The sequence below is a fragment of the Spinacia oleracea genome, chromosome 6, assembly GCF_020520425.1.
Source record: "Spinacia oleracea cultivar Varoflay chromosome 6, BTI_SOV_V1, whole genome shotgun sequence".
Lineage (NCBI taxonomy): Eukaryota > Viridiplantae > Streptophyta > Magnoliopsida > Caryophyllales > Amaranthaceae > Spinacia > Spinacia oleracea.
The window spans coordinates 78364575-78436663 of record NC_079492.1 but is presented as its reverse complement, the minus strand read 5'-3'; positions in this window follow the sequence as shown (position 1 = coordinate 78436663).

Sequence of the window (72089 nt, the reverse complement as noted above, 5' to 3'; positions counted from 1 at the left end):
TTTGAGGCCATCAGAAACATAAGTATGGTTCGAGGCCATACAAAATGGTTTGAGGCCATTTCATCCAAAGTACCATCATCTTAAAGAATCAAATCTATTATTTGGTTGATTTCCAGAAAGGGTTCACTCCCATTAGTTAATTGCAAACATGTTTTCTAAACATAGAACGTTGATTTGCATAAAGGTTCACTCCCATTGGTTGCAAACATGTTTTCTAAACATACAACGTTGATTTGCATAAGGGGTTCACTCCCATTGGTTGCAAAAATGTTTTCAAAACATAAAAGATGATATTGTTAACACATACAAAAGAGAAGCTAGATTGGTGGTTAAAGATTGTAAACAACTTCACGGCGTTGATAATGTTGAAATCTTTTTCACCAAGTCGAAATGCTTGATCTATTTTGGATAAATCTAGCAATCATTGCATATGGCAATATGGCAATCAGAAAATGAAACACCTTACTCAATTGGACTTGTAGAAACGAATTGTGTACATCACACAATGTAAAAGTTTTGGATGCTAGATAAAAGAGCAAGCTTAAGGAATCTATTCGTAGATTAAAGAATGCAAGTGGGAATTGGACCATATTTGTCTAAAAGGCTATTGAGCAATCATAGCTTTATGAAAATATGGATCGTCTTATAGATGAGGAGTTTAGTGGGAGCTAAGTCAAGTTTATTGGTTCTATATATGAGATACATATCTCTCTATTGAAAATGACATTCAAATTCTAAATGGTTAGATTTGAAAGTATTTGTCAATATTAGAACCATGGCGAAACTTAGAACATACTGGGTTAAAGATCTATTGGATAGGATCTAAAGTGTTGTTTGGATGCTGTAAAAGTAATTACTAAATCAAACACAATGGAGAGACTCAAAAGAGACTCTAAACCCATATGAGTAAGTCTAATTTATGAATGCTTTAACTAAGTATAAAGCTAGGCTGTTATCACTAGAGTTAAGCATGAAGGACCTTGAAGAGGTGCCTTCACCTTATATCACATGGCAATGTCAAAATTTTAGCAAGATTCAGTGTCTCTTGAAACAGAATGAAGCTAAAAGTTAAATTGATGGATTTTAAAATGCGAATGGTTTTTGCATTACAATCAATCATGTATAATGTAATATATAGATCGCCAAGATAACTCGTGAACATTGGATCGTGACGAGTTTATACCAATCTCTATTGATCTGGATCAATGATCATTGGAACAGTATCAAGAACATCCAATACATTTGGATATGTAGGATGAGCACTTGATAAGAGGAAGTGAAGATAACTAAAGTTTTGATGCTACATGCATTTTCCTAAGCAAAAGTTGAATCTTGTTGGTAGGCAAACCACAAACAAACACGGGCAATTAGGCGTCGTGATTAAAAGGTGGTTACATCGGTTCTAAACCATATGTGATGCATGGGAAACTGAATCAATGATTAGTTTCCAAGTTCTCAGTTGAAAGATGTATCTCCCACATCTATGTGAACTGGTTAGATTATTCCAAAAGGGAAGCATCATTTGAAATTATACAAAATTGGAATGAATTCATTATTGCCTAAGAAGCAATAAAAGGGAATTGTTTTTAGTGGAAGTTCTTCAGTGAACTCAGGTTGATCACAAGTCTGCTACCTGGATGATTTTCTATTTTAGATATGATTATCATTCTAAACAGCAACGAAAGACTAGATAATTCTAGAAACATATTCAAAGATCTTTTCATCTTACATCGAAAGGCTTTCGATAGAAAAGATTCTAAGGATAGCAAAGTATGATAAACTAAACCTATGCTTTGAATGATACACAACATTCTTATGCAGATATGGAATCAAGTTTGAGTTCCATGAATGTTTTAAGTATAAGGTGAAAGGCCTATATCTGTAAAACGTTAAATGCTTGATTTTGGGTTAGAGGCACACAAATTGGTAAGCATTTGGTTTAAACATTTATCATTTATGAAATTATATTTCATAGTTCATTTAATCTTGGTTTAGTATTAAATGATAAGTCCATGTGATTCAAATCATTCAAATGGGATGTCAAGATGGATTCTTCGACAAAGAAACACCCATAAGTGAACTTGAATATTGAAGTCACAAAGGATCCCTAATCCAGGTCATTGAATGGTGGGCAACCAATGACTAATGAAGATTAGATTGCAAGTAGATTACTTAGTTCTGTTTCGTGAACTAGAGTGACTGGATGTCAGAATCTTTTGCATAGATACTTATTGGATCTTGTATCGGATTGACCATGTGAACACTTTAAGAGATTAAAGTCATGTCATAGGTAGTTCTCATTAATGGTGATTAGAAACCGTTCCTTAGAACATGAGCGATTATGTCTGCTCGTTTGAGAATTAGTTCGCTTTGATACTAGCTAAACGTCGCACCGTAAAAGGAGGCTATAAAAGCAGTTATTGGGTGTACTATGAATCAAAGTGAGTGTTCATAGATTGAGAGAATGGATTGTCCTCCTATCTTTGATAGGATATGGTGTTGTTGTGTAACAAGGCCTCTTGGAGAGTTAGATACTGTAAAATGCATGGCCGTGCTCAGAATGGTTAGAATCAACCTTCTGCAAAAGTTTGACAGTTGAACTCTGTAATCCGAGAAACACTTCTGAACCTAATAAGGATGGCTTGGATCTTACCTTATGTTCAGTAAGTAACACCAAGTGACAAAGGAATGTGGATGCACACTTGTCTGAATGACAAGTGGGAGATTGAAGGAAATATGTCCTTCACCGAAGGTGCATTAAGTCTAATACCAAGGTTCAGATTAATTGCGAACAATTAATTTAGTGAGATCAAGTTATCGGAACAGCTAGCTGGAGCAATGCTTTCGATCAGTGAGTTCTAGTGGATATTGAACTCACAACTTACTCTTGACTGAACCTAGAAGGTCACACCAATGACACGTAACAGATACTTGATTAAATGAATCGGAAATTCATTTAATAGCCTTTCGGGATTTAAGTTGGAAACGTATTATACGATACGACCTTGCATCGGAATCGTATATCATATCGCGAATATTCGTAAGCTAGGCGAGATGAATAAATCGTATCGTACGACGGTGATTCGTCGTATACAAAACGATAAATAATATATCGAAAATATATTTAATCGCGAATACGAGGAGCGGCCCACGAGCCGAGTGCACGAAGCACTCAAGGCCCATCGGCGCGCGCACGACTGGGCGAGCAAGAAAATCAAACACAGCAGCAGCGAGGCCCTTGTGGCGCGGAGCTGTGTGCGTGCGTGCGGGCCGAGACCACGACACAGCAGCATCGCGGCCCACGACCCACTGGCTATGCGTGTTTGTGTGTTTGGCGTGCGGGCTTGCTAGCCGGCCTTGCCTCATGGCTTGGTCGGTTAGTAAGGTTATGTACATAACCTTATAACCTATTTTCCAACTTAGCACAGACACAACACAATACACACAACCCTAGGAGAAAAACAGAGAACCCTAATTCTCTCTGTGCGTCCAAAGTGTGTTCATCCCAAAAAGCAAAGTATCTTGATCGATTGTCTAAGCTACGATAATCAAGACGGATCTGAACGTGTCGGTGAACCAAGTAGAGGAAGGACAAGTGGAGTTCTTTGTTCGTGTTCGTTGACATATTATTGTGGAAAACACGCTTCGAATGTAAGTTTGCTTAATCTGTGCTTTATACATGTTTCCTGGCTTTGGGGATTGTTTCATCACATGTTATTATGTTCAACTGTATTCCCCTACACAATTTGAGTGATCATTTGAACCATGGCGTCTTCGGAAATGATTGGTGTTATTTCCTGGCCAAATAGAAGACCAAAAGCTGATGAGTCAGGGCACTCAGGGGAAGCCTTGTCTTGTATTGGAGGAGCATCCTCTAGAAAGTGACAGTCTTGAAAGATCTCGAATCCAGGGTAAATGATCCCTTTTGAAGAATCATAGAAAGGTTCTGGGAAGTCGAAGTATAGGTCATCCTCTCATTCTTTCACGAATTGCCCATTGAGTGTGAGTTGATGAGGAGGTATTTTGAATTGATCATTGCCAGCTCGACCAGGGGCAGACCCAGGAATTTATAAATGGGGGTTCAAAAAAAATTATGATTTGCTTTCTAATTTCTCATATTTGCTCCTTTTAGGAGTTAAAGTTGAGAGGTAAGTAGTCGAAATATTAAAAACACCAAAATAAAATATATGTGTTTCGGAATATTTTTTGGGTTTTCATAACAATAAAACTCAACATCTAGTCCAAATTTCAACAATAACTTGCCGCGATATCAATTTAAAACAGAAAAAAGAGTTTTTCATCTTTGAAGGAGATTTACTATATCGCAATAATTACCACTGAACAAATAGCACACAAAGGCATTAACGATTATAGGGCATTATGCTATTATATACGTACGAGGGAATTAATTAAGCCTCTAAGTTTAAGAAACATGCAACTATAAGTCTATAAAAATGGAGTATAAAAATACATTATAGAAAATATTTTTGAAGAAAAAATAACCTTACTTTTTTTTTGTGTTTTTGTAAAATGAATATCATGAACCATAGGAAGAAAAGAAAAAGAGATGAAGGAAAAAAGACTTGCAAAGGGAAAAAATAAAAATGAAGAATTTAGATGATGAACGAAAGACAAGTAAAAGACAAAAAAAGGGGGAAAAAATCATATTTAAGATCCTCTTAATAGGATTCGAACCTAGGCAATTTGTGTAAAATAGTATTCAAGCAACCATTATGCTACAAGCATATTTCATGATAATTAATGGAAGTTAACTATACATAACTTAACTATTTCAAGTGCAATTAATTACCCCAATACCAATTTTACATTTTTGTCCAAAAATAATGGGGGTCCCTCTGGACCCCTCCGGGTCTACATGGGTCCGCCCATGAGCTCGACGGGCCTTTAGCTTAGCCTTCTGCTGCTTGTCATCGAACTTAGTTGGCTTGTATCCCAGTCAGAAACAGTTAGTCTGTCCTTGGGCCTTGAAAGGAGACTCGGTGGGCGGTGGCAGAGTAGTGCCGAAGAAGTGCCCACGCTTGATCATCATGCGCTTTGCCATGGGATTCATTCTGGATTCGATGGCTCCAACTTCAGCACTGAATCCCCAAAGGTCTTCGTCGTTGTCATCATGTTCGATTAGTATCAGAGCCTTGTCGGCTATTTTGGTCCTTGGATGGGACGCATGCAGGGTAATGACGTTTCCTTGGACCTCCATTAGAACTTTCTGGTGGAGTGAGGATGGCACTGCTTTGAGGTCATGGATCCAAGGTCTTCCCAATAGGAGATTGAAACTGGCTTTGATGTTGAGCACTTGAAAGCTCACTTTCCGCTCGATTGGCCCTGTGCGGAGTAGTAGAGTGAGAGTTCCCATTGCTTCCCGGCGAGTGTTGTCATAGGAACGAACACCCTGGGAGGAACTAGAAAAGTCACTAGGGGTGAAACCCAGATTTTTAGCAGTGCGGAGAGGACACACATTGATGGCTGATCCATTGTCCACTAGAGTCATGGGGATGATCTTGTCTATGTATTCGACAGTCAGATAGAGAGCCTTGTGATGGCCTGCCCCCTCAGGTGGGAGATCTTCATTAGTAAAGGAGATTCCTTCTTCCAGATTTGTAAGCAACCCGATCAATTCGTCAGGAGTGACTTCCGGGGTGACATTCAGTTTGACCAGAGCATTGATATATAAGAGCAGTGTGGTGCTCTATAAAGGAAGCCAGGAGTTGCCAAATATTAACCTCTGCCTTAGTGCGCTTCAATTGCTTGATTAGAGGGTTCTCCTCGGTGGGTAGAGGAACATTAGTTGTCGGTGTCGTTCTGTTGGCTGGCTCTTGTATTCAACAAGACCTAGTCATGACTTGAACACTGTTTCCTGCCTTGGGGTCCAAGTACCAGTCGGCGCTCATAATTTCTCGCCATTCATCATCAGATATGTTTTCGATAGGAGGGTCCTGATATGTGTCTTCATCATCGCTGGCCCAGATCCCGCAAATGTCTCCTTGAGGTAACCCAGATTCCGAGTTGTCACTTGGCTGCACAAGGTGTGGCACAGGCCTTTGGTTGTGAAATATTTCCTCTACCTCGAATGGGCCCACAGCATGGAAAAGAGTTTCTTGATTGTCTTCGAGAGCCCTTATGACGCCGTTGGATTGAATTTTGAATTTGGCACTTGAAATTTGGACTTGAAAATCCGGCATTATGACGCGTTGGATTGAATTTTGAATTTGGAATTTGGAATTTGGACTTGAAAATCCGGCATTATGACGCCGTTGGATTGAATTTTGAATTTGGCATTTGTGCGTGAGGCGTGTTATTTAGATGCATGAGGTTTGAATGATGCTCCTAGGGGTTTGGTTTCCTAGTTGGAGGCTAATTGGTTTTGGCAAGCTAGAACTCGAGGTTAGCCATTCACGCATGCAAAGACGCCCACACAATGCACAAGTAGCACGTTGTCACACTAATCATGAATATGAATGCGATATGCAAAGTTCTCAACCTAAGGTCGGTCTAAGTTTTGTATGATGCAAGTGGTCGGCTTTGGGTGTCAAAAGGTACTCGGCTAAGAGACAGATCCGGTGACAAGCTTTCACATCCGCCAAAGGGAAGTGTGTGTCGGAAGACGGCCTCCATACTTGACATCGGGAATGTCAAGTAAATGCCAAGCTTCGGTAAGCGCGGAAATGGTCACACACTTTGGTCGGGAATCGTATGGAGAGTCAACATTTCGTTGCCCCCGGGGTTAGCCCGAATGTAGAACACATCCGTTTGGGCAAAGGTAGAAATTCATTTTGCACAATATGGTTTTCGAAAAATGCATGAAATGCCTAGAAATTGAAATTGAAATCGTACTTGAATTTGTATTTGTAAAGCTCGTTTTTCTGCACTTGTTCACGAGGTTTGGGAGCGTCCTTCCAGATTCAAAAATAGACTAACTCCCAACACGAAAAGTTGAGCAAAAGTGGGCGACTAGCCACTGTGAGCCACTGTCCTGGATGCAAGCAGTGGCGTTGGGCGCAGGGGCTGCGCCTAGCGCCAGTGCTGGCATCCAGTACTTAAGCAGATCAGTGGCTTGTTGCTCGAAATCTGCCCGTATTTTCGAATTGAAATTAGTAAATTCCCCAGCAGAGTCGCCAGAATTGTAGGGGATTTTTTTGTGTCAAAACTTGTTTCCCGTTCTACAAAAGGGGCGGTTCTTTAGAAAACCGTAGAATTTTTGTACCTCGAAGGAGTCGCCACCAAATATTGTTTAAAGTCTCGTTTGGAAAGACCGCAAGTGACTCTATTTTGGATAAGGCCTTGAATCCTTGAAACGGATGGGTGAGATCCGGGCACGGGAACAAAAATGCTTATTCGGCGAGCTTTAGAAATATTCAAGTACGTTGGCACAACATTTTTTCGAAAATATACCCTAGATTAGACTATGTGGGTTTGAATGAAGAGCAAATTGAATCTCTAATTGTATGTTGGTCACTTTTGCTTTAAAGATTCATTTAAGGAACCTAAGGCCGGTTTGTCCAAAAATATCTTTGTTAAGCGTGATGTAACCTTGGTATTTTGTTGTATTTAGCATGTTGGTGATGAAAGCAATAAAGCAAATAAAGCAACATCACAATGCTAAATAAAGTGCGGAATTAGTAAATACAAGACCCCTTAGAAAAGGACTAGGGAGTAGGTCCACATTGCTTAGAAATGTACTAGGCAAGTAAAGATGCGGTATTGAAAGTGCGGAATTGAAATTGCGGTATTGGAATTGCGGTATTGAAATATGCGATATTGACATTGCGGTATTGAAAGGTGCGATATTGAAAGTGCGATATTGAAATTGCAATATTGAAAGGTGCATAATTGAAATTTGTACTTGGGCACATGAGATTCAAACGCCAAGCGGCTCCTTAAAAATAAGTGCGCCCGACACGAATTCAAAACCAAAAATCTCAACTTGGGAGAGGTTGCTCAACCCAAATATCCTAGATTTTGCATGTTAAACTTGAACTTGAAAGCTTGAATATTGAAGTTTTGAACTTGAAATAATTGAAATTTGAACTTGAAATGATCCTAGTTTAGGGAAATAACTATGAACAACCCTAAACATGGCAAGATCTTGAAAATGGAGTTTTGAATCTCAAAAGACTAAACCTTTAAATGTTAAAAGGTGTCATCTTTGATTACCCCATGTTTGAAGGTGATTCTAGTCCAAGAGGTGATTGTAAACAACTTGGACATCCTTGAATCTTGAAAATTTGTATTTTGTATTATGAAAAAGTTTGTGTTTTTAGAAAACATGTATGATTGTTGCAAGTGGTGTTTTTTTTATATGATTAAAAACACCAACTTGCTAATCATTTAGAAATCGAAGCAACATAGTTGATTAGAATGGGATTCGGATTTACCTAGTTAGGTTTAGGCAAGAGGTCCCAATTGCTTTTTTGAATTTAGGAATTTTGTATGTGTTTTTGAGGAGTTTTTGAGTTGTATTTTGAGGCGTAATGTCGAAATTACGACGTTGTATTTTTGTTCCCCTCCCCATTATGCTGAAAATGAGGGGTATTTATAGAAGGAATGGGTGCAAGGCACCAGCACACGTCAGCGCAGGGCGCTGGTGACGTGGCTTGAATGCCGCCAAAGCAAGGACGGGGAATCGTCCTTGTTTTGTCTTGTAGTGTTGTACTTGGAATTTGAAATTGGATTTGGAAAGTTGTATTTTGTACCGAGAACCGAAAGGGGAACGGTCTCGGGGGTTGGGTTTTGGACCTTGAACTTTGGAAGCATTCTTAGCAATTGGGATTTTCGCCTGGAGTTATTCCAATCACCAAACAAGGATAATGGTATCGCCATCACCCCAAAGGGGAGACACAAATTAGGTGTCTACACCCTTTCGGTTATAGCTTTCCATGTTCTCCGATGATGCCACCAACATGATTCTCTCCATAAGCCAGACGTTGGGGAGTATACAAGAAAAGCAATTCAAAATTCAACATTCAAAATACAAGTACAATTTCAATATACAAGAAAGCTCCAGATCCTTACTTGGAGTAATATCGGAATTCCCGACGGCAAAGAAGAGTGGTCCAACTTCAACATATCAAGGCTTATCAATGTTTCTCCAATCACAAGCGGTATTGGGTCCCGCCCACTAGCAAATTGCTCTACAATCTCTATTAGGGAGGCATCGCCATTGCCAAACCCCTTCTTCGAAAAAAGGAAGCGAGCAAAGATACAAAAACTCAAGGCCCTCAAGCGGAAAACCTTGGGGACATCAAGCCCGGCAAAGTAAGTAACAAGGAGGGACAAATCCACCCCTCTGCCATATACAACAGCGCTCAAAAGTGGGGGCTTCAAGCCCAAATATCTTTCAAAGCCCAAGAAAAAGTGTTCTTCAACACTAGGCATGCATGGCTCCATCATAACGGGCCACCCTAATATAGCACTAAACTCTTTAGGGAAGGGACATACCTCATTATTCCCAAAGCGAAGACATGATGATTTGGATCCCAAGCCTCCAGAGCAGCAAGAATGAAGTGCACATCTAGTTTTACAATCCAGAAGGAGGCGAGCACCCCAAGATGCATGCCTTCAAGTTCCCTTTTCTCCATCTTTCCTAGCGAACCAAGCCAAGAGTTCAAGGCGTTTTCAAAAGACATGGCCATTTTCCTTCTTTTTTCGTGAGAAAGCAATATGCAAATAAAAACCGGGAAGGATTGTGCAAAGTATGATACGGAAAGCTCTCTATTTATACAAAAACCAGCCCTCATGGTAGTACGCCGGCGCCGGACGCCGAAGCCTGCGCCTGGCGCAGGGGTCTTCAACAAGGACGAGGCCACCGTCCCCTTTATTATTTCGAGTACACACTCTTTATAGCTTTGGACAGATAAATGCAGCCTCAATTATTCAAGATTCCAAAGCCGCAAGCCGCACAACTTCAAGCAGTCCGAGTCAGCGCTTCGGGCCGTTTTTCGGGTGAATCTGTTCAAAATTCAAGCATTCTAGTCCTAGATCGGCGTCCTAAGTCGAGTCTGCATATGCATAAGCAAAAGTTGAATATACTTTGACTTGTGCTTTTTCTAACCGAAAAACCTCAGTCAAAGTGGGGGCTTATAGTGGGTATATACACCCGAAAAAATGGGCAAATTTTTGAAATTTTTTTCATGCATACATATAGCTACAATTTTCATAAGCAAACACAACGCATACAAAATTCAAATTTTCAACCATACAAAATCCAAAATTTCCAAAATTCAAATTCACACCATACCAAATTGAAATTTTCAACTATACAAAATCCAAGTTACAAAATACAATCCATACAAATACAATCCATACAAAAAATCCAACCAAGGCAAGCTAGAAGTCGCTATTATGCAAGATAAGTCCGAGTCATCATCAGCCGTAATGTCAACCACAATCTCCTTGTTCCTGTTTCGGCTCCTATAGCGCTCCATATCCTGACCCAGCTCTGTCCCAGGGGTAGCAGGCTCCTGCTCCAAAATACGAAGAGTACCGGGATGACGATAGATTCCCTGCGGAGGGGAAGGATACTGTAGACACCTACTTTTGTCCCCATTCCCGAAAGGAAAGGTTCGATGATGAAAACATAAATCTCCACTTGACAACGCATCTCCTATAAAATAACGAATCTTAATTCCCCTTTTCATTTCACCCGAAACCTGCTATTTATAGAAACCTGCTAAAATTAGTAACAGCCGTAAAGGGTAGCTTCTAAAAGTGGCAAGTCATAAAAGATAGAAACCTGTCAGAATTAGGCGTTGCACTCCAACATAAATCCTAAATGAGATTAAAAACTGCGAGAATCCTATTCCTAATATGATTCGGAAAAAAGAGTTACGTATTAATTAAAATCCTAACGAGCCTAGAGTTCGTAACGGGCCCAGACGCATTCCGTCATGAAATTGATACGCACTAAAAGACTCGATTAAGTCTCAAACAATACGGATTTCAGGAATCCGAATCTAACTAAGAAAACAGCCCAGACCCTATTTTCAACGCCTGGCTCTGGGCGCCGAAATCTTCCTGGATTAGAACTCTGCAATTCTATCTTTCCACGAACTCTTCCCTATAAATACAGCCCCAAATTCGACGTGAAAAAGACATAACACACAATTATATTCTGAGTATTGACTCCAACCCTTAGCCTAAGCCTCACGCTGCGAAATTGTTCACGCGTTCTGTCGCAATCGATCCATAAATCGAACAAAACGTATCCTGTCCCATAATTGAGATTCGTTAAATAAAAAGGAGAAATAGCAAAGTCAAAGTGGTTAGTTTTCTGAGAACCGTGACGCACCTCTCAAGGGTGCGTCGTAATGTGTCCCTTTTCGATGATTTAACTGCTTTCCTCGCCCTTTTTATGAACTGTTAAACTAACTAAATCTGATTGTTCTACCACGCCTAACAAATATAATATTTTTGGGAAATTGGATTATCATGCTAGGTCCCTTAATGCTATTTAAATCAGATAATCGCGATCGATCTAGTATTATATGTTGCATATTGCTAAAATCAACTCAGATTAGTTTAATAGTTAACGCATGTCCCTTCAATTATTTATGCTGAGCTAGTAAGGATATCCTGCCTCTGGAGTTATCGACGAGCGAAGTACTCCTCTCGGTAGTTACAGTCCCCCGAACCCTCAATCTCTACCTTGCGGGTGTATGTTGAGAGATCCCCACACCAGGGATCACAAGGGAACCTACGGCCGTCGTGGTCAAACATAATTGCACTCCCTTTATGTCACGATAACTGGGTTTTGTCAGTTTTTCTCATTGTCGTTAAAAACTGAATGGCGACTCCTATATTACTAGTCAATTGGGTGTATACTCACAGGAAATCCAATTACACTTGATTGAATAAAAAGAATCGTCACACCCACGAGGGACGATGTCACGCATTAGCCTCGTGCTTTTTCGACCCCCTCACAGTGGCGACTCCACTGGGGATAGTGAAGGAAATACTCGTTCTTGTAGGTAATCAAAATAGCCGAAGGGTGAAACAATCCTACCCCGCGTTTATTTCCCCATCAAGTTGGGACGACCTGAAAATCAGCATATTAATGTGAATGGGCAGAACAACATAACAAATCTCGACTCCCTCGGGAGTTGAGACTAAGGATACCTTTTTCCGCCAATAGGGGGGTGCATACGCCGCGCATGTTGCCCACTCGGTACTTGTGCAGGTAGTACACCTATCCCGAACCCAATCGCTCGCTCATTAGGTCCCTCTAGCCTGCATGCCCCCTTGGCTTGCACTAGCGGGTTGGCCTCTTGAGCGAAATTCGTCTGTTGAAGACACTACCTCGACCGGGGCATGTGTTGGATCTACGATAGAAGCGGTACCAAGCTAGGCGCAAATACTACCCATAGAATCCTATCATAAACTACGTGACATATTTAATTTTCAAATCCATGTTTGTAATGTAGTTATGTGTAGCGAACTATGTGACTATGTTATGATTGTACGTACGAATAATGCTAGACAAGTAATGCTAGAAAACCAACGACCTTAAAAATTGCCCAAACATTCATGAACCAATTGGCCAAAGAGTTATACCAACATACGTGTTCCGCAAACCCGAACGATCGCCACAAAAATAAGCGACGCTCGGGATGGCCTGTAACGAATCCCACAAAGGCTGCACAACGCGTAAAGGACGTTATAAGGCAAGCACGCAAAACTAAAGTCGCAAAAACAAAAGTATACGCAAACAGAAAACGAGGACCAGCCAGGGACGCAATTTCAACGCCCCTGGCTGGGCGCCAAAATTTCTCACGCCCACTGTTGGGCGCTGAAGTTGCTGCCTGGCCTTTTGGTCAGGCACAGCAGCCTCGGTGCCCACGCATGAAGAAAATACGTAGCAAAAAAAAAACTTTTCGTGAATTTTTTTTTTGCTACAAGGGCGTATGAAAAGCACTCAATTCTAAAAGCGACTTGCAAAAAAATAAAATAACTCTTTGTGTCGTTGTTAGGCCTCCTATGACGACAATGCTCGGCACCAAAAAACGAGCATGCTAATTGAACGACCTTGAATGTCACATGGGCAAAGTATTCAAAAAAAATAATGTTCAAATGAAGTTTTCAAGAAAAATAATGTTCGAATAAAAAAAATCCGAGTCTAGACTAGGCTATGCCAAAGTACGATCTAAATCCTAAGTCTTAGTTGTCTTATCCATAGAATCGGTCCTAATGCTTGGTGTTGTTCTGCAAGTCAAAAGGTTAAACCATATTGAGTCTCCCTTCCTAACATTTAAATCAATAAGCACCCATATGTAATTGTCATCCCTTGCTAAGAGTCTACGGCCTCAATACTCTCTCTCACCAATAAAAAGAATATATTATAGTATTTGCAAAATGGAAACGGTCACATTCAGGAAATCATTCCCCCATAGTCGCACAAAGTGACCCTAAGGTGTCAATACCGTTAGCAAAAAATTAATGGCCTCAAGGCTTATGATCACATTGGGTCACGACTATCATAGTCCTCTTGAGCCACTCGCTCCTTTAAATACTCCTAAGTACGGACTAAAAGATTTTCCATGAATGCAACATGACAAACCATGAAAATACCCAAATCGGCATGCCATAAGGCTACCATTGGAGTAAAGCAATACACACTAAGAGGGAAGCCGCACTAATGATTCTAGTCTTGCAAAAATAAAAATTCGATCTCCCCAATTAACTACCTAGCCAACATTAAGCGAAATGGCGCATGACAAATGAACACCCAAGGGTTAAAATCTAAAGTGTCAACCAACGAAAATTATGGTCCAATTAGCCTAAGTCTGAGAGTCGCTTGGTCAAGTATTATAGGCTTACGCCATGTCATTATTTTGAGTCTATGCCACCTCCTTGTATTCATACACGGGTTATAATCAGAAAGATTAATGAAAGTTTGAGTCTAAATCACAACTTCCAATTAAATCCCAGAAACTGGAATCTGAAAAGAAACAAAAAATTATATTCGATGTAATTCTTTCGTTAAATTTCAATAAGGTAAAAACAACATTTTGAATCTACGCTATTTGCACCTTTTAAGAAACGACTAAATACGCTTGCAAAGTAAGACAATTTAAAAGGTCCACCCTAGGCCTACTAAAGCTAAAGGTCCACCCTCGGCCTACTAAAATTAAAGGTCCACTATAGGCCTACCAAACGAGGCTCATTCAGTCCCGCCTCGTGACTCAAAGACCACAACCATCTACCTTTTAACCCAAATAAAAAAATTTATGTTGAGGGGGGGAAATCCCGAGCAAAAAGAAAAAAAATAGAAAGAGAAAAGGGAGGGCGAAAGAGCGAGCCATGAAATACTTAGCCCGTACCCCCCAAAGTGCGAAATTTACCCAAGTAAACGAAGGAAAAGAATTGAGTCAACCAATCCAAATCATGCCATAAAAACTACATAAAGTTATACGATGTCTACCCTTTCCAATCCTTATGTTCTTAGACACCTTCGCTCTGGGGCCCCTGTTCAGCTCATCTAACCCATCCATGTTCTCATTGCCATAACCCAAGAAACCATTACCTCGACTCTTGTTTTTGAAATTGTTGTCAAACCGCAAACCACGCACGGCCATTGACACGTGCGTCATACCCATTATTTCCAAATCTTGCTCTTACATTACCATTAGCATAATGACCATATAACTCGTTGGGATACATCATGTTGAGATATCCTTGAGCCGTCCCCTTGCTACTCATTGGCCTCGGTTGATGTAAACTCATGACCCTAGCTTGAGGCTGCAAATTGTGAGTCCTAGCAGATATAATCCTCATGCTTGACCAATACCAATACAAATTATCCTATCTCATTCAACCCATCTTTCAAACCGTCTTGAGTCACGAATATAAAAAAAAAAAAGACAAATGAAAAGTACAAAAAATGTAAATAATACAAAAGCAAACTTTGCAAAGCGCCTCTAAAAGTTAGTCTAAAAAGGAAAAGAAACATTTAGCGCACAAAAAAGATTCACAAATATTTGGCACAAAACCAAAAAATCTGCCCAGATATCATTTTCAGCGCCCAGAGCTGGGCGCCGAAATCTTTAAGCGCCCCAGCTTGGGCGCTGATTCTCTCTACTCGCCAAATATTGTCCAGAAGTGCTCGTCATTTTATCCGCACATGCACGGAAAAATAACGAACACTTGGAGGGGTACAGCACGTATTCAGATATACGTACCACCAAAAAATACATGTACCCAAAAAAAAATATAAAACAAATTTTTGGCTTACGGCAAGGCAGCAGATTAAAACAATAATAAACTTCACTTATTCTACCGTTTCAAATAATATGTTTCCATCTCAAAACATACTTATCGAATTCGGCATTCTAAGAAACCATTTTCTAGGCTAAGAACTACGCAAGACCTCATTCCAAATTAAATCTTTTTAAGGAGAATACGTAGGCAATCCATGATTCGGTCCAACCAATTTGCAAAAATGTTAGAGCCTATAGAATAACAAGAATAAGAAATAGAGTTCCTTATTGAAATTTAATTACTTGCAATCCAAGTCGAAAGAAAAATTTAAGTAAAAGAAAGAATCCAAGTCGTCAAGATGCCAAAATGAGCACACATCGAAAAATAATAAAGGGCACGTACCCTTGCCAGAAGGAGCACTCACACTCCTAGGCACTTAGCCAAGACTCAAAAGATCGCTTTGCCTCAATTGAATGGGGGCTAGCGCAAGCGTCCATGACCTCTAAAGTACTCGAATTGACCCTCCCTAAAGCGAACTAACTCACTTAAAGACCTTCTTTCACCACTAGACATAGTCGTTCGCTTAAAGACCTTCTTTCACCACTAGACACAGTCATAATCGCCAAAAAGTAGTAAAGGCAGTAAGCTTGCAATAAAGAGGATTGTCCTACGGCATCGCCCCATCGTTCCTTCGAACTCAGGGCACCCGTTCATGGTAATTCAAATGCTTGTGAATCCCCTTTGAAACAAAACAGACATTGTCAATAGGACTTGGCACTTAACCGAGGCTCACCCTACTCAGACATATGACACGGGCATCTAAAATGGAAATCTGAAAGCATTATTAATGGGAAGACATAACAGCAACTGGGGGCTAAAAATTGAAATGAAAGAGCTAGGAAAAGAACTAAGTATACCTTGACCTTTTTGTACAGACATACACCAAGTAAATCTAAGTCAATTTGAAAATGGTTTATATTCCCGCAATTCTGGAAAAGACGGCCCTAAAAGCCTAAAGCATATGCCGAACGGGCACAAGTATATCTTGGCGCCTGCACCCTGGCTTCCAGCAAATCCTTAGACAGCATTCCAAAAATCGTAACAGTATTTTGATTCCCTTATGTAATCCTGTACGAACCCTTCTATAAGTCGACCTACTTAGGACACCTCGGATTGTACACAGTAAGACTCGGATTTTAAATAATTTCCAAATAATTTTCAAAGACTTTTTCGAACATAATAAAGTGTCATTGGTTTAAGCTTAGTAAGCGTCTATCTCAATATTGCAAGTGAGTCAAAAAGATTTCTAAATATGATTATGGGTAAAGAAAGGCACCTAGCTTTTGATCAAGGCACACTTCAACATGTGACTACCTTGACCATGGCAACGTCGCACAATACGACATTCACAAGAAAAGTAGCAAATTACTACCCGAACGTACCTCGCACTAAACGAGTCAGGTTCAAACTATTCATGATCCATGTCACCATGAATGCATAAAAACGTATGCAAGGCATTATAGCACCAAGCCAATCCCGTAGCTACGATTGGGGGCTTGAGAAAAACACTCTAAAAATGCTCGAAATGACGATTTTATCGCAAATTCTTGGCGCTAATGCTATACATACATCATAGGGGCACAATCCTAAGCTTTAATCGTGTAAAACGAACCTTAGAATGGGTACAACCCCTCCCAAATTCTAAAGCACTACTTAGAATATATAAAGTCACCCCACTAACAAGGGTAACTGAAAATTGCGAGTCACCAAAACTCCGATCAAACTACTGCACATAACGCTCGCCCTACAATCGCCTGTTACACAGTCCACCTCGTCCCAAAGCAAAAGCGAAAGAAAAAATTAAGGATAAGAACTGTCAAAATATACCCAAAAATCATTTTTAACGCCCAGAGCTGGGCGCCAATATCTTTAACGCCCCAGCCTGGGCGCTGATTCTTCCTGCTAGCCAAGTTTTGCCCAGATATAAAAATAAGAAAGAAACACCTATGAATCCTCGCATCGAACGAAGTAATAAGCCGTGCATACCCACGCGAAAGGTGCTACACTTGCTCGAATACCTAAACGAGGCGTGGTGAAGTACTCCAATGCAAAAAATAATGACGATATCCCAACACCTGGAGGAATGTTCTAAGACACGTCGTTAGGCCACACAAGCCTACGTCGTACCATAAGTTCAACCGGCCCACGGTACAAGTCTAAAAAAGGAGAATAAGGCATATTGCGCTAATACGGGCACGACCAAGAGCACCTGTAAAAGAGGCAAAGACTACTTATCGCCCAAATTCAAAATGCAAGCCACACGACTTCTACATTAAGGATTAAAGGTAGCAAAATATTACCTACCACGGAAGGGATAGCTCGCACCTACACGAGCGGAACCCCAAGGCATCTTTCTCGAAAGAACCTACAAAAATCGTACGCCAAAAGGAAAGCATCCCAACATGCATACTTCGGGGCTCCAAGCTACGAAACAACCATAGAAAAAAAAAAATTCTCGAAGCGAATGTTTGAACAATCGAAAGGGTACGATGTTTGAGCCCACTTCATGAATGGGCCTGATCCCTATCAAGCTTCTAAGCAAACTATTCAAAATCAGTCATTGCTCAAAAAAAAGGATTCAAGCAAACTGATTAATGGACCGCACACAACGGCCATTCTATGAACGCTCGTTCGCACATACATATCATCATTCTAAGTATCGAACATTCACGAACGCGTTCAAAAAGAAAAATATACAACAACAAGAGCGGTCAAAGTCTTGCGCCTCAAGGTATGTTCCTCGGGCCATATAGACTCGCCCAACTGTTGCAATAACTGTACGCCTTAAAGAGCAACAGTTCCTTAAAATAATCACCCCAAGGCGACAAGCACCGTAGTCCACCAATCGGCTACGGCTTCTCGAGAAAATCATCATGTTCTTAAAAAAAAAAGAAAAGAGAATACATAGAACTTCCAAGTGAAATAAACGAAAAAAACAAGAGGCCAACTGTGTCATCAAAAGACCTGCCCAAACAACACTTTCAACGCCCCACCTGGGCGTGAATTATTTCAACGCCCAGGCCTGGGCGCAGAAAATGAACCCAGGCTCAAAAAAGGCCCTAACTTCTATTGGGCCCTGCCGCATCCATTTGACTCGAAAATTGCCAATTTCCTTACTGAAAGTTGCACCTCACGACTTTGTCAAGAGTAGCACACCACTACGAAGATCGCTCGCACTTACGAGCACGATCCCAAACGCAATCAAGGACATTACAAAATGCGTAAAGAACCTCTTTGACAAGAACTGACCGCCAAGCACGAGTACTTGGTGGCTCGAAAGAAAAAATATATCTCAAAAAAAAAGGGTATGCAAAGTTAAAACAATATTCCCAGACTACGCTGTACAAAGTCCTGTGTTTGGATAATCTCAAAAGAAAAAGAACCGGTTTACGACCTCAAGACAAAGGTCGCCGTTGATACTTATACATAGTCCCCTAATCAAGGACCCAGGTAGTGGCAAAATTGAGCCAAAAAGACTAGCTCAAAACCATGAAAAGGTGATGACCACGAGACTATGGTCCATCTAAACACATTGTCAACCCACATTCAGGTTGCAACTAAATGCGAGCATCCCTCGGAAGAATTCGCTCTTGCAAGAATGGATAAAAAGAAATTCTCAAAATAAATCACAAAAAACCAGAGAAATAGGAACTTGCCCATCTTTAGTTGGCAAGACCGCGGCACGCGAATCCCAAATCAAAAAGACGAATTCAGGTTCGCTCACCTCCAGCGAGCGGGGCGTCCACCCTTAGCGGACAGGGCTCGCCCACCTTTAGCGGGCGGGGTTTGCGTCACTAGCCGCGCAGGTCCTCAGTTTTCGAAAAATAAAGTCTCCAAATTTAAAATAGGCTCGCCATCTTCAGCCGGCGGGGTCTACGTCACAAACCACGTAGGTCCTTATTTTCAAAAAAACACAAACAAATTTCAAAATAGATTCGTCCACTTCTATCGGACGGGGTGTCCACCCTTAGCGGACAAGTTCGCCATCTTTAGCCGGCGGGGTCTACGTCACAAACCGCGTAGGTCCTTATTTTCAAATTTCAAAAACAGATTCGTCCACTTCTATCGGACGGGGTGTCCACCCTTAGCGGACAGGCTCGCCATCTTTAGCCGGCGGGGTCTACGTCACTAACCACGCAGGTCCTTAGTCGCTGTAGCGATAACTCTTTTCGGTTTTCCCTTTTTTCCAAAAATTAAAAGGATTGGTTTTCCGTTTTTTCCAAAAAAGAACGATGTGCTGGATTTTCCTTCGTTTTACGTCCCATAAAAACAAGGGGGTTTTCTCGTTAAGCTAGCCCTGAAAATAAGAATCTTTAAAAATATTTTTACCTCGTGGTTGGGCTTGGCCAGGCCCAATTACACTTTATAGCTTTGATTACGAAAACATCTGAAGCTACTCCGAATGACAAAGTGAGGGAGTTTCTACGCCTCTTTAGATACTTCCAATGACAAAGTGAGGGAGTATTCTATACTATCCGTTGACAAATCCCAATGACACGTGAGGGATATGTCGACATTTCAAGTAATGACCTTTAAGTCAAATGTTATCACTCGGGGGCTCGTGAGACCCTCGCAAAACAGGTCACATACACCATGGCTTGTGTGACGCACTCCGTCTAATACTTTGACCATCGTCTTATTCCAAGACTCAGTCAAAGTGGGGGCTAACTGTAGACACCTACTTTTGTCCCCATTCCTGAAAGGAAAGGTTCGATGATGAAAACATAAATCTCCACTTGACAACGCATCTCCTATAAAATAACGAATCTCAACTCCCCTTTTCATTTCACCCGAAACATGCTATTTATAGAAACCTGCTAAAATTAGTAATTGCCGTAAAGGGTAGCTTCTAAAAGTGGCAACTCATAAAAGATAGAAACCTGTCAGAATTAGGAGTTGCACTCCAACATAAATCCTAAATGAGATAGAAAACTGCGAGAATCCTATTCCTAACATGATTCGGAAATAAGAGTTACATATTAATTAAAATCCTAACGAGCCTAGAGTTCGTAACGGGCCCAGACGCATTCCGTCATGAAATTGATACGCACTAAAAGACTCGATTAAGTCTCAAACACTACGGATTTCAGGAATCTGAATCTAACTAAGAAAACAGCCCAGACCCTATTTTCAACGCCTGGCTCTGGGCGCCGAAATCTTCGGCGCCCAGGCCTGGGCGCTGAAAATACCTGGGTACGTGTTTTTTCCTAATTCTTTGTGGATTAGAACTCTGCAATTCTATCTTTCCACGAACTCTTCCCTATAAATACAGCCCCAAATTCGACGTGAAAAAGACATAACACACAATTATATTCTGAGTATTGACTCCAACCCTTAGCCTAAGCCTCACGCTGCGAAATTGTTCACGCGTTCTGTCGCAATCGATCCATAAATCGAACAGAACGTATCCTGTCCCATAATTGAGATTCGTTAAATAAAAAGGAGAAATAGCAAAGTCAAAGTGGTTAGTTTTCTGAGAACCGTGACGCACCTCTCAAGGGTGCGTCGTAATGTGTCCCTTTTCGATGATTTAACTGCTTTCCTCGCCCTTTTTATGAACTGTTAAACTAACTAAATCTGATTGTTCTACCACGCCTAACAAATATAATATTTTTGGGAAATTGGATTATCATGCTAGGTCCCTTAATGCTATTTAAATCAGATAATCGCGATCGATCTAGTATTATATGTTGCATATTGCTAAAATCAACTCAGATTAGTTTAATAGTTAACGCGTGTCCCTTCAATTATTTATGCTGAGCTAGTAAGGATATCCTGTCTCTGGAGTTATCGACGAGCGAAGTACTCCTCTCGGTAGTTACAGTCCCCCGAACCCTCAATCTCTACCTTGCGGGTGTATGTTGAGAGATCCCCACACCAGGGATCACAAGGGAACCTACGGCCGTCGTGGTCAAACATAATTGCACTCCCTTTATGTCACGATAACTGGGTTTTGTCAGTTTTTCTCATTGTCGTTAAAAACTGAATGGTGACTCCTATATTACTAGTCAATTGGGTGTATACTCACAGGAAATCCAATTACACTTGATTGAATAAAAAGAATCGTCACACCCACGAGGGACGAGGTCACGCATTAGCCTCGTGCTTTTTCGACCCCCTCACAGTGGCGACTCCACTGGGGATAGTGAAGGAAATACTCGTGCTTGTAGGTAATCAAAATAGCCGAAGGGTGAAACGATCCTACCCCGCGTTTATTTCCCCATCAAGTTGGGACGACCTAAAAATCAGCATATTAATGTGAATGGGCAGAACATCATAACGAATCTCGACTCCCTCGGGAGTTGAGACTAAGGATACCTTTTTCCGCCAATAGGGGGGTGCATACGCCGCGCATGTTGCCCACTCGCTACTTGTGCAGGTAGTACACCTATCCCGAACCCAATCGCTCGCTCATTAGGTCCCTCTAGCCTGCATGCCCCCTTGGCTTGCACTAGCGGGTTGGCCTCTTGAGCGAAATTCGTCTGTTGAAGACACTACCTCGACCGGGGCATGTGTTGGATCTACGGTAGAAGCGGTACCAAGCCAGGCGCAAATACTACCCATAGAAGCCTATCATAAACTACGTGACATATTTAATTTTCAAATCCATGTTTGTAATGTAGTTATGTGTAGCGAAATATGTGACGATGTTATGATTGTACGTACGAAAAATGCTAGACAAGTAATGCTAGAAAACCAACGACCTTAAAAATTGCCCAAACATTCATGAACCAATTGGCCAAAGAGTTATACCAACATACGTGTTCCGCAAACCCGAACGATCTCCACAAAAATAAGCGACGCTCGGGATGGCCTGTAACGAATCCCACAAAGGCTGCACAACGCGTAAAGGACGTTATAAGGCAAGCACGCAAAACTAAAGTCGCAAAAACAAAAGTATACGCAAACAGAAAACGAGGACCAGCCAGGGACGCATTTTCAACGCCCCTGGCTGGGCGCCAAAATTTCTCACGCCCACTGTTGGGCGCTGAAGTTGCTGCCTGGCCTTTTGGTCAGGCACAGCAGCCTCGGTGCCCACGCATGAAGAAAATACGTAGCAAAAAAAAAACTTTTCGTTAATTTTTTTTTTTGCTACAAGGGCGTATGAAAAGCACTCAATTCTAAAGGCGACTTGTAAAAAAATAAAATAACTCTTTGTGTCGTTGGTTAGGCCTCCTATGACGACAATGCTCGGCACCAAAAAACGAGCATGCTAATTGAACGACCTTGAATGTCACATGGGCAAAGTATTCAAAAAAAATAATGTTCAAATGAAGTTTTCAAGAAAAATAATGTTCGAATAAAAAAAATCCGAGTCTAGACTAGGCTATGCCAAAGTACGATCTAAATCCTAAGTCTTAGTTGTCTTATCCATAGAATCGGTCCTAATGCTTGGTGTTGTTCTGCAAGTCAAAAGGTTAAACCATATTGAGTCTCCCTTCCTAACATTTAAATCAATAAGCACCCATATGTAATTGTCATCCCTTGCTAAGAGTCTACAGCCTCAATACTCTCTCTCACCAATAAAAAGAATATATTATAGTATTTCCAAAATGGAAACGGTCACATTCTGGAAATCATTCCCCCATAGTCGCACAAAGTGACCCTAAGGTGTCAATACCGTTAGCAAAAAATTAATGGCCTCAAGGCTTATGATCACATTGGGTCACGACTATCATAGTCCTCTCGAGCCACTCGCTCCTTTAAATACTCCTAAGTACGGACTAAAATATTTTCCATGAATGCAACATGACAAACCATGAAAATACCCAAATCGGCATGCCATAAGGCTACCATTGGAGTAAAGCAATACACACTAAGAGGGAAGCCGCACTAATGATTCTAGTCTTGCAAAAATAAAAATTCGATCTCCCCAATTAACTACCTAGCCAACATTAAGCGAAATGGCGCATGACAAATGAACAGCCAAGGGTTAAAATCTAAAGTGTCAACCAACGAAAATTATGGTCCAATTAGCCTAAGTCTGAGAGTCGCTTGGTCAAGTATTATAGGCTTACGCCATGTCATTATTTTGAGTCTAGGCCACCTCCTTGTATTCATACACGGGTTATAATCAGAAAGATTAATGAAAGTTTGAGTCTAAATCACAACTTCCAATTAAATCCCAGAAACTGGAATCTGAAAAAGAAACAAAAAATTATATTCGATGTAATTCTTTCGTTAAATTTCAATAAGGTAAAAACAATATTTTGAATCTACGCTATTTGCACCTTTTAAGAAACGACTAAATACGCTTGCAAAGTAAGACAATTTAAAAGGTCCACCCTAGGCCTACTAAAGCTAAAGGTCCACCCTCGGCCTACTAAAATTAAAGGTCCACTATAGGCCTACCAAACGAGGCTCATTCAGTCTCGCCTTGTGACTCAAAGACCACAACCATCTACCTTTTAGCCCAAATAAAAAATTTTATGTTGAGGGGGGGAAATCCCGAGCAAAAAGAAAAAAAAATAGAAAGAGAAAAGGGAGGGCGAAAGAGCGAGCCATGAAATACTTAGCCCGTACCCCCCAAAGTGCGAAATTTACCCAAGTAAACGAAGGAAAAGAATTGAGTCAACCAATCCAAATCATGCCATAAAAACTACATAAAGTTATACGATGTCTACCCTTTCCAATCCTTATGTTCTTAGACACCTTCGCTCTGGGGCCCCTGTTCAGCTCATCTAACCCATCCATGTTCTCATTGCCATTACCCAAGAAACCATTACCTCGACTCTTGTTTTTGAACTTGTTGTCAAACCGCAAACCACGCACGGCCATTGACACGTGCGTCATACCCATTATTTCCAAATCTTGCTCTTACATCGCCATTAGCATAATGACCATATAACTCGTTGGGATACATCCTGTTGAGATATCCTTGAGCCGTCCCCATGCTACTCATTGGCCTCGGTTGATGTAAACTCATGACCCTAGCTTGAGGCTGCAAATTGTGAGTCCTAGCAGATATAATCCTCATGCTTGACCAATACCAATACAAATTATCCTATCTCATTCAACCCATCTTTCAAACCGTCTTGAGTCACGAATATAAAAAAAAAAAAGACAAATGGAAAGTACAAAAAATGTAAATAATACAAAAGCAAACTTTGCAAAGCGCCTCTAAAAGTTAGTCTAAAAAGGAAAAGAAACATTTAGCGCACAAAAAAGATTCACAAATATTTGGTACAAAACCAAAAAATCTGCCCAGATATCATTTTCAGCGCCCAGAGCTGGGCGCCGAAATCTTTAAGCGCCCCAGCTTGGGCGCTGATTCTCTCTGCTCGCCAAATATTGTCCAGAAGTGCTCGTCATTTTATCCGCACATGCACGGAAAAATAACGAACACTTGGAGGGGTACAACACGTATTCAGATATACGTACCACCAAAAAATACATGTACTAAAAAAAAAATATATCACAAATTTTTGGCTTACGGCAAGGCAGCAGATTAAAACAATAATAAACTTCACTTATTCTACCGTTTCAAATAATATGTTTCCATCTCAAAACATACTTATCGAATTCGGCATTCTAAGAAACCATTTTCTAGGCTAAGAACTACGCAAGACCTGATTCCAAATTAAATCTTTTTAAGGCGGATACGTAGTAAATCTATGATTCGGTCCAACCAATTTGCAAAAATGTTAGAGCCTATAGAATAACAAGAATAAGAAATAGAGTCCCTTATTAAAATTTAATTACTTGCAATCCAAGTCGAAAGAAAAATTTAAGTCAAAGAAAGAATCCAAGTCGTCAAGATGCCAAAATGAGCACACATCGAAAAATAATAAAGGGCACATACCCTTGCCAGAAGGAGCACTCACACTCCTAGGCACTTAGCCAAGACTCAAAAGATCGCTTTGCCTCAATTGAATGGGGGCTAGCGCAAGCGTCCATGACCTCTAAAGTACTCGAATTGACCCTCCCTAAAGCGAACTAACTCACTTAAAGACCTTCTTTCACCACTAGACATAGTCGTTCGCTTAAAGACCTTCTTTCACCACTAGACACAGTCATAATCGCCAAAAAGTAGTAAAGGCAGTAAGCTTGCAATAAAGAGGATTGTCCTACGGCATCGCCCCATCGTTCCTTCGAACTCAGGGCACCCGTTCATGGTAATTCAAATGCTTGTGAATCCCCTTTGAAAAAAAACAGACATTGTCAATAGGACTTGGCACTTAACCGAGGCTCACCCTACTCAGACATATGACACGGGCATCTAAAATCGAAATCTGAAAGCATTATTAATGGGAAGACATAACAGCAACTGGGGGCTAAAAATTGAAATGAAAGAGCTAGGAAAAGAACTAAGTATACCTTGACCTTTTTGTACAGACATACACCAAGTAAATCTAAGTCAATTTGAAAATGGTTTATATTCCTGCAATTCTGGAAAAGACGGCCCTAAAAGCCTAAAGCATATGCCGAACGGGCACAAGTATATCTTGGCGCCTGCACCCTGGCTTCCAGCAAATCCTTAGACAGCATTCCAAAAATCGTAACAGTGTTTTGATTCACTCATGTAATCCTGTACGAACCCTTCTATAAGTCGACCTACTTAGGACATCTCGGATTGTACACAGTAAGACTCGGATTTTAAATAATTTCCAAATAATTTTCAAATAATTTTTCGAACATAATAAAGTGTCGTTGGTTTAAGCTTAGTATGCGTCTATCTCAATATTGCAAGTGAGTCAAAAAGATTTCTAAATATGATTATGGGTAAAGAAAGGCACCTAGCTTTTGATCAAGGCACACTTCAACATGTGACTACCTTGACCATGGCAACGTCACACAATACGACATTCACAAGAAAAGTAGCAAATTACTACCCGAACGTACCTCGCACTAAACGAGTCTGGTTCAAACTATTCATGATCCATGTCACCATGAATGCATAAAAACGTATGCAAGGCATTATAGCACCAAGCCAATCCCGTAGCTACGATTGGGGGCTTGAGAAAAACACTCTAAAAATGTTCGAAATGACGATTTTATCGCAAATTCTTGGCGCTAATGCTATACATACATCATAGGGTCACAATCCTAAGCTTTAATCGTGTAAAACGAACCTTAGAATGGGTACAACCCCTCCCAAATTCTAAAGCACTACTTAGAATATATAAAGTCACCCCACTAACAAGGGTAACTGAAAATCGCGAGTCACCAAAACTCCGATCAAACTACTGCACATAACGCTCGCCCTACAAGCGCCTGTTACACAGTCCACCTCGTTCCAAAGCAAAAGCGAAAGAAAAAATTAAGGATAAGAACTGTCAAAATATACCCAAAAATCATTTTCAACGCCCAGAGCTGGGCGCCAATATCTTTAACGCCCCAGCCTGGGCGCAGATTCTTCCTGCTAGCCAAGTTTTGCCCAGATATAAAAATAAGAAAGAAGCACCTATGAATCCTCGCATCGAACGAAGTAATAAGCCGTGCATACCCACGCGAAAGGTGCTACACGTGCTCGAATACCTAAACGAGGCGTGGTGAAGTACTCCAATGCAAAAAATAATGACGATATCCCAACACCTGGAGGAATGTTCTAAGACACGCCGTTAGGCCACACAAGCCTACGTCATACCATAAGTTCAACCGGCCCACGGTACAAGTCTAAAAAAGGAGAATAAGGCATATTGCGCTAATACGGGCACGACCAAGAGCACCTGTAAAAGAGGCAAAGACTACTTATCGCCCAAATTCAAAATGCAAGCCACACGACTTCTACATTAAGGATTAAAGGTAGCAAAATATTACCTACCACGGAAGGGATAGCTCCCACCTACACGAGCGGAACCCCAAGGCATCTTTCTCGAAAGAACCTACAAAAATCGTACGCCAAAAGGAAAGCATCCCAACATGCATACTTGGGGGCTCCAAGCTACGAAACAACCATAAAAAAATAAAAAAAAATCTCGAAGCGAATGTTTGAACAATCCAAAGGGTACGATGTTTGAGCCCACTTCATGAATGGGCCTGATCCCTATCAAGCTTCTAAGCAAACTATTCAAAATCAGTCATTGCTCAAAAAAAAGGATTCAAGCAAACTGATTAATGGACCGCACACAACGACCATTCTATGAACGCTCGTTCGCACATACATATCATCATTCTAAGTATCGAACATTCACGAACGCATTCAAAAAGAAAAATATACAACAACAAGAGCGGTCAAAGTCTTACGCCTCAAGGTATGTTCCTCGGGCCATATAGACTCGCCCAACTGTTGCAATAACTGTACGCCTTAAAGAGCAACAGTTCCTTAAAATAATCACCCCAAGGCGACAAGCACCGTAGTCCACCATTTGGCTACGGCTTCTCGAGAAAATCATCACGTTCTAAAAAAAAAAAAAAAAAGAGAATACATAGAACTTCCAAGTGAAATAAACGAAAAAAACAAGAGGCCAACTGTGTCATCAAAAGACCTGCCCAAACAACACTTTCAACGCTCCACCTGGGCGTGAATTATTTCAACGCCCAGGCCTGGGCGCAGAAAATGAACCCAGGCTCAAAAAAGGCCCTAACTTCTATTGGGCCCTGCCGCATCCATTTGACTCGAAAATTGCCAATTTCCTTACTGAAAGTTGCACCTCACGACTTTGTCAAGAGTAGCACACCACTACGAAGATCTCTCGCACTTACGAGCACGATCCCAAACACAATCAAGGACATTACAAAATGCGTAAAGAACCTCTTTGACAAGAACTGACCGCCAAGCACGAGTACTTGGTGGCTCGAAAGAAAAAATATATCTCAAAAAAAAAGGGTATGCAAAGTTAAAACAATATTCCCAGACTACGCTGTACAAAGTCCTGTGTTTGGATAATCTCAAAAGAAAAAGAACCGGTTTACGACCTCAAGACAAAGGTCGCCGTTGATACTTATACATAGTCCCCTAATCAAGGACCTAGGTAGTGGCAAAATTGAGCCAAAAAGACTAGCTCAAAACCATGAAAAGGTGATGACCACGAGACTATGGTCCATCTAAACACATTGTCAACCCACATTCAGGTTGCAACTAAATGCGAGCATCCCTCGGAAGAATTCGCTCTTGCAAGAATGGATAAAAAGAAATTCTCAAAAGAAATCACAAAAAACCAGAGAAATAGGAACTTGCCCATCTTTAGTTGGCAAGACCGCGGCACGCGAATCCCAAATCAAAAAGACGAATTCAGGTTCGCTCACCTCCAGCGAGCGGGGCGTCCACCCTTAGCGGACAGGGCTCGCCCACCTTTAGCGGGCGGGGTCTGCGTCACTAGCCGCGCAGGTCCTCAGTTTTCGAAAAATAAAGTCTCCAAATTTAAAATAGGCTCGCCATCTTCAGCCGGCGGGGTCTACGTCACAAACCACGTAGGTCCTTATTTTCAAAAAAGCACAAACAAATTTCAAAATAGATTCGTCCACTTCTATCGGACGGGGTGTCAACCCTTAGCGGACAGGTTCGCCATCTTTAGCCGGCGGGGTCTACGTCACAAACCGCGTAGGTCCTTATTTTCAAATTTCAAAAACAGATTCGTCCACTTCTATCGGACGGGGTGTCCACCCTTAGCGGACAGGCTCGCCATCTTTAGCCGGCGGGGTCTGCGTCACTAACCACGCAGGTCCTTAGTCGCTGCAACGATAACTTTTTTCGGTTTTCCCTTTTTCCAAAAATTAAAAGGATTGGTTTTCCGTTTTTTCCAAAAAAGAACGATGTGCTGGATTTTCCCTTGTTTTACGTCCCATAAAAACAAGGGGGTTTTCTCGTTTAGCTAGCCCTGAAAATGAGAATCTTTAAAAATATTTTTACCTCGTGGTTGGGCTTGGCCAGGCCCAATTACACTTTATAGCTTTGATTAGGAAAACATCTGTAGCTACTCCGAATGACAAAGTGAGGGAGTTTCTACGCCTCTTTAGATACTTCCAATGACAAAGTGAGGGAGTATTCTATACTATCCGTTGACAAATCCCAATGACACGTGAGGGATATGTCGACATTTCAAGTAATGACCTTTAAGTCAAATGTTATCACTCGGGGGCTCGTGAGACCCTCGCAAAACAGGTCACATACACCATGGCTTGTGTGACGCACTCCGTCTAATACTTTGACCATCGTCTTATTCTAAGACTCAGTCAAAGTGGGGGCTAACTGTAGACACCTACTTTTGTCCCCATTCCCGAAAGGAAAGGTTCGATGATGAAATCATAAATCTCCACTTGACAACGCATCTCCTATAAAATAACGAATCTCAATTCCCCTTTTCATTTCACCCGAAACATGCTATTTATAGAAACCTGCTAAAATTAGTAATTGTCGTAAAGGGTAGCTTCTAAAAGTGGCAAATCATAAAAGATAGAAACCTGTCAGAATTACGAGTTGCACTCCAACATAAATCCTAAATGAGATAGAAAACTGCGAGAATCCTATTCCTAATATGATTCGGAAATAAGAGTTACATATTAATTAAAATCCTAACGAGCCTAGAGTTCGTAACGGGCCCAGACGCATTCCGTCATGAAATTGATACGCACTAAAAGACTCGATTAAGTCTCAAACACTACGGATTTCAGGAATCCGGATCTAACTAAGAAAACAGCCCAGACCCTATTTTCAACGCCTGGCTCTGGGCGCCGAAATCTTCGGCGCCCAGGCCTGGGCGCTGAAAATACCTGGGTACGTGTTTTTTCCTAATTCTTTGTGGATTAGAACTCTGCAATTCTATCTTTCCACGAACTCTTCCCTATAAATACAGCCCCAAATTCGACGTGAAAAAGACATAACACACAATTATATTATGAGTATTGACTCCAACCCTTAGCCTAAGCCTCACGCTGCGAAATTGTTCACGCGTTCTGTCGCAATCGATCCATAAATCGAACAGAACGTATCCTGTCCCATAATTGAGATTCGTTACATAAAAAGGAGAAATAGGAAAGTCAAAGTGGTTAGTTTTCTGAGAACCGTGACGCACCTCTCAAGGGTGCGTCGTAATGTGTCCCTTTTCGATGATTTAACTGCTTTCCTCGCCCTTTTTATGAACTGTTAAACTAACTAAATCTGATTGTTCTACCACGCCTAACAAATATAATATTTTTGGGAAATTGGATTATCATGCTAGGTCCCTTAATGCTATTTAAATCAGATAATCGCGATCGATCTAGTATTATATGTTGCATATTGCTAAAATCAACTCAGATTAGTTTAATAGTTAACGCATGTCCCTTCAATTATTTATGCTGAGCTAGTAAGGATATCCTGCCTCTGGAGTTATCGACGAGCGAAGTACTCCTCTCGGTAGTTACAGTCCCCCAAACCCTCAATCTCTACCTTGCGGGTGTATGTTGAGAGATCCCCACACCAGGGATCACAAGGGAACCTACGGCCGTCGTGGTCAAACATAATTGCACTCCCTTTATGTCACGATAACTGGGTTTTGTCAGTTTTTCTCATTGTCGTTAAAAACTGAATGGCGACTCCTATATTACTAGTCAATTGGGTGTATACTCACAGGAAATCCAATTACACTTGATTGAATAAAAATATTCGTCACACCCACGAGGGACGAGGTCACGCATTAGCCTCGTGCTTTTTCGACCCCCTCATAGTGGCGACTCCACTGGGGATAGTGAAGGAAATACTCGTGCTTGTAGGTAATCAAAATAGCCGAAGGGTGAAACGATCCTACCCCGCGTTTATTAGACTTAACATTAAATGCATACTTGGACCAAGGGCATTATTTCCTTCACCCCGAACTCTCAATCTCTGCCCTGTGGGTGTACGTTGAGCGATCCCCACACCAGGGATCACAAGGGAACCTATGGCCGTCGTGGTCGAAATAATTGCACTCCCTTTATGTCACGATAACCGAGTTTTGTCAGTTTTTCTCATTGTCGTTAAAAACTGAATGGCGACTCCTATATTACTAGTCAATTGGGTGTATACTCACAGGAAATCCAATTACACTTGATTGAATAAAAAGAATCGTCCCACCCATGAGGGACGAGGTCACGCATTAGCCTCGTGCTTTTTCGACCCCCTCACAGATACTGGAGAGGTTGCAGCATCCCAAGAGCTTGGGCCTGTCGCATCCGCTCCATTTCATACCTGTAACCCAAGAATCAGCACTCCAAGGCTGAGAGCTACTCTCTCCGAAGTAAGGACCAGGGGGTGGCGCAAAAGGCATCGTACTGCCCTGACCTCCGAAAGAATGTCTGGTGGGATCAGCATATACAAAGGGAGTAGCTCCCCTATCAACATCAGAATGCCTCTGATGAGTACTAGTACCAGGATCTAAGCTCGGTCCCGCCTGCCCTACCGAGGTCTCCACCTGGGGCTCCCTGTTAACGGAACCTCCGCGACCTCGACGACACTCCTATACAAAATTCAAAATTCAAGAATCAGTCATACATATTCAAGTTTCAAGAATACGAATCTCCCAGTCAATGAATGCACCTCTCTGTCCCGGCCAGTAAACTTCTGGGTCAGCTTGGCGCACTGCCTCTTTAAGGAATCAATTACAAGCATCCAGCGACGTACTCTCGCCCGAGGCGCCTGCGTACAAAATTCAAAATCAATTTCCAGATACAAGATTACAAACAGTTTCAAGAAAATACAGCAGTACTTACAGATGCATAATTCTTCGGTACAACATCATACGACCTCTGATGTGGAGGAGAAGCTATAGGAACGGTCACCTCCACCTGCTCCCCATCCGAGTTATCATAGCGGATAACCCTGTCAGCATAGAGAATATCCTCGGGGTCGATCTCCTCCTCCTACAAGCAGAAATGCAAAAGTCTGATTATACAAGAATACAAGAATACAAGAGTACAAGATACAAAATTCAAAAGCTCACCGGAAGTACGAAGCGTACAGGTGGAGCAAGTCGCCACAAAAGGCCCTCATGATTGCCTTTCATGTCTACAAAGTTCTCCCAAGGGAGACAAACAACATCGCCCCTAGCATCCAAATAGAATTGGGCGACTTCCTCAGCCTGCGCTAACATGGTCTCCTGTGGGTCCTTAGGGACAAGCCTGCCCCTCGTACTATGCTCAAGAGACACTCGTTCCCCTAAATACCACATGTGGCGGTACACCCCCGGGAGCAAGACCCGGGAGCAAGAAGTGGGCCTGTGTGGCCGAAATAGGTATAGGCGAACCAGCAAAGGAACGCCAAACCACCTACAGAGCAGACAACTCAGGCAACTATACAAGTACAAATACAAAAGGACAGAACAGTACAAAAGCATACCTCCTCAACAGGGAAAACCCGTAAAGCCCTACAGGAGCTCGCCAAAGACATCCTCCCGCGCACCGCTCCTATCTAAGAGGCAGCATACGGGTAAGCCGCATCCCCAGTACGAGTCGGCGCCAAAGTCGGGAAATGCTCGTACATCCAAATCTTCAAAAAATACAGAGCAAAAGCATCAGTCCAATCCTATGTGTACAAGATTCAAGATAGAAACATACAAGTACAAAATACAAAGTACAAGGAGTCCTAAATACCTCCAGCACGCTCCACAAAGTAGCAACGCTCGCCTTGGTTTCCGGTGAAGTCCGAGAGGCATACTTCATTTCGTACAAAAGGTGGTTGTACGCCAGACCACCCCAATTAAAGCTCGAAACAACCCTCAAGTCCCTCAAATCTTCCAGGAAGCCAACCAGCACTCGGCTATTCCTGCTCGGGGCCATCACTCTACTCACAAGAGCCATGAGGAAGAGCCGAACCCTCTGCTCCGCAGATATGTCCGCACCGCGGATCGCGGCCATGATCACCGTCACATGAGCTTTTGTATCATCAGCCATCAAGTCGACAAGAGGGCCGATCAACTCCCTTACACCGCCTGAATACCACTTCAAATCAGAATAAAAAATCACGTTCCCCTCAAAGAAGGGAAGGCCCGTGATCATAGCAAACTCGAAAGGGGTAATGGTGATCTCCCCCCACGCCATGTGAAAAGTGTTGGTGGTATCCCACCACCGCTCCAACAGAGCCTGAAGTCGGGCTTTAACACCCGTCGTCCTTTGAGCATCCCCCAAGGCACGCCAGAAATCAACTAGGCCCGTCTGCAACCAGATCTCCCTAGTCTCCACGTCGTCATAGACAACCGAAAAAACATCATGAAGGTCTGCCAGGGACCAAAAAGTGCGCAACGGCTCTCCATCAGCCTATAGATGAGCGGATCAGTTCAAAATCTATACAAATTCGAAAGGCTAAACACAGTACAAGACTCACCAAACCAGCGCGAGGCCGCTGGGACAAATGAAACTCCGGTCGGAACCCAAGATCGGAAGGCCTCCAGCCATTTCCCACAAAGGTAGGCACCCTCCGCGGTACCATGCCTGACTCCGGCACGTTCGTAGCCAGCGCTTCGTCATCCGAAGCATCCTCCATGGCAGCTCGAACCGCCGAACACTCAGCAATCTTTCTCCGGGTGTGACGAGGCATACTAAGTCATTCGAAATACAAAAATATCAACATTCAAGATTGGGGGCTATCTTATACTAGCCCGTACAAAAGCCAAAATTCTAGAAATCCCTAGTGGCCATGCAAATTCAGCCGGGGACCTTTACTTCAACATACAAATTCTACACCAACGCCTAGGCTATACATGCCGAAGCAGGTATACAAGTTCTACACCAACGCCTAGGCTATCCATGCCGAAGCAGGTATACAAGTTCTACACCAACGCCTAGGCTATCCATGCCGAAGCAGGTATACAAGTTCTACACCAACCCCTAGGCTACCCATGCCGAAACAGGAATGCAAGTTCTACGCCAACATCTAGGCATCCTAGTCTACTCTCCCGTGAGACCCAACAAGGTCACCAGTGAGACCACTATTTACAGATACCAAGTACAAAGTTCAAGGAAAATTTTGAAATTCTACAAAGTTCGAACAGTTCAAGTTCAAGTGGGTATCAAACAATTTTCTACAAGATTCAAGAAGCGTACTATCATGCAAGCATCATATCAACAGACATTTCGAAGTACAAAAATCAAAACTACATGCAATCCTAGAGATTATTTCATAAGGAAAAACATGAAATACTTACATGGACAAGGCAAGAACAACAAGATCAAGGGGAGAGTACTCAACCTTTGAGAGAGAAAAGAAAGAGAAGAGAAGTGTTTGCTCTTCAAAATGGCACGGCAAAGGGGGGCTCTTATAGCCCGACCCCGCGCCAAAAGCCGAGCCCTGCGCCGGCCGCTAAGCTGCCGCATGCGCGGAATCTTCAGTGCACGGTCCTCCGTGCTGATTGCACGTTCTTTGCTGCTACAGTTTACTGCACCAGGCATTAAACATCAAATCATGCTACCCTCCGAAATTACAGGTATATACCTGTGTCTCCAAGCACCAAAAGATGAATATATCAAGAATACAAAGTCAAAAAAATACAAGAATTCAGGCGTTCGACTCTAAACGGACCCAAGCTCCAGGAAAGTCAGCCAAAAGTTCAAAACTCAAGAGCCAATAAAAATCTCTTCTCCCCAGCGAAGCACATCCCCGGCGGATTAATTCCGGGTAAGCAAAATTCAAAATTCAAAATTCAAAAATCCAAGATTCAAAATTTTCGACGCCAAGCTCCATCCTAAACCCAAGGCGGAAGAGCAGTACAAGTACAAACCAGAGTCGTCACACCCACAGGGAGGTAGACTCTGTCCTTTTTTCTAACGCCTATTTTGTGCAGGTGCAGGCGTAAAAAGAATGGTCCTGATTGCAGAACATCTTGATCATTCTCCGTCCCGAGTCAAAAACTTTGACTTGCGCTTTCCTCACCGGACGCTCAGTCAAAGTGGGTCTTCGGTAGACACCTAAATCGTGTCTCCCCGTTGGGATAAAGACGATACCATTATCCTTGTTAGGTGGTTGGAACAACTCCGTGAGGAAGTCCTAATTGCTAGAATACATTCCGAAATCCAAGAGCCAAAGTCCGAACCCCGAGGCCGTTCCCATCACGAAACTCAGTACAAAATACAATTTCCAAAAATCAATTTCAAAATCCAAGTACAATCTCACCCAATGGACCACTCCATTGGTTTTACAAGGCCTTTTCCATTCGAAATGACACTAAGAAATCCGAATTCGGGCGCCGACCCACAAAACCGAGCAAGCCGGGCCTCGTCCCGAAAAACCGAATTCAAAAATCGGAAACGGCTAGTTTTTGTCGCAAGCTTCCTTAATCCCCAAGATAGACTACAAGCCAAACAACGTACAATTCGTACAAAGGTACGCCCACTACAAGCCAAACACAAGGACGACATCTTCGTCCTTGTTTGGTAGCTTCTGTGCCACATCAGCTGCGCCTGGCGTAGCTGCTGCGTTAGACGCTGGCGTCACCTGGCGTTTAGCCCTTCGTTTTCCTATTTAAACCCCTAATTTTCAGCATTTTAGGGAGGCAATATACAATCTGAACGTCGTAATACAAAAATTGCTCCTCAAAATTCAAAGTACAAAACTCTTCAAAAACATCATACTAATCTCAAAATTCTAAGCAATTGGGAGCTCCAAGAGGAATTCTAGCCTAAACCTAACTAGGTTTTTCCGAATCCCAACCCTAATCTACAATGTTTCTATGATTTCTATTTCAAAATGATTAGCAAAGTTGGCACTTTTATTCTTAAATGTGTCACTTGCAACAATCACATACTCTTACAAAATCAACACTTTCTATGATACAAATACAAAGTTTCAAGATTCAATGATATTTAAGGTTGTTTGTAATCACTTCCTTAAACTAGAATCATTTTCAAACCATGGAGTATTCAAAGGTGAGGCCTTTCCAATGTTAAAAGGTCTAATCTTTGAGATTCAAGACTCCATTTTTCAATATACAAGTTAAGTTTCCAAATTTCAAGTTCAATGATGTTTAAGGTTGTTTGTAATCACTTCCTTAAACTAGAATCATTTCAATACTTGGAGAATATCAAAGATGAAATCCTTTCAATATTAAAAGATCTAATCTTTGAGATTTAAGACTCCTTATTTCAATATACAAGTTCAATGTTCAATATTCAATATTTCAAGTTCAATTTCTATGTTCAAAATCTAAGACACTTTGGGTTGAGCAACTTGACCTAAATTTGAGATTTTTAGCTTTGAATCCGTGTCGGACGCAGTTATTCTTAGGGAGTCGTTTGGCGTTCGGATGTCATACGCTATAGTTCAATTTCAATATCGCACTTTTCAATTATGCACTTCAGTATCGCAAATTCAATAACGCTTTTCAATATCGCGCCTTTCAATTCCGCACTTTCAATTATGCAACTTTACTTGCCTAGTCCCTCTAGGCAATGTGGTTTCCCACCTAGTCCATTTATAGGTGGTGATGTATTTTACTAATTACACATCTATTTTCTATTTTGATGTTGCTTTACTTGTTTATTGCTTTCATCACCTCACATGCTAAATACAAAATACAAGTTACACCACGCTTAACAAAGATAATTTTTGGACAAACCGGCCTTAGGTTCCCTTGAATTAACTTTAAAGCAAAGTGGTCACAATACAAAAGTAGAAATTCTATTTGTGCAAGTTCTAAATTCAAACCCACATAGTGTCATGACTAGGGTATTTTCTAAAATGTTTTGTGCCATGCATTTGAATATATTTCTAAGGTTCGCGGAATAAGCATCTCGTTCCCTTGCCCGGATCTCACCCATCCGTTTCTAAGATTCAATGCCTTATCCTAATAGTCATTTTTGGTCTTTCCAAATGGAACCCTTAAAAATGTTTGTTGGCTACTCCTTCGAAATCCAAAATTACAAAATGCCTTCCGTAGGGGAAATACCAAAGCGGAAGAAAAATCCCCCTACAGACGCCGAACCCAGAATTCCCAAATTCGAAGCCTAACTATGACTTTCCGGAGGTTTTAGTTTTTCGAATGCAAAGTTTGTAACTTTTATGATGTTAAATTAAATATTTGAGAATCTTGTATGTAAATATTGAATCTATGATTGACCTACTGTATATGTTTAACAATTTTAAGACCTAATCTTGTTAATTATACAACCTAATTTGTAATTGTAATTAATTTGTTGAATTTCAAATAATTTAGAATTTGTTTTGAATTTCATAATTAATTGATAATTTAATTAGGATCCTATGATTAAAAACCACCATAAAATTTGTTAAAATTGAAAAGTGTTAAAATTTTATGACCTAGATTTTAATCCCTAAAAATACATGTAATTGGAAATTAATTTGAATAATAAATTTTCGATTTTCCGCATAAATTTAGTGAAATCAATATGGATTATTAATTTGTCGTTAAATTTAAAATATAAAAGTTATTAATTTTAATAAAACGATCACCAATCTTGCACGCACGAAGCAATGGAAGCTAAGTGTTACCCTTAAGGGGTGTTGCATAGTCCGGGCATGCGACGACGAGCAAGGGAGCACGTCGCCCATGCAGTATACGAAGAAATGAGCAAGCACGAGCATGCGTGGTAGGCACGGTCTTGTGCGATGTGTGATGTGAGGGTGATCGACAAAAGGCGACGTTGCATCGTAACGCAAGGCACGAGGCAATGCAGCAGCACAACGAGCAAGGGAGCTCGCGTGCCGTTGCGCAAGCCCCTGCCTAACGAGCAGGCAGCAAGCACAACACTAGGCCGGTGCGCTGCTGTGGTGCATCACTCGGCCAACAACAATGCAGGCCCTGGGCGCTGCCTAGTGCACGCGACCCTTGGACGATGCGGCGTGGCTGCTTGGGCTAGGTGTGGGCTTCGGCCTACGGCCTTGCCTTGGCACGTTTTGGGCCGTTTTGTTTATGTTTCGGTTGAAAACGATTTTAATTAAATTTAATTTCGTAATTTAATTTTTTCTCGGAATTTAATTTTGATTAATTTAATTATTATAAATTATTTTATCCAAATTATTTTACTAAAATTAAAACATTGATAAAATTTTTGAATTAATTTTAATCAACTGAAAATAAAATTAAGGGATTTAAATATTATTTTATATGAGCATTAAATTTTAATTAAATTTGTAAGTTTCCGGTTGGACTAGGAAATACAATTTTATGTTTAAAATTTGTAAAGCATGTAAATTATTGGTTTTAGTGGGAGATTTTGGTCATTAAACCCTTGATTAGGTCTACATTCCTTTAAGGTTAAAAAAACTTGATTAGAACTAATAAGGTCGAATAATTTGTAGATTGTTGGAACCTTTGATTAGTTGCTGCAAATGTTTATGTGATGCATGTTTTTTTCTACTGACTTGCTATGTGGGACATTCATTGATAAATGAATGGGTGAATGGTATATTGTAAATGTACTGTTTTGCAGGTTATGGAAAGTGACTAGTATGGCCCAAATAGGATAGAAAATATGGTCTACGTACCATTAATTTGAATGTAAAATTGGTCTAATGCACCAAAGTTTTTAATTTAAATATGGTCTGCATACCATCAATTAGTTGTAACTAGTTTTAATTATAGCATATCCTATTTGAAAAAAATTGCGCCTCCCATTGTGAAATTCAAGACGGAGTTTCCAATCCATTTTCAAAGACAGAGTTTGAAGTTGAAGCTTCAAGATGAAGTCGGGCCATACTAGATCACATTTAAATATTATGCATGCTTTTATTGCTTTAAATATGTCTTAATTATGCATGAGATTATGGCTTGATTATGTTGTATGATTAAGGATTTTAGTTCACTTAAAATCTAACCAACATAGTAAGAGCCTTAAGTTCCAAACTTTAAAAATTGAGTTAAAAGGTGCCATGCCAAAATAACACTTACTTGGATAACCTTTACATCAATCTAAGTAATAGTTTTCCGCCATAGCGAGGTGTTACATGTTGATTCTAAAGGGGTAAGGTACACAAATAAATTGTGAGTACATGTTAGTTTTGGTGAAACTCAACGATACAAGTAAGGAGTCCTTTTATGTCGTGGCAAATGAGAAAGGTTTACCTAATATGTTCTTAGACGTACCTATCAACCAAGAGTAGTTTCTAGACTATTAGCAAAGGATTTGCTTACCTAAAATATTTTAGAATTGAGTCTAAATGCATAATGTGCTTAATTCTTCAATGATTTAAGGATCTTGGATTCATTTTATTCACACTTGCCGGAACAATAAACTCGAATAAAATGCTAATGACTTGTTTAAATTGATTGATTGCTTTAATTTTCAAGTTATTACTCATGATAAATGTTTTAGACTTTGCATGCTTCAATGTATATTTTCATTATTGTTTATAATTAAATATCTTGCGCTGCAATAAATCCTTTTAGAAAGGTAACAATAAATTTCCTCGATTAGTAGTGAATCTAAGAACGATTCACGGAATTGAGAGAAAGTGAGCAATTTAAAATGTACGTTTCTTTTAGCGACTTTTATGGTTGTTTTCGAGTATGAAAGTCGAATGGCAAACCGATTGGTGCTTGTGAATTAAAAATACAATGTAGGTTTGAGATTATAAAGCATTGAGTTTAAACGCTCAGCTTTACCAATGGTTAACAACGTAATATCTTTGTCCATTTAATTCTCTAATGAGTCTAGTCCCTAGACATTCGAATAGATCGATGCTTAGAGAACTTTAGAAGCCTCTGGTAAGATCAACTAGTTGAAGAAAAATATTCAACATAAATTAAATGGTAAGAACCTTGTTGGAGTGACATTGGACATGTCTAACAAAATATAAAAGTCAACACTAAAGAATTCAATTCTTAAGACTATAAGAACGGGTACAAGAAATAGGAAAACAAGGAACATGTGAAAGGAACTTACAATTCCGTTTCTACCTATAAGTTTATATTTAAAGAAAGTAACAATCAAACTTCCTTGTTATCATATACCGCTTGAGGTTCTTACTTCGATAATAACTCAAACAATGGAAGCGAGGCTACACTAATGACCTACAAGTGGGAAATGAAGCATGGCATTGCTACATTAGTTGTAGGGTAATCTAGTTTGTTTTAAATCTTTTCAAGGCTGGAACTGGCTATTTTGTTCCATAATCAGCATACCTAAATTTTTGCTTCAAACACAGAAAGACTCACATTCAAGAACAGAAAAAACAATGTTTGTTTGTTTATTTGAATGAAATGGTCATTTACGGGTTGAGTCATGTATGCTTGATTGAAACAAACAAATCTTTAACAATAAGAACTTTACTAGGTTCAAATCAATCTCTTGATTTGAGTTCCACTAACTTTTAGCATTGTTGCTTAAGACCATATCAACAAGGTAACATTCAAAAGCTCTATTCTTATGTGTAGACACCTAATTTGTGTCTCCCCATTGGGATGATGACGATACCATTATCCTTGTTAGGTAGTTGGAGAAACTCCGTGCGGAAATTCCAATTGCTAAAAGCATTTCCAAAATCCAAGAGCCAAAATTCAATCCCCGAGGCCGTTCCCATTCCGGAACTCGGTACAAAATACAAATTCCAAAGATCAATTTCAAAATCCAAATACAATCTCACCCAATGGACTATCCCATTGGTTTTACAAGGCCTTTTCCACTCAAAATCATATAAGGCAAGTGAAATTCGGGCACCGACCCACAAAACCGAGCAAGCCGGGCCTCGTCCCGTAAAACCGAAGACGAAAACTAAGCCTTAATCCCCAAGCAATCACTACGTTCCAATTTCGTACAAGTCGTACAATTGTACATCAATCCAATCCAAAAGCAAGGACGACATCTTTCCGTCCTTTTTGGCGGCATCCGCGCCACATCACCAGCGCTGGGCGCTGCCAGCTGCGCGCTGCGCTGGCAATGCCTGGCGTTTAGCAGCAAATCCTCCTATAAATACCCCTAATTCTGAGCAGTTTAGGGAAAAAAATCGACATACAACGTCGTAATACAAAAATTGCACCTCAAAATTCAATACAAAAATCAATACAAAATCCTCCAAAAACACCATACAATCTTCAAGCTTTAAGCAATTGGGAGTTCTAATCAGAAAGCTTGCCTAAACCTAACTAGGTAATTCCGAATCCCAACCCTAATCTATTCAATGTTGTTTTGATTTTCTATTTCAAAATGATTAGTAAGTTGGCATTTTTACTCTTAAAAATGTCACTTGCAACAATCATACATTTCTTCAAAATCCAAACTTTTCAAAATACAAAAATGCAAACTTTCAAGATTCAAGGATGTTCAAAGTTGTTTGTAATCACTTATTTGAACTAGAATCATTTTCAAACATGGAGTAATCAAAGATGATTCCTTTCTAATATTTAAAGGTTTAGTCTTTGTGATTTAAGACTCCATTTTTCAATATACAAGTTCAAGTTTTCAAATTTCAAGTTCCAACAATGTTTAGGGTTGCTCATGACTACTTCCTTAAACTAGGATTCTTTCAAAGTAAGAGCACATCAAAGATCTAACCTTTTCAATATTAAAAGGCCCGATCTTTGAGATTCAAGCCTCTTAACTTCAATATTTCAAGTTCAAGTTCAACATTTCAAGTTCTAGTTTAAGTATTTCAAGTTCAATATTTCAAGATTCAAGCTTTCAAGTTCAAGTTCTACATGCAAAATCTAGGATACTTTGGGATGAGCAACTTCTCCCAAGTTGAGATTTTTGGCTTTGAATTCGTGTCGAATGCACTTATTTTTAAGTAGCCGTTTGGCGTTCGGATTTCATGTGCCCAAGTTCAAATTTTAATATTGCAATTTCAATTATGCACCTTTAAATTCCGCAATTTCAATAACGCATTTCAATTCCGCACTTTCAATCATGCAACTTTACTTGCCTAGTCCTTCTAGGCAATGTGGACCTACTCCCTAGTCCTTTTCTAGGGGTCTTGTATTTACTAATTCCGCGCTTATTTACTATTGTGATTTTGCTTTACTTGCTTTATTGCTTTCATCACCGCACATGCTAAATACAACAAAATGCAAGGTTACATCACGCTTAACAAAGATAATTTCTTGGACAAACCGACCTTAGGTTCCCTTAAATTAACTTTAAACCAAAGTGACCACAATACAAAGTAGAAATTCTATTTGTTCTAAATTCAAACCCACATAGTCTAAACTACGGTATTTGCGAAAATGTTGTGCCACGTACTTGAATAATTTCTAAAGCTCACAGAATAAGCATCTCGTTCCCGTGCCCGGATCTCACCCACCCGTTTCGAAGATTCAAAGCCTTATCTGTAAGGTTATGATACATATGACAATTCATAAATCATGCGGAAAAACCATAAACCCAGGAAAACATATTATTTACACATAATCATTTAGCATAGATTTAGATGCATACTCTTTGTTGCGTGCCTTCCCTAGCTGCGCCCGAACCGAACAAGAACAAGTCTTTAGGACTCCAAGTGTCGTCCCTCCGTAGATAGTCCACAGCACGTCCGGATCCGCCTTAAGATTGACCAACTAGAATCGCCCTTAAGGTACTATTATTTTCGGCACTTTATAGGCAAATGTGTGACTGAATTTTTCTCTCAAAAACTCACTTTGAATACTTTGAAACTTGTGTTATAAATTGTGAGCCCTAGCCTCATATTTATAGCGGTATGGAAAGGGAATCGAAATCCTATTCAGATACAAATTAATTAAACCTAGAATCCTACAAGAACTCTAATTTAATTAATTTATCAAATAGAATTAGGAATTTAATCATTAACCGAACTCTGCATGTTTTAGGAAACGTGCACGAACACAAACACTTGCACACACACGCACGGCAGCCACGATGGGCCCCATGCGTGCGCGCGAGCAGCAGCCCACTCAGCGCCATGGGCCTGGCGTGGTTGTTTGTGCGGCGCGCTTGGCTTGCTGGGCGATGGCCTGGCTTCGTGCTGGGCCTCGTCCGGCAGGCCTCGTCCGATGCTTATTCGTACGATGCGCTTCCGATAAAATTTTCCGATTCCGGAATTCATTTCCGATACGAACAATATTTAATATTTCCGATTCCGGAATTAATTTCCGTTTCGAACAAATATTTAATATTTCCGTTTCCGGAATTATTTTCCGATTCCGGTAATATTTCCGATTCTGACAATATTTCCGTTTCCGGCAATATTTCCGATTCTGGCAATATTTCCATTTCCGATAATATTTTCCGACACGTACCATGTTTCTGTTTCCGGCAACATCTACGACTTGGATAATATTTATATTTCCGATACGATCCATATTTCCGTTTCCGGCAATATCATCGTTTCCGGAGTATTCATTCCTTGCCTGTGACGATCTTAGCTCCCACTGAAACCAAGATCCGTCGGTTCCAAATATTCATAGATGGAGTATTTAATGCTATTAAATACTTGATCCGTTTACGTACTATTTGTGTGACCCTACGGGTTCAGTCAAGAGTAAGCTGTGGATTAATATCATTAATTCCACTTGAACTGAAGCGGCCTCTAGCTAGGCATTCAGCTCACTTGATCTCACTGAATTATTAACTTGTTAATTAATACTGAACCGCATTTATTAGACTTATCATAGAATGCATACTTGGACCAAGGGCATTATTTCCTTCAGTCTCCCACTTGTCCTTAGGGACAAGTGTGCATTTCCTAATTCCTTTGTCGCTCGATGCTTGCTCTTGAACATAAGGTAAGAGTTGTCATCCTTATTATGTCCAGAGGTGTTCCTCGGTTTCAGAGTTCAACTGATCAAATAAACAGATAATCATAGCCTATGATTCATCCGAGCACGGCCATGCATTTCACAGTTTCTAGCTCTCCGAGTGGCCTTGTACAACTTTTAAGCATCTCATCCCGATTTATGGGAGGACAATCCCAATCTTGCGATCTTGAGATTAGACTTCGTTTGATAGGTGATTACCTGAGCGTTGCCTTTATAGCCTCCTTTTACGGTGCGACGGTTGGTCAACGTCAAAGCAACCAGTTCTCAAACAAGTAATCTTCAAATCACTCAGGTATTGAGGATTTAGTGTCTAATAATTTAATGAAATTTACTTATGACAGACTTTCATCTCTTACAGTAAAGTTTCATAGGTCTCGTCCGATACTAGTCTTCCCAAAGTAAGTATCTATGCAAATGATTATGACATTGCCATGTCCACATAGTTCAAGAAACAGAACTACTAGTCATCTTGCATTCTAATCGTCTAACGTTTTCTATGCGTCCAATTTTATAGAAAACTCCGATTAGGGACCATTTTCAACCTTTGACATTCAAGTTCACTTGATAGACATTTCTTAGTCACAGGACTGGTCCTGACAGTCTATCTTGAATATATCGTCAAATTGAAGGGACTCATCATTTAATAAACCACAAATTAAATGGAAAAATGAATTCTTTTCATTTATTGTGAATGATTAACCGATAATGTTTTACAAAGATTTAAACTCTAAAACTTTAAAACATTAAACAGAGACATCAAAGCCATTCTCCAATATGCTTGATTCCCATAGCTGCAGTGTGCGAGTTGTGCTTCGCCTGCGGCAGAGGTTTAGTTAATGGATCTGATATGTTGTCATCAGTTCCAATTTTGCTTATCTCGACTTCTTTTCTTTCAACGAACTCTCGTAGAAGGTGAAATCTACGAAGTACATGCTTGACTCTCTGGTGGTGTCTAGGCTCTTTTGCCTGTGCAATAGCTCCGTTATTATCACAATACAGGGCTATTGGTCCTCTAATGGAGGGGACTACACCAAGTTCTCCTATGAACTTCCTTAGCCATATAGCTTCCTTTGCTGCTTCATGTGCAGCAATGTACTCCGCTTCAGTTGTAGAATCCGCAATGGTGCTTTGCTTAGCACTTTTCCAGCTTACTGCTCCTCCGTTGAGGCAGAAGACAAACCCAGACTGTGATCTGAAATCATCTTTGTCGGTTTGGAAACTTGCGTCCGTATAGCCTTTAACAATTAATTCATCATCTCCACCATAGACCAGGAAGTCATCTTTGCGCCTTTTCAGGTACTTCAGAATATTCTTGGCAGCAGTCCAATGCGCCTCTCCTGGGTCTGACTGGTATCTGCTCGTAGCACTGAGTGCGTACGCAACATCCGGGCGTGTACATATCATAGCATACATTATTGAACCAATCAATGATGTATATGGAATCCCATTCATTCGTCTACGCTCATCAAGTGTTTTTGGGCACTGAGTCTTGCTTAGAGTCATTCCATGAGACATGGGTAGGTAGCCTCGCTTGGAGTCCGCCATCTTGAACCTATCAAGCACCTTATTGATATAAGTGCTTTGACTAAGTCCAATCATCTTTTTAGATCTATCTCTGTAAATCTTGATGCCCAATATGTACTGTGCTTCTCCTAGATCCTTCATCGAAAAACATTTCCCAAGCCAAATCTTGACAGAGTTCAACATAGGAATGTCATTTCCGATAAGCAATATGTCGTCGACATATAATACTAGGAAAGCAATTTTGCTCCCACTGACCTTCTTGTATACACAAGATTCGTCCGCGTTCTTGATGAAACCAAAGTCACTGACTGCTTCATCAAAACGTATATTCCAGCTCCTGGATGCCTGCTTCAATCCGTAGATTGACTTCTTTAGGTTGCATACCTTTTTAGCATTCTTTGGATCCTCAAAACCTTCAGGCTGTGTCATAAACACAGTTTCTGTTAAAACGCCGTTTAAGAAAGCAGTTTTGACATCCATCTGCCATATTTCGTAATCGTAATATGCAGCGATTGCTAACATTATTCGAATAGACTTTAGCATTGCAACTGGTGAAAAGGTTTCATCGTAATCCACACCGTGGACTTGCCTGTAACCTTTTGCAACCAATCTAGCTTTGAAAACTTCAAGTTTCCCATCCTTGTCCTTTTTCAGTTTGAAAACCCATTTGCTTCCAATGGCTTGGTAGCCATCTGGCAAATCGACCAAATCCCATACTTGGTTTTCAGACATGGAGTCTAATTCAGATTGCATGGCTTCTTGCCATTGCTTGGAGCTAGGGCTCGTCATAGCTTGCTTGTAAGTCGCAGGTTCATCACTTTCAAGTAATAGAACGTCATAGCTCTCGTTCGTCAAAATACCTAAGTACCTTTCCGGTTGAGATCTATATCTTTGCGATCTACGCGGGGTAACATTTCTAGATTGACCATGATTCTCACCAGATTCTTCTAAAGATCTCTGAGTTTCATCCTGAATGTCATCTTGAGCATTCTCTAGAGTTTGTTGTTCGACTCGAATTTCTTCGAGGTCTACTTTTCTCCCACTTGTCATTTTGGAAATGTGATCCTTCCCAAAAAGACACCATCTCGAGCAACAAACACTTTGTTCTCAGATGTATTGTAGAAGTAATACCCCTTTGTTTCCTTTGGATAGCCCACAAGGATACATTTGTCAGATTTTGGATGAAGTTTGTCTGAAATTAATCGTTTGACGTATACTTCACATCCCCAAATCTTAAGAAAAGACACATTTGGAGGCTTTCCAAACCATAATTCGTATGGAGTCTTTTCGACAGCTTTAGACGGAGCTCTATTTATAGTGAGTGCAGCTGTATTTAGTGCATGTCCCCAAAATTCTAATGGAAGTTCGGCCTGACCCATCATTGACCTGACCATGTCTAGCAAGGTTCTGTTCCTCCGTTCTGACACACCGTTCCATTGTGGTGTTCCAGGAGGAGTCAATTCTGATAGAATTCCACATTCTTTCAGATGGTCATCAAATTCATAGCTCAGATATTCACCGCCTCTATCAGACCGCAGTGCCTTAATCTTCTTGCCTAATTGATTCTCTACTTCACTCTGAAATTCCTTGAATTTGTCAAAGGATTCAGACTTATGCTTCATTAGGTAGACATAACCATACCTACTGAAGTCATCAGTGAAAGTGATAAAGTAGCTGAAACCACCTCTAGCATTTGTACTCATTGGTCCACATACATCTGTATGGATTAAACCCAATAGTTCATTTGCTCTTTCTCCAACTTTAGAGAAAGGTTGCTTCGTCATTTTGCCAAGTAAACATGATTCGCATTTACCATAATCCTCTAAGTCAAATGGTTCTAGAATTCCTTCTCTTTGAAGTCTTTCTAAGCGTTTCAAGTTTATATGGCCTAATCGACAATGCCACAGATAGGTGAGATCTGAATCATCCTTTTTGGCCTTTTTGGTATTTATGTTATATACTTGTTTGTCGTGATCTAATAAATAAAGTCCATTGACTAATCTAGCAGATCCATAAAACATCTCTTTAAAATAAAACGAACAACTATTGTCTTTTATTATAAAGGAAAATCCCTTAGCATCTAAGCAAGAAACTGAAATGATGTTTTTAGTAAGACTTGGAACATGGAAACATTCTTCCAGTTCCAAAACTAGCCCGGAGGGCAACGACAAATAGTAAGTTCCTACAGCTAATGCAGCAATCCGTGCTCCATTTCCCACTCGTAGGTCGACTTCACCCTTGCTTACCTTTCTACTTCTTCTTAGTCCCTGTGGATTGGAACATAAGTGTGAGCCACAACCTGTATCTAATACCCAAGAAGTTGAATTAGCAAGTATACAGTCTATAACGAAAATACCTGAAGATGGAACGACTGTTCCGTTCTTCTGATCTTCCTTCAGCTTTGGACATTCTCTTTTGTAATGGCCTATTCCATCACAATAAAGACAGCTTGATGTGGACTTGTCCTGCTTTGATTTAGCATTGCCCTTGGACTTTCCACCTTTCTTGAATGGTCTCTTTCTAGCCTTGAGTAAATCTTTGGCTTCACAGTCCAGTACTATTTCAGCCTTTCTGACAAGGTGAATAAATTCTGCAACTGTTTCTTCTCTTGGTTCACTTAGGTATAGTTGCTTGAAGCGACCAAACCCACTGTGTAGTGAATTGAGCAAGACAGAGACTGCCATCCTTTCGCTTATTGGTGTTCCTAGTAGACTTAGGCGATCAAAATATGAACACATAAGATCCACATGGAACCTCAGTGGGACGCCTACCCTTTGTTTAGTGCGAAGGAGCTGAACATGTGTTTCTTGGACCTCCATCCTATAACACCTGTTGGGAGAACTAACCTTTAGACCAGACATTGATTCAATCAACTCATGGACGTTCAGGTCCCTGTCCTCCGTACTTCCACGACAGATATCCCTCAGATTCTTGATGAGCGTAAAAGGTTCATAGGCTACAAACCTTCTAGCCCAATCATCAGGGATATTGTTCAGCATGAGACTCATAACCTTTTTGAGATCCGCATCCCAGGCGTAAAATCTCTCAGGGGTCATGTCTCTGGCATAGTAGCTTGGCATGGGATGTGACAGTACATACTCAAGTCCATTGAGTTTGACTATTTCAACTAGCTTAGCTTCCCATTCAAGAAAATTTGTCAGGTTCAGCTTGACCATAAGCTCAGAACCCATGATGATGTTTTGATTGTTGTTTGCCATATTAAAACTACAATTGAAAAGAATAAACAAATAAATAACCATTCACAGTTTCTCTTAATAAACTTAAATTCTAGCATACATGCATAATTCAATGTTTATTAAGCATTTTATTCAAATTATGTGTTCCGGCAGGTGTGAATAAAATGATTCCAAGATCCTAAAATCATTGAAGAACTAAGCACAGTTTGTCGACTTAATCCTAGAACATCTTAGGTAAGCAAAAGCCTTTTGCTAATAGTCTAGAAACTATTCTTGGTTGATAGGTACGTCTAAGAACTTATTAGGTAAACCTATCGAATTTGCCACGACATAAAAGGACTCCTTACTTATATCGTTGAGTTTCACCAAAACTAACATGTACTCACAATTATTTGTGTACCTTGCCCCTTTAGGACCAATAAGTAACACCTCGCTGAGCGAAAACTATTACTAGATTGATGTAAAGGATATCCAAGCAAGTGTATATTTTGGCATGGCACCTTTTAACTCAATTTTTAAGTTTGGAACTTAAGGCTCTTACTATGTTGGTTAGATTTTAAGTGAACTAAAATCCTTAATCATGCAACATAATCAAGCTTTTGATCTCATGCATTTTAAGACATATTTAAAACAATAAATAACTTAAAACATGCATAAGATATTTGTGATCTAGTATGGCCCGACTTCATCTTGAAGCTTTGACTTCAAAGTCCGTCTTGAAAATCTCCGTGGGAGGCACCATTTTCTTCAAATAGGATAAGCTATAACTAATTACAACTATTTGATGGTTCGCAGACCATATTTGAATTGAAAAATAACTTTGGTACTTTAGACCAATTACATTCAAATTAATGGTACGCAGACCATATTTTCTATCCTATTTGGCCATACTAGTCACTTCATAACCTGCAAAACAGTACATATACAATATATACCATTCACCCATTCATTATCATGAATGGCCCACATAGCTGGTTAGTAAAACACATTATGCATCACGTAAACATTTGCAGCAATTAATCAAGGGCACCAATAATCTACCAATTATTCAGTCCTTATTAATTCTAATCAAGTTGTTTTAACCTTAAGGATTTGTAGACCTAATCAAGAGTTTATGACTAAAAAGCGCCCCCACTTAAACCAATAAATTCATATGCTTTACCAATTTTAAACATAAAAATGTATTTCTAGTCTAACCGGAAACATACAAATTTAATTAAAATTTAAAGCTCATATAAATTTATAATTGAATCCAAAAAGTTTAATTTAATTTCAGTTGTATTTAAATTAATTCATGATTTTAATTTTAGTAAAATAATTAGAATAAATAACATTTATTATAATTATAATATTCAAAATTAAAATCCAAGAAAATAATTTAAATTATTAATTTTAAAATTAATTAAAATTACGTGAACTGAAATTTTCAAATTAACTATTCAAAACGATCTAATCGTAATGCAAACACCCTACGCGTTGCACGCCCATGGGCCGCACGCACACAGCCATTGCTGGCCATGTGCGCGCAGCCCATGCGCTCGTCGCATAGCTGCTGCATCCCTATCGCAAGCCTCCGCACGCATTGGTGCTCGCTGCGCGCGCCAGCGCTCATCGCACGCGGGCTATCGCTCGCAGTGCGCGCGCGACATCGCTCGCTGGGCGCGCGACATCGCTCGCTGGGCGCGCGACATCGCTCGCTGGGCGCGCGAGCCATCGCTCGCTGGGCGCGCGAGCCATCGCTCGCTGGGCGCGCGACATCGCTCGCTGGGCGCGCGAGCCATCGCTCGCTGGGCGCGCGACATCGCTCGCTGGGCGGGCGACATCGCTCGCTGTGCGCGCGAGCAATGCTAGGCGCAGCGCTCGTGGCACGCGAGCTTGCGCTCGCTGCGCGCGAGGCTGCGCGCTCTTGTGCGAGGCAGCGCGCGTTGTGGCGCAGCTCGCTTGCTGCCCACACGCGACTGCCTTGGCTCGCCCTACGCCCATGCCCATTCGTCCATTGGTCGTGGCACACGACACAAGGCAGGGCTGCTGCCTTGTGCTCGTGCACTACGCCCTTGCTCATTGCATTCGTGCCGCACGGGCGACGAGCTCCCTTGCTCGTCGTCGCATGCCCGCATTATACAACACCCCTTAAGGGTAACACGAAGCGTCCATTGCTTCGTGCGTGCAAGTTATATGAACGAATCGCATAAAAATTTAAAATTTATATTTAAAATTAATGACAAATTAATAAATAATATTAATTTCATAATTTTAGGGCGAAAAAATCGAAAATTTATTATCCAATTGATTTCCGATTGTTATGGATTCAAGTCTAGGTCATAAAAATTTAAAATTTATCGTAAATTTACAATTTTTATGGTGGTTTTTAATCATAGGTTTCTAATTAAATTACAATTAATCATGAAAATCAAATTAATTCTAAATTATTCTAATTTTCAACAAATTAATCATAATTACAAATTAGATTGCATAATTAACAAGACTAGGCATTCAAACTTGTTAAACATATGCAGTAGGTCAATCAAAAATTCAAGATTTATCAACAAGAATCGCAAATATTTAATTTAACATCTTAAATTTACGAAATTTTGCATTCGAAAAACTAAAACCTTCGAAAAGTCATAGTTAGGCTTCGAATTTGAGAATTCTGGGTTCGGCAGAAAAATACTATTTTTGTCAAAATTTTAGAATGCCTTTTACATGCGGAATTGACACAAAAATCACTCAATTCGGATGAGTAACGAAGAAACTGCCGAAAAACTGCGTACGTATAATTAAATAAACGCAATTTGCAATTAATTAACAATTACGAAAATTAATCACCCCTTTTAATTCTTGCAAATTTGTAATATTTAACCATGTTCATGCAATTTAGATTATGAAAATAATAAGGGGCTCGTGATACCACTGTTAGGTTATGATACATATGACAATTCATAAATCATGCGGAAAAACCATAAACCCAGGAAAACATATTATTTACACATAATCATTTAGCATAGATTTAGATGCATACTCTTTGTTGCGTGCCTTCCCTAGCTGCGCCCGAACCGAACAAGAACAAGTCTTTAGGACTCCAAGTGTCGTCCCTCCGTAGATAGTCCACAGCACGTCCGGATCCGCCTTAAGATTGACCAACTAGAATCGCCCTTAAGGTACTATTATTTTCGGCACTTTATAGGCAAATGTGTGACTGAATTTTTCTCTCAAAAACTCACTTTGAATACTTTGAAACTTGTGTTATAAATTGTGAGCCCTAGCCTCATATTTATAGCGGTATGGAAAGGGAATCGAAATCCTATTCAGATACAAATTAATTAAACCTAGAATCCTACAAGAACTCTAATTTAATTAATTTATCAAATAGAATTAGGAATTTAATCATTAACCGAACTCTGCATGTTTTAGGAAACGTGCACGAACACAAACACTTGCACACACACGCACGGCAGCCACGATGGGCCCCATGCGTGCGCGCGAGCAGCAGCCCACTCAGCGCCCGCGCGCGCTGCGCGCTGCGCGTGCTGTGCGCGCTGCGCGCTGCGCGCAGCCTGCTGGGCCTGGCCTTGCGCTGGGCCTGGCGTGGCTGTTTGTGCGGCGCGCTTGGCTTGCTGGGCGATGGCCTGGCTTCGTGCTGGGCCTCGTCCGGCAGGCCTCGTCCGATGCTTATTCGTACGATGCGCTTCCGATTAAATTTTCCGATTCCGGAATTCATTTCCGATACGAACAATATTTAATATTTCCGATTCCGGAATTAATTTCCGTTTCGAACAAATATTTAATATTTCCGTTTCCGGAATTATTTTCCGATTCCGGTAATATTTCCGATTCTGACAATATTTCCGTTTCCGGCAATATTTCCGATTCTGGCAATATTTCCATTTCCGATAATATTTTCCGACACGTACCATGTTTCTGTTTCCGGCAACATCTACGACTTGGATAATATTTATATTTCCGATACGATCCATATTTCCGTTTCCGGCAATATCATCGTTTCCGGAGTATTCATTCCTTGCCTGTGACGATCTTAGCTCCCACTGAAACCAAGATCCGTCGGTTCCGAATATTCATAGATGGAGTATTTAATGCTATTAAATACTTGATCCGTTTACGTACTATTTGTGTGACCCTACGGGTTCAGTCAAGAGTAAGCTGTGGATTAATATCATTAATTCCACTTGAACTGAAGCGGCCTCTAGCTAGGCATTCAGCTCACTTGATCTCACTGAATTATTAACTTGTTAATTAATACTGAACCGCATTTATTAGACTTATCATAGAATGCATACTTGGACCAAGGGCATTATTTCCTTCATTATCCAAATCGAGTCACTCTTGGTCTTTCCAAACGGGACCCTAAAATAATGTTTGGTGGCGACTCCTTCAAGATCCAAAAATTCAAAGGTTTCTAAAAACCGCCACTTGTAGGGAAAAAAGCAATTCGAGCAACCAAAATACCCCCCTACCATTCTGGCGACTCCACTGGGGAATTTCTAATTTCAATTTCGAAAATGCGAGCAGATTTCGAGCAGCAAGCCACTGATCCGCATAAGTACTGGATGTCAGCACTGGCGCCAGGCGCAGCCACCTGCGCCAAACGCCGCTGCCTGCATCCAGGACAGTGGCTTGTTGCCCACTTTTGCTCAAGTTTTCGTGTTGGGAGTTAGTCTATTTTTTAATCTTGAAGGACGCTCCCAAACCTCGAGAACGAATGTCGAAAAACGATTTTTTCAAATACAACATTCAAGTACGATTTCAGTTTTCAATTTCTAGGCATTTCATGCATTTTTCGAAAACCGTATTTGTGCAAAATGAATTTCTACCTTGCCCAAACGGATGTGTTCTACATTCGGGCTAGCCCCGGGGGCAACGAAATGGTGACTCTCCATACGGTTCCCGACCAAAGTGTGTGACCATTTCCGCGCCTACCAAAACTTGGCATTTACTTGACATTCCCGATGTCAAGTATGGAGGTCGTCTACCGACACACACGTCCCTTAGGCGGATGTGCAAGTTGTCGCCGGATCTATCTCTTAGTCAAGTACCTTTCGACACCCAAAGCCGACCACTTGCATCATACAAAACTTAGACCGACCTTAGATTGAGAACTTTGCATGTCGCATTCATATTCATGATTATTGTGACAACGTGCCACTTGTGCATTGTGTGGGCGTTTTTGCACGCGTGAATGGCTAACCTCGAGTTCTAGCTTTGCCAAAACCAATTAGCTTCCAACTAGGAAACCAAACCCCTAGGAGCATCATTCAAACCTCATGCATCTAAAATCGCCGATTTAAGGTCTTTTAGGAGTGCTACTCCATTTGATTCAAAACCCTCAAACACGCCTCACGCACAAATGCCAAATTAAAAAATCAATCCAACGGCGTCATAATGCCGGATTTTCGAGTCCAAATTCCTAGTTCCAAATTCAAAATTCAATCCAACGGCGTCATAATGCCGGATTTTCCACTTCAAATTTCAAAATTCCAAGTTCAAATGCAATCCAACGGCGTCATAATGTCGGATTTTCTAGTCCAAACTTCAATTTTCGAATGCAATCCAACGGCGTCATAATGCCGGATTTTCCAATTCAAGCCTCGAGTTTCAATTTTCAAGTCCAAATCCAACGGCGTCATAATGCCGGATTTTCTAGTCAAAATTTCAAATTCCAAATTCGAAACTCAAGTCCAACGGCGTCATAATGCCGGATTTTCCACTCCAAAGTTCAAAATTCCAAGTTAAAATGCAATCCAACGGCGTCATAATGTCGGATTTTCTAGTCCAAACTTCAATTTTCGAATGCAATCCATCGGCGTCATAATGCCGGATTTTCCAATTCAAGCCTCGAGTTTCAAATTTCAAGTCCCAATCCAATTGCGTCATCATGTCGGATTTTCTAGTCAAAATTTCAAATTCCAAATTCGAAACTCAAGTCCAACGGCGTCATGACGGACTTTCTAGTTCAAACATTCAAATCTTCAAACCTCAAACTCAAGTTGCCAATTCCAATCTCAAAGCCTCAAGTTCAAATGTCCAAACTCATGACCGGCGTAATGCCAACTTTTCAACTCAATCTTTCAAACTTCAAGTCCTATACTTAAAGTTTCCAATTTCTAATTCATGACGGCGTAATGCCGAATTTTCCTATTTCAATTTCATTTTCAAACACTTCAAAATTCCAAGTCCACGGCGGCATAATGCCGGACTTTCAACTTTCAAGTTCCTATTCAAATCCCCTTTTTCAAAAGTCAAAGTTCCAAGTCAAATGCCTCAATTCCATGGCGGCGTAATGCCGGAATTTTCAAAACAAAAGGCCTCATATTCTATACAAAAGTGCGTCTTTTCCATTTCAAGGTTCAAACTTCGAACCAAATCCAAATTTCTAATTCATCTTCAAGCTACAAAAAATTCTTGCTTTCCATCCTCCCAAGAATAAAATTCAAAATACTTCCAACAGGTTGAAAATCCCCTGAAATAATACAAACCCCATTTCCAAATACTTCCAACTGGTTGAAAATCCCCTGAAATAATACAAATTCCAAATTGTCCAACGGGTTGAAAATCCCCTGAAATATTCAAAATCCAATGGGTTGAAACTCCCCTAAAATAGTTCGAGATCTAGTGGGTTGAAATTCCCTTGAAATACTCCAAATTAAATCCAATGGGTTGAAATCCCCCTAAAATATTGACGGGTTGAAATTCCCTTGAAATAATACAAAATCAATTCCCTTTCAATCGGGTTGAAACTCCCCTGAAATATTCCAAATCCAATCGGGTTGAAATTCCCTTAAAATATTGACTGGTTGAAATTCCCTTGAAATAATACGAAATTCAATCTCCTAATACAAGTCTAATTTCCAAATTCTCAAGTGGGTTGAAATTTCCCTAAAATAGTCCAAGCCACAATAGATCGAAATATTCTTTTTCGATATTCCAAGATCTAGCACAAGAAGTCAACTCCAACAAAAGAATGGAGGCTCCTCTCAAACACTTCCAACGGGTTGCAAACCCCGAATACAAGTACAAAATCCAAAATCCCGAATCTTCGGAGTGGCACTTAGAGTCAAGTTTAGGTTTCATTGATTGCATGCATATCATATCATGTGTCGGGAAGTCCAAGTTCTAAAGTTCTGAATCATGTGGTGTGTCCTAACTAGGAGTCCAAGGATCCTGTGGATTCGCCGAAGAGGAGAGAGGTTGAAAAGAACTCCATCATCCCTAGCCTCACTCATAGCCGGCATCTCCTTCCAAGTGCCTTGTTACGAGCTAATGGTTCCAAGCTTCTGCCATCTTCTTCCAAGTGCTCAAAACTGGGTGATCCACGAACCTAGGGTAACCACCGGCATTCAAGATAACATTTGTCCCCTCGCCACCTTGAAGGCTTTGGGCTTCTCCTCTTACGATCTCATGATAACTGCCCAGCAAACCGTCAAACTTCAAGGTGTCACATACAAAGTTCTGGGAGTCCTCGATTTGGTCTTTTCCTTCGACACCTACTACAACAGTGCTCAATTTCTAGTCATCGATGTGTTTGGCAACTTCGATCTACTATTTGGAGAGCCTTGGTTCGAGGAAATATTGGACGACCCTGCCTGCCTCACCCTCAATGGCTCGAGCTTCCGTGACACTTCCTTTAAGAAAAAGTCGACTTTACGCCAGGAAAAAGATGAGTGCATCCAAGAATGCTACCACAGGCGGGCAATCTCTGCCCGTACAATCAAGCCTGAGCTGCCAAAGGGAAAAATGGTGAAAATGTTCCTCTTAGGGCTCAATACTTCATGCAAAGGCTGCTTCGCTGCATTTCCCTACAGCACGTGGGACCGAGTCTGGGATCAAGTCTTGAAGATTTGTGCATGTAGCCCCGCCTACGATGATTATGACGATGGCGTGGATGTTTGGGAATACCCCGAGAACTATCTTTACGATTAGTGTCTTTGTTCAAGTCCAGAGTCTGTCTTTCAATTTTCGAGTCTAGCAACGAGTCTAAGAGTCTAGGGCTAGAGTCTTGCATCAATCAAGAGCCTCTAAAGGCCGAGCTTCAGGTCAAAACAGTCGATGTAATGATTGCTGATTTCAATAACACTTCAATTTATGCTTACTCTTCGAGTTCTAATTCAAAACACAATCCTAATCCAAACAACCTTGCTTCACAAGAAATTGACCTTGAAATTCTAAAAGCTATTGAAAATCATGAAAACAGGACGCCCGTAATTGAGGAAACAGAAAAAATTAACCTTTCTAACAACGGTGATTCAAAACTAGTTCAGATTGGTCTAACTTTTTCTCAAGCAGAGCGGGAAGATCTTATCAAGCTACTTTCAGAGTACATAGACGTCTTCGCATGGTCCTATCATGATATGCCAGGGGTTGATCCAAGCATCGGTCAGGATACAATTCCCCTCATTCCAGGTTCAAAACCCATCAAGCAGAAAATCCGTCGTTTAAAACCGGATGTTTCCCTCAAAAAGCAGCTAGAGGCCGGGTTTATTCGAGAAGCAAAGTATCCAGAATGAATTGCAAATGTCGTCCCAGTTCCAAAGCAAGACGGCAAAGTACGAATGTGCGTTGATTACAGAGATCTTAATAGGGCCAACCCCAAAGACGGTTTTCCATTGCCTCACATCGACATCCTGGTCGACAACACAACAAATCACGCCTTACTCTTTTTTATGGCTGGGTACGCATGCTACAATCAGATTCCCATGGCAGAGGAAGATATGGAGAAGACAACCTTCATCACTCAGTGGGGTACATATTGCTACAAAGTTATGCCGTTCGGACTAAAGAACGTAGGGGCTACCTATCAAAGAACAGCCACATCCATCATGAGCGATATGATTCACAGGGAAATTGAGGTATATGTCGACGACATGATTGTCAAATCCAAAGAGCGACACGAGCATACCTTAGTACTTCGAAAGTTTCTCAACAGGCTCAGGCAATACAACATGAGGCTCAATCCTCAAAAGTGTGCATTCGGGGTAACGTCAAGAAAGTTGCTCGGATATGTTATCAGCTCTCGGGGCATCGAGACTGATCCATCGAAAATCAAAGCAATTCTAGAGATGCAACCACCAACGAATTAAAAGGAGATTCGGGGTTTTTTCAGCATACTACAATACATCAGTAGGTTCATTTCAAGACTCACCATGATCTGTGAACCGGTATTTCGAAAGCTCCGGAAAAGGGAGCCCAAAGTGTGGGATGACGACTGTCAGCATGCGTTCGACACTATAAAGAACTACCTTTCCAACCCACCAGTACTAAAGCCAGCCATGCCAGGGATTCCCCTCAGGCTCTACCTCACAACAACAGATTCAGCAGTAGGGGCCATGCTCGCCCAGGAAATTAAAGGCAAGGAGAATGTCGTATACTACATAAGCAAAAAGTTGATCGAGTACGAGACCAAATACACTCATCTCGAGAAACTCAGCATCGCCTTGGTTTGGGCCACAAAGAAACTACGGCACTACATGCTCTCCCATACAGTCCATGTAATCAGCAACGCGAATCCTCTCAAGTATCTATTTGAAAAAACAGCTCTCAACGGGCGGTTGTCCAGATGGTTGGTCATGCTAGCAGAATTCGATCTCAAATATATTCCGCAAAAATCCATCAAGGGTTCAGCAGTCTCAGACTTCCTAGCCGACTGTCCTATCGAGGTAGAAGAGGAGGATTACGACTTACGCGATGAGCAAATATTAATGTGTAGACACCTACTTTTGTCCCCATTCCCGAAAGGGAAGGTTCGATGATGATCACATAAATCTCCACTTGGCAACGTGTAGACACCTACTTTTGTCCCCATTCCCAAAAGGGAAGGTTCGATGATGAGAACATAAATCTCCACTTGGCAACGCATCTCCTATAAAATAACGAATCTCAATCACCCTTTTCATTTCGACCAAAACTGCTATTTATAGAAACCTGCTAAAAATAGTAACCGCCGTAACGGGTAGTTGCTAAAAGTGGCAAGACATAAAAGATAGAAACCTGTCAGAATTAGGTGTTGCACTCCGACATAAATCCTAAAAGATATAGAATTTGCAAGAGGAATCCTATTCCTAGAATAATTCGAAAATAAGAGTTACGTATTAATTAAAATCCTAACGAGCCTAGAGTTCGTAACGGGCCCAGACGCATTCCGTCATAAAGTTAATACGCAATAAAAGACTCGAATAGGTCTCAAACACTCCGGATTCTAAGAGTCCAAATCTGACAAAGAGAACGGCCCAGACCCTATTTTCAACGCCTGGCTCTGGGCGCCGAAATCATCGGCGCCCAGCCCTGGGCGCTGAAATTACCTGGGCCGTGTTCTTTCCTAATTCTTCGTGGATTAGAGCTCTAAAATTCTATCTTTCCACAAACTCTTTTCTATAAATATAGCCCAAATTCGAGGTGAAACAACACATAATTCATATTCTGAGTATTGACTCCAACCCCTAAGCCTAAGCCTCACGCTGCGAAATTGATCTCGCTTTCTGTCGCAATCGATCCAAAAATCAAACAGAACGTATCCTGTCCCGTAACTTGAGATTTGTTAAATAAAAGGAGAAATAGCAAAGTCAAAGTGTTTAGTTTTCTGAGAACCGTGACGCACCTCTCAAGGGTGCGTCGTAATGTGACCCTTTCCATGATTTAATTGCTTTCCTCGCCCTTTTATGAACTGTTAAACTAATTAAATCTGATTGTTCTATCACGCCTAATAAAGATAATATTTTGGGAAATTGGATTATCATGCTAGGTCCCTTAAAACAATCTAAATCAGATAATCGCGATCGATCTAGTATTATATGTTGCATATTGTTAAAATCAACACAGATTAGTTTAATAGTTAACGCATGTCCCTTCAATTATTCATGCTGAGCTAGTAAGGATATCCTGCCTCTGGAGTTATCGACGAGCGAGTACTCCTCTCGGTAGTTACAGTCCCCCGAACCCTCAATCTCTACCTTGCGGGTGTATGTTGAGAGATCCCCACACCAGGGATCACAAGGTGTAGGGGAATATAGTTAAACATAATAACATGTGCGGAACAATCCCCAAAGCCAATAAACATGTATAAAGCACAGATTAAGCAAACATACATTCGAAGCGTGTTTTCCACAATAATCCGTCAACGAACACGAACAAAGAACTCCACTTGTCGTTCCTCTACTTGGTTCACCGACACGATCAGATCCGTCTTGATTATCGTAGCTTAGACAATTGATCAAGAGATTTGCTTTTTGGGATGAACACACTATGGAGGCACAGAGAGAATTAGGGTTCTCTGTTTTCTCCTAGGGTTGTGTGTAATCTGAATTGTGATTGCAGTAAGTTGGAAATTAGGTCATAAGGTTATTTACATAACCTTACTAACCGACCAAGCCATAAGTCAAGGCCGGCTAGCAAGCCCGCGCAGCATCACACGGACACGCACAGCGAGCTGGGCCGTGGGCCGCGCTGCTGCTGCTGCTGTGTCGTGGTCTTGGCCCGCGCGCGCACACAGCTGCTCGGTCATGGGCCAGCACTGTTGTGTCGCCTTGCTTGCTTGCCTAGCGCGCGCGCCCATGGGCCTTGAGTGCTTCGTGCACTCGGCTCGTGGGCCACTCCTCGTATCCGCGTTTAATATATTTCCGATATATTATTTATCGTTTCGTATACGACGAATCACCGTCGTACGATACGATTTATTCGTTTCGCCTAGCTTACGAATATTCGCGATACGATATACGATTCTGACGCAAGGTCGTATCGTATAATACGTTTCCAACTTAAATCCCGAAAAGCTATTAAATGAATTTCCGATTCATTTAATCCGGTGATATGTTACGTGTCATTGGTGTGACCTTGTAGGTTCAGTCAAGAGTAAGTTGTGAGTTCAATATCCATTAGAACTCACTGATCGGAAGCATTGCTCCAGCTAGCTGTTCCGATCACTTGATCTCACTGAATTAATTGTTCGCAATTAATCTGAACCTTGGTATTAGACTTAATGCACCTTGGGTGAAGGACATATTTCCTTCAATCTCCCACTTGTCATTCAGAAAAGTGTGCATCCACATTCCTTTGTCTCTTAGTGTTACTTACTGAACATAAGGTAAGATCCAAGCCATCCTTATTAGGTCCAGAAGTGTTTCTCGGATTACAGAGTTCAACTGTCAAACTTTTGCAGAAGGTTAAGCCTAACCATTCTGAGCACAGCCATGCATTTTATAGTATCTAACTCTCCAAGAGGCCTTGTTACACAACAACACCATATCCTATCAAAGATAGGAGGACAATCCATTCTTGCAATCTATGAACACTCACTTTGATTCATAGTACGCCCAATAACTGCTTTTATAGCCTCCTTTTACGGTGCGACGTTTAGCTAGTATCAAAGCGAACTAATTCTCAAACGAGCAAACATAATCGCTCATGTTCTGAGGAACGATTCTAATCACCATTAATGAGAACTACTTATGACATGACTTTAATCTCTTAAAGTGTTCTCATGGTCAATCCGATACAAGATCCAATAAGTATCTATGCAAAAGATTCTGACATCCAGTCAATCTAGTTCAAGAAACAGAACTAAGTAATCTACTTGCAATCTAATCTTCATTAGTCATTGGTCGTCCATCTTTCAATGACCTGGATTAGGGATCCTTTGTGACTTCAATATTCAAGTTCACTTATGGGTGTTTCTTTGTCGAAGAATCCATCTTGACATCCCATTTGAATGATTTGAATCACATGGACTTATCATTTAATACTAAAACAAGATTAAATGAACTATGAAATATAATTTCATGAATGATAAATGTTTAAACAAAATGCTTACCAATTTGTGGGCCTCTAACCCAAAATCAAGCATTTAATGTTTTACAGATATAGGCCATTCACCCAATACTTAAAACATTCATGGAACTCAAACTTGATTCCATATCTGCATATAAATCTTGTGTATCACTCAATGCAGAGGTTTAGTTTATCATACTTTGCTATCCTTAGCATCTTTTCTATCGAAAGCCTTTCGATGTAAGATGAAAAGATCTTTGAATATGTTTCTAGAATGATCTAGTCTTTCGTTGCTGTTTAGAATGATAATCATATCTAAAATAGAAAATCATCCAAGTAGCAGACTTGTGATCAACCTGAGTTCATTGAAGAACTCCCACTAAAAACGATTCCCTTTTATTGCTTCTTAGGCAACAATGAATTTATTTCAATTATGTAGAATTTCAAATGATGCTTCCTTTTGGAATGCTCCAACCAGTTCACATAGATGTGGGAGATACATCTTTCAACTGAGAACTTGGAAACTAATCATTGATTCAGTTTCCCATGCATTACATATGGTTTAGAACCTATGTAACCACCTTTTAATCACGACGCCTAATTCCCCGTGTTTGTTTGTGGTTTGCCTATCAACAAGATTCAACTTTTGCTTAGGCAAATGCATGTAGCATCAAAACTTTAGTTATCTTCACTTCCTCTTATCAAGTGCTCATCCTACATATCCAAATGTATTGGATGTTCTTGATACTGTTCCAATGATCTTTGATCCAGATCAATAGAGATTGGTATAAACTCGTCACCATCCAATGTTCACGAGTTATCTTGGCGATCTATATATCACATTATACATGATTGATTGTAATGCAAAAACCATTCTCATTTTAAAATCCATCCATGTAACTTTTAGCTTCATTTTGTTTCAAGAGATATTGAATCTTGCTAAAAACATGGCATTGTCATGTGATATAAGGTGAGGCACCTCTTCAAGGTCCTTCATGCTTAACTGTAGTGATAACAGCCTAGCTTTATACTTAGTTAAAGCATTCATATCTTAGACTTACTCATATGGGTTGAGAGTCTCTTTTGAGTCTCTCCATTGTGTTTGATTTAGTAATTACTTTTACAGAATCCAAACAACACTTTAGATCCTATCCAATAGATCTTTTACCCAGTATGTTCTAAGTTTCGCCATGGTTCTAATATTGACAAATACTATCAAATCTAACCATTTGAATGTCATTTTTCAATAGAGAGATATGTATCTCATATATAGAACCAATAAACTTGACCTAGCTCCCACTAAACTCCTCATCTACAAGATGATCCATATTTTCATAAAGCTATGATTGCTCAATAGCCTTTTAGAAAATTATGGTCCAATTCCCACTTGCATGCTTTAATCTACTAATAGATTCCTTAAGCTTGCTCTTATATCTAGCATCCAAAACTTTTACATTGTGTGATGTACACAATTCCTTTCTACAAGTCCAATTGAGTAAGGTGTTTCGTTTTCAAATTGCCATATTGCCATATGCAATGATTGCTAGATTTATCCAAAATAGTTCAAGCATTCCGACTTGGTGAAAAATATTTCAACATTATCAACGCCGTGAAGTTGTTTACAATCTTTAACCACCAATCTAGCTTCTCTTTTGTACGTGTATACAATATCATCTTTGTATGTTTTGAAAACATGTTTGCAACCAATGGGAGTAAACCCTTTATGCAAATCAACGTTGTATGTTTAGAAAACATGTTTGAAACCAATGGGAGTGAACCCTTTATGCAAAACAACGTTCTATGTTTAGAAAACATGTTTGCAACTAATGGGAGTGAACCCTTTATGCAAATCCACCAAATCATAGATTTGATTCTTTAAGATGAAGGTACTTTGGATGAAATGGCCTCAAACCATTTTGTATGGCCTCGAACCATACTTCTGTTTCTGATGGCCTCAAACCATACTTGGGAATTTTTAATTCGTCGTAGCTAACCTGTAAGTCGTATGTTTTTGAACCACTTTCCAAAGTCTTCATAGTTTTCATTCCTCAAGATACCTATGTATCTATCTTGGTTGAATTCTATTCCTTATACGATTTACCTAGGTATTGAACATCAAACGTTAGTGTCTATAAAGACATTACTCAAGTCCTTTGAGTATTAGGATTCTCTTGAAGCACTTCTAAAGTCTTCCTGAAGCTCTTCCAAAGGCTTCTAAGTACGGAGCTTTTCCAAAAACTCCTAAGTATCCTACATTTGTTTGTTGCTTGACTCGAAGTCCATTCGAGGTCAATTTTCTCCCACTTGCCTTTTTGGAAATATGATGGTTTCCTAAAAGACATTATCTTAAGCAACAACCATATGTTCTCAGATTTGTGGTAGAATCAATACCTTTTGTTTCTATGAGTCGCTCATAAAGAAACATATATCTATCCTTGAGTTTGTTTGATGAAACACTAACTCCCACTGGGTTCGACAACCCTAGATATATATGTACTGAAAAGATGTACTGAACCGAAGTTCAATCCTTATGACATCTTATCCTTAGCTTTGACAACTTTGTTTAGTGTGATAGTCACTTGAGAGTATCATTTAGAAACTATGTAGGAAAATAGTCGTGATTATCGTTAATCGAAATAGATTTCGATTCCTCCATTTGGACATACCATATATGGAGTTTCGATTGTTATAATGCCATATAAACAATCTAGATAATCTTTCTTGGCTCATGCAAACATCACCTTGACCCAGCCTAGATGTTCCAAAATTCTTGCCAAGTTGATTTTATACCCTTTTGTGAATTGCATTGAAGCATTTCACATATTTCACGTTGAGTAAATATAGTCATATTTTCTCAAATTCTTGTGAAATAGGTAAGTCATAAAAATCAATCTTTGGCCCATGAACTTCATTGTCTAGAGACTTCTAACAATAGTCCATTTCTATTTCATATTCAACAAGCAAGACCCACGTGTCTTAAATTAACCAACTTTCAGAAATCCATGCCATGGAATCTTAGAATGTTGACTTGTTGAGATGGTCGTATGACATGGCCAAAGATATGTGGAACACAAATCAAAATGTTTGATTTGAACCTTCTGAAGTTTGAGTGTGAAGAGATTCATTTGTTTATTAATCAATCATATGACTTAACCCTTAAGTGACCATTTCATTCAAATAAACACTCAACGAATGTTTTTGTTTACTTTGAATGTGAGTCTTTCCGTTGTCCAAACAGAAATTGATTATGATGATTAATGGAACATAATACCATTAAGTTCCAGCCTTTAGAAGGACTTTAAAACAAACATGATAACCCTACAATTAATGTAGCAAAACTTTGCTTCATTTCCCACTTGTAGGTCAAGTAACCAGACTTAGCTCCCGGAATTTGAGTTCTTGACAAGAGTTAGAACCTCAAGCGGTAATCTAATACCATAGGAGTTTATTTGCTAAGTCGTTTCTCTTTAAAATAAACTTCAAGGTAGAAATTGATCAATCTTGAATTCATTTCTTTTGTTCCCCTTTCCTATCATTTCTAGCACGTTTTCTTATAGTCCTAAAGATTTTACTCTTTGCTTGATCTTCTTACTTTGTTACGCTTACAAAGTCCCTTTCTTTTGTTCCTTTGAATGACAACATCCAATGAGTCTAATTCATTATCGAATCAAAAGAAAATTGGTTGTTAACCATTGGTTATACATGAGTCTTTAACTCAATACTTCATTATTTCAAAACTACCCAGTATTCTGAATATATGAGGTCCAATTGGTCTACCATTCAAATTTTAGTTTGAAAACAACCATGAAGATCACTATAAGAAAATAGCATTCAAGATACGCTCTCACTCTCCTTTTCTTTGAGAATTGCTCTCAAAAATAGTTACCAATCGATCGAGGAAATATCGCAGTTCTATTGTCCGATCGCAATAAAGTTGAAGATTTACGATTCTACAAAATGAACTAGCAAAGAAAAACATTTATCATACTTTAATAACTTGAAATAAAAGCATTCACGCAATCATCAAAGCTATTAAACATTTCATTCATGCAAAAAGCAAAAACATGGTCCAAAATGAATGAAACGATTCCAAGACCCCAAAGTCCTAAATCCTTAAGCAGCTTTAGCATGTCTTAAGTAGTTTAAGATTTTAGGTAAGCAAAACCTATTGCTAGTAATCTCCAAATTACTCTTGGTTAATAAATTAATACCATAATTTATCCCATTGCCACAACATAATGTCATTTGTTGTTTGAGTTGAAACCACAATCAACGTGCTCTTTTAGGACGCCTTACCACCTAAGTCAACTAAAATAGCACCTCGCTTTAGCGTAAAACTACTATCTTAGATCCCTAGATTTTTGTAAGTGTTGATTTGGAAGGCAATTTTTAAAACTCAATATTACTTGGACCTAGTTGTTTCTATGTTGGTTCGATTATTTAGTGAACTTAAAACTAATCGATTCATAGGAAACAACCTGTTCATGCAAATCATACATACATTCATACATTCACGCATAATATATATATTAAATTGCATAAGTAATTGGTGATCTAGTATGGCCCAAAACTTTTGTCTTGAAGCATCCAATCTTCATCACCTCCTTGTTAGCTTGGCATCGTCTTGAATCTTCGTTCAAATGCTAACTTAAAGTTCTAAACTTATAAATACTTAAAAATAATAAATTACATCAAAAATTTCCATGGTACACAGACCATATTTAAAACTTAACATTCAAAGATAGAACGGTGCGCAGACCGTATTTAACTATCCTAAATTGGTCATAATAGTCACTTGGAGTACCTGCATTGCATAAAATACATATTCTACGCATTCATCCATTCATATGCTAAAACGAATGGCCCATGTAAATATGCAAGTATTAACGTGAATTAATTAAAATTCACGTTCACATAAACGCGTCCTAAAAGATTATTCAATTTCCAAATTATTAATCCTTAGACTTTATTCTAATTAAAATTGAATTTAATTAAAACAATGCGGCCTACGAAATAATTAAAATAATTATTTCATTTTAATTTCATTTAGTGGCTCCCACTCAAACCAATAATTATTCCGGATAATTAATTATGAAATATTAAATTACAACTCGCGGCCCGGCCCAAGCAAATAAAATATTAAATTAAATATCCCGTTAGCCCAAATTAATGCAAATATACGAAGCCCAACGAATCAAAAGATTTAAAAAAAAGTTCAATTGCCTAATCGGGCTAGGCTTGCGCCCAGCCCCGCCTTGCGTGAAGCCCAAGAGCACACGAGCATTGCCCGCGCACCCCAGCCCCATCGTGCGTGAGGCCCAAGAGCACACAAGCAATGCCCGCGCGCCCCAGCCCCATCGCACCGCATGCGCACCGCGTACCCGCAGCCATGCTGCCCCTGCGTTGCGTGTGTTGTGCATCGAGTGTGCTGGACGTCGCAAGGCTTGCCCTTGCTTCGTCGCAGCCCCGCAAGCGCCCTCGCCTGCCCCTTCCTTGCCTAGCGCGCACGAGGCACGCAGCCTTGCTGCTGCTGCCCGTGTCGCATGGCTCGGTCGCGCACAATGGCCTCGTATGGCTCGACGAGCCATACTTCCATCATGCCCATGTTCGTGTTTTTGGTTCGTAAAACGGACCAACTTATTTAAAATTTAATTTAATTCACGAACTTGCATTAATTTTATTTTTCAAAAAGGTTACGATTTAATTTTCGAAAAACAAGGATTTTTAACGATTTAATAAACTTTAACGACAATCCAATTTCGTAAAATTAATAAATCAAGGGCTAACAATATTCAAACTTTCAAGAACGATCGAATCAACTTTAAAGTTTGAACTTTTAATTAATAATATCCGAAACTTTATATCGTTCATAAACAATTAAATTTCAGATTATTAATAATTTGGTTTAAGTGCGATTAAAATTAACGAAACCAATCAAAATTTTAATCCAATAATTTTTAAAATTAGCCACTGACCCATGAAATTATACCCCCTTCCCCAATTAACCGAATTATTAATCCAAAATTAATTAAAATTCAATTAGGGTTGTAAATTTTACGAATTGGGGAAAGGAAAAATTAGGGTTTATACTTATCGGAAAAATCTGAAATTTTTACCATATATCAATCATGTACACAGAAACATTGTGTCAAAATTTCAAGCAATTCTGAGTAGTTTAGATCGACCTTTTAATTGAATTACTGTCCGACACATTTAATTTTTAATAAAAAATAAACAAAAACGCCCAAAAACGGATGCTTCGAGGCCTGTTTTCGCAATTCTATTCTCTTGAGTTGATCTTAGAAAATCGTTTTCCATCAGATTAGGGTTTTAAAAATCGAAAAAGCGAATATTTTTGATTTCGGAACTGCCAATTTCGCAATTAATCCCATAATTCGAAAAAATTCCGAAAAATCAACAAAAATTCCAAAAATTTCGACAATGCAAAAACAATAATAATCATGTTAATTCATGCTTTGAATACATAAGGCTCATGATACCACTGTACGGGAATACAGTTAAACATAATAACATGTGCGGAACAATCCCCAAAGCCAGGAAACATGTATAAAGCACAGATTAAGCAAACTTACATTCAAAGCGTATTTTCCACAATAATCCGTCAACGAACACGAACAAAGAACTCCACTTGTCGTTCCTCTACTTGGTTCACCGACACGATCAGATCCGTCTTGATTATCGTAGCTTAGACAATTGATCAAGAGATTTGCTTTTTGGGATGAACACACTATGGAGGCACAGAGAGAATTAGGGTTCTCTGTTTTCTCCTAGGGTTGTGTGTAATCTGAATTGTGATTGCAGTAAGTTGGAAATTAGGTCATAAGGTTATTTACATAACCTTACTAACCGACCAAGCCATAAGGCAAGGCCGGCTAGCAAGCCCGCGCAGCATCACACGGACACGCACAGCGAGCTGGGCCGTGGGCCGCGCTGCTGCTGCTGCTGTGTCGTGGTCTTGGCCCGCGCGCGCACACAGCTGCTCGGCCATGGGCCAGCGCTGTTGTGTCGCCTTGCTTGCTTGCCTAGCGCGCGCGCCCATGGGCCTTGAGTGCTTCGTGCACTCGGCTCGTGGGCCGCTCCTCGTATCCGCGTTTCATATATTTTCGATATATTATTTATCGTTTCGTATACGATGAATCACCATCGTACGATACGATTTATTCGTTTCGCCTAGCTTACAAATATTCGCGACACGATATACGATTCCGACGCAAGGTCGTATCGTATAATACGTTTCCAACTTAAATCCCGAAAAGCTATTAAATGAATTTCCGATTCATTTAATCCGGTGATCTGTTACGTGTCATTGGTGTGACCTTGTAGGTTCAGTCAAGAGTAAGTTGTGAATTCAATATCCATTAGAACTCACTGATCGGAAGCATTGCTCCAGCTAGCTGTTCCGATCACTTGATCTCACTGAATTAATTGTTCGCAATTAATCTGAACCTTGGTATTAGACTTAATGCACCTTGGGTGAAGGACATATTTCCTTCACAAGGGAACCTATGGCCGTCGTGGTCAAACATAATTGCACTCCCTTTATGTCACGATAACTTGGTTTTGTCAGTTTTTCTCATTGTCGTTAAAAGAATCCAATTACACTTGATTTGACAAAAAGAAACGTCACACCCACGAGGGACGAGGTCACGCATTAACCTCGTGTTTTTTCGACCCCCTCACAGTGGCGATTCCGCTGGGGATAGTGAAGGAAATACTCGTGCTCGTAGGTAATCAAAATAGCCGAAGGGTGAAAAGATCCTACCCCGCGTTTATTTCCCCATCAAGTTAGGAGGACCTGAAAATCAGCATATTACTGTGAACGGGCAGAACCGCATAACGAATCTTGGCTCCCTTAGGGAGTTGGGACTAAGGATACCCATCGCCAACCGGGGGGTGCATACGCTTCGAATGTTGTCCACTCGGCACTTTCGCTAGTAGTACACCCGTCCCAAACCCAATCGCTCGCCCACTAGGTCCCTCTCATTTGTGCATGCCCCCTTGGCTTACATCGTGATTGGCCTCTTGGGCGAAATTCGTCTGTTGAAGGCACTACCTCGACCGGGGCATGTGTTGGATCTGCGATAGAAGCGGTACCAAGCCAGGCGCAAATACTACCCATAGAAGCCTATCATAAACTACATGACATATTATTATTGCCTCATGATGTAATGTTAGTTATGTGTAGCGAAATATGTGATTGTGTGTGACAAATAATGCTAGAAAACCAACAACCTTAAAAATTGCCAAACATTCATAAACCAATTGGCCAAAGAGTTATACCAAAATACGTATTCCACAAACCCGAACGATCGCCACAAAAATAAGCAACGCTCGGGATGGCCCGTAACGAATCCCACAAACGCTGCACAACGCGTAAAGGACGTTATTAGGCAAGCACGCAAAATCAAAGTCGCATAAACAAAAAGTATACGGAAACAAGAAAAGAGAACCAGCCAGGGACGCATTTTCAACGCCCCTGGCTGGGCGCAAATATTTCTCACGCCCTTCGCTGGGCACTGAAGTTGTTGCCTGGCCTTTTGGGCGCAGTAGCCTCGGTACCCGCGCAAAAAAAATATACGTAGCAAAAAAAAACTATTCGTAAAGATTGCTGCGAGGGCGTATGAAAGGCACTCGATTCTAAAAGCGACTAAAAAATATAAAAATAAATAACTCTTTGTGTCGTTGTAAGGCCTCCTATGACGACAATGTTCGGCACCAAAACCGAGCATGCTAGTTAAAATAACCTTGAATGTCACATGGGCAAAGTATTTAAAAAATGATGTTCGAATAAAGTTTTCAAGAAAAAAATAATGTTCAAATAAAAAATAAATAAATCCGAGTCTAGACTAGGCTATGCCAAAGTACAATCCAAATCCCAAGTCTTAGTTTTCTTATACATAGAATCAGTCCTAATGCTTGGTAGCGTTCTGCAAGTTAAAAGGTTAAACCATATTGAGTTTCCCTTCCTAAACATTTAAATCAATAAGCACCCATATGTAATTGTCATCCCTTGCTAAGAATCTACGGCCTCAATACTCCCTCTCACCAATAAAAAGAATATATTATGTAATTCAAGTATTTGCAATATGGAAATAGTCACATTCTGAAAATCATTCCTCCATAGTCGCACAACCCCCAAAGTGAGCCTAAGGTGTCAAATACCATTGGCAAAGAAAAATTATTGGCCTCAAGGCTTATGATCACATTGGGTCACGACTATCATAGTCCTCTCGAGCCACTCGCTCCTTGAAGTACTCCTAAGTACGGACTAAAAGATTTTCCATGAATGCAACATGACGAACCATGAAAATACCCAAATCGGCATGCCATAAGGCTACCATTGGGGTAAAGCAATACACACTAAGAGGGAAGCCGCACTAATGATTCTAGTCTTGCAAAAATAAAAATTCGATCTCCCCAACTAACTACCTCGCCAACATTAAGAAAAATGGCGCATGACAAATGGACACCCAAGGGTTAAAATCTAAAGTGTCAACCAACGAAAGTTATGGTCCAATTAGCCTAAGTCTGAAAGTCTCTTGGTCAAGTATTATAGGCTTACGCCACGTCATTATTTTGAGTCTAAACCACCTCCTTGTATTCATACACGGGTTATAATTAGAAAAATTAATGAAAGTTCGAGTCTAAATCACAACTTCCAGTTTAATCCCGGAAACTGGAATCTGAAAAGAAGCAAAAAAAAAAAAATATTATTTTCGATGTAATTCTTTCGTTAAATTTCAATAAAGTAAAAACAACGTTTTGAATCTACGCTATTTGCACATTTTAAGAAACGACTAAATACACTTGCAAAGTAAGATAATTTAAAGGTCCACCCTAGGCCTACTAAATTAAAAAGGTCCACCCTAGGCCTACTAAAGTTAAAGGTCCACTATAGGCCTACCAAACTAGGCTCACTCAATCTCGCCTCGTGACTCAAAGGCCACAACCATCTACCTTTTAGCCCAAATAAAAAAAAATTGAAGGATTTATGTGGGGAGAAATCCCAAGCAAAAAGAAAAAATAGAAAGAGAAAAGGGAGGGCGAAAGAGCGAGCCATGAAATACTTAGCCCGTACCCCCCAAAGTGCGAAATTTACCCAAGTAAACGAAGGAAAAGAATTGAGTCAACCAATCCAAATCATGCCATAAAAACTACATAAAGTTATACGATGTCTACCCTTTCCAATCCTTATGTTCTTAAACGCCTTCACTCTGGGGCCCCTGTTCAGCTCATTTAACCCATCCATGTTCTCATTGCCATAACCCAAGAAACCATTACCCCGACTCTTGTTATCAACTGCAAACCACGCACGGCCATTGACATGTGCGTCATACCCATTATTTCCAAAGCCCAAACCTGCTCTTACACCACCATTAGCATAATGACCATATAACTTGTTTGGATACATCTTGTTGATATACCCTTGAGCCGTCCCCATGCTACTCATTGGCCTTGGTTGATGTAAACTCATGACACTAGCTTGAGGCTGCAACTTGTGGGTCCTAGCAGATGTAATCCTCATGCTTGACCAATACCTATACAAATTAAACCCATCTTTCAAGCCGTCTTGAGTCGCAAATAAAAAAAAAAGACAAATGAAAAGTACATTCTACGCTCAACGTAAGAAAAAATTAAAAAATAAAATGTGAATAATAAAAAAAGGAACTTTGCAAAGCGCCTCTAAAGTTAGTCTAAAAAGAAAAAGAGGCATTTAGCGCACCAAAAAAGATCCGCCCAGAAATCATTT